Source organism: Sturnus vulgaris, chromosome 9 (assembly GCF_052056855.1).
Source record: "Sturnus vulgaris isolate bStuVul1 chromosome 9, bStuVul1.hap1, whole genome shotgun sequence".
Classification (NCBI taxonomy): Eukaryota; Metazoa; Chordata; class Aves; order Passeriformes; family Sturnidae; genus Sturnus; species Sturnus vulgaris.
Genome location: NC_142251.1, coordinates 26,531,139 through 26,603,227, shown reverse-complemented (window position 1 = coordinate 26,603,227; position 72,089 = coordinate 26,531,139). Strand labels below are relative to the sequence as shown.

General features: G+C 41.9%; 1 long non-coding RNA gene across 8 annotated transcripts; it reads left to right on the top strand.

The window, feature by feature from the left end:
• The first annotated feature begins 18,151 nt into the window (after positions 1-18,151).
• LOC148222869 (uncharacterized) lies at positions 18,152-60,478 on the top strand. Of its 8 annotated transcripts, XR_015805537.1 has the most exons (11): positions 18,154-18,673; positions 22,198-22,341; positions 22,986-23,121; positions 29,799-29,882; positions 33,919-34,062; positions 36,194-36,296; positions 36,803-36,865; positions 38,264-38,350; positions 38,789-38,841; positions 52,595-52,761; positions 57,246-60,478. It is a non-coding gene; the product is annotated as an uncharacterized LOC148222869 (long non-coding RNA). The 8 variants fall into 8 exon arrangements; XR_015805535.1 differs by lacking the exon at positions 22,986-23,121 and having other exon boundaries at positions 18,213-18,673; XR_015805538.1 differs by lacking the exons at positions 22,198-22,341; positions 22,986-23,121 and having other exon boundaries at positions 18,155-18,673.
• The last annotated feature ends 11,611 nt before the right edge of the window (positions 60,479-72,089 follow it).

The following is a 72,089-nucleotide window of genomic DNA, read 5'->3' as shown; positions in this document are numbered from 1 at the left end:
AATGCACCTGCTAATCACAGAACTCCAGACTGGTTTGGGTTGGGAGGTACCTTAAAACTCACCTCGTTCCACCCCTGCCATTGTAGGGACACCTTCCACGGGACTATCTCTTCCTTCCTGCAGTCTGTCACCTTTCCCCACCTGCTGTGGGATATGTGAGGTATTTTGTGTGTGTGTTATTAATTTACCTATTTTGCCAGCAGAAATGCCATAATATCCCATTTAAATTTCGCAAAGTGGGATTTGACTGGGGCTGTTCAAGCAGCTCTAAGAGCAATGGGGAGAGGGGGTAAGGGCACGCCTTTATTTTTCTCCCTTAACCTGTTCCCATTCCCGAGGATGAGCTTTCCCTGCTCTGAAGTTCTCCCCACATCCTCTAGATGCTACTCGTGCTCTGCAGGAGCCGAAATTCCCGAGCAAACCCCCGAGCCGAGCGTGCCGAGCTCCCGTGCCAAACCCTCCCCTAATTCGCTTTCCCGATTGTTCCTGTCACATCGAGAATTTACAGAATTGTCACTTAAGAGGAGAAAGTGACAATTTCCCTCGAAATCTTCTGGTTGCAGGGACCCCTCTCGCCCTTTTCCTCAGCACATTAAATGCATCCAGTGCAAGGCAGCGAAACAGCAAATAGCAAGACTGCCCATTTTAACTTTCCCCCAGTCTGAGCTCTGTCCTGCGAGGAATTTCTAATGAGCTTTGCATTCTCTGTTATCAGTTCCGGGATTAAAGGAATATCTTGTGAAGTTTGCCATTAATTTTAATTTTGGGTTCTCATGTTTTCACCTGTTGTTGGTTTGTTACATTAGCACTTAGGAAAATGTCTTTTTTTAAAGAGAATTTGTGTGTCTTTGTGTCTCTTCTGTTGTGTTTTTGCCCATCCACTCCCTAGGGGAAGAACCTTTTTCTGATATCCAGACTAACCCTCCTCTGACACAGTTCCAGCCATTCCCATGCTCAGATTAATTGTAAAACTGAGTTTTACCTCACAGGCTTGACTTCTACTCTTTTTCCTTCCACTTCACTGGGGGACCTTCAGCAAAACATGCCAGTGCAGAAAATCAAGAGGAGGATTTCAATCCCCTACCACACTGAGGGGTCTATGGAAGGTAAAACCATCCATATATTCTGCTGAATGCCCCCAAAATTACTTCAGGCTGCCTGCAGGTTCAGCAAGGTGATGTTGCATGGGTTACCCATAAATCACAAATCCATGGCAAACTGGAACTGAAGCATGAGGGAGCAGCAACAGCTTCTGGGACTTTACAGAGAGAGATCCTGGCCTTCACGGGGTTAAGATGTTTAAATCCCAGGTTACATTCCTGTGCCAGGGCTTTGCTGGGTGGCCTCAGCCTCTCTTTGCCTCTCCAGCCTGACTTTACCTTCCCTTCCTTGTCTGTGCCTGCAGGGAGCAGAGAGAAGGGCTGGTGGGCTCAGCTGAGTGTGGCACGAGTGTTAATTAATAATAGACCACTTATGCTGTGAAAGAGCTGCTTGTGTGCAGTTTTGGATGTTCTTTCCAAAGGTCAGAAAAGACATGAGCAGCAAACCCTCCATCCATCCTCTCAGAGGGGATGCTGTTTCAAAGTGACTTGGACAAAAGCCACAAAATTCTCCCTCAGCAGCCACAACCAGAGGTGTAAAACCTCTGGTCACATGTAAATGTTTTCAGAGGAAAAATGCAACTTTTTCAAAACAAATCCTCGCGGCTTCAGCTCTGAGTTATTCCAGTTACTTCTGCATGAAGCATTTAAAAATGTTTATATAAAATCTAGTTAATATGAAGCCCTTCATAAATTTTAACTGTCTGTGGTGACAGCTCAATAAATTTTCTTGACCCAGCCAACTGTGTCTCTCGGAGAAAGTGTTTAATGTCCGTAAGGAGCCCCAGGCAGGTGGCATTTGGCAGATTCGTGGTTGGGTGTGGACAAGCAAGAGGAGCAGCCTGGGAGTGCTTGTTCTGCCCCAGCCCAGGTTGTGCTGGATCTGCCTCAGGTTCCTGGGACTGGCAGAGAAGGGAACAGTAGGATCATGATGGACTGGTGTTAAAATGTGGGATCCCTTTCCTAGGAAAGTCCTGCAGGGCTCATGGACATCAAAGCTTGGACCTTCCTGCCCTAGTGGAAGGTGTCCCTGCCCATGGTGGAATTGGAGGAGCTCTTCCAACCCAAACCCCTCTGGCGTTCTGTGGTGACCCATGTTACAGCTATCTCTTTTCCCTGAAAGGTTTTAACTCATGCCTCCAAGAACAGGAGGTTCCCCAGCAGGTTGGCTCTTTCTTGCTGCCTGGAAGCTCAGCTTCCCTTGGGGGTAACCTCACTATGAACATTAGCTGATGATCCCCACCCCACAGGTGTCAAAGGCATTTCATTTCTTAAATTCCTTTCAGAAGCACAGAGGAATTCTCATGCCAAACAATTCTGCTGGGTCACCAGCCCCAGATAATTAATATTTGCTGAGGTAAGGGAGGTGCTGAGCATGACCCTACAGAGCTCCTCTGTCCCTCTCTGCAGCAGTGTGTTCCAAGACCTTCCTGTCCTCTCTCACAACTCAGCAAAACAGACATGTGGACAAATTTCTCTTCTTACATGTTGTGTTTGCACAACACTTGGTTGTGTGCCCTGTTACAGCTTAAAATGTGCAAAGTGTTGAAAACCCTTCATTTTTCTCTCCTTGTAAGATACTAATTTCTATTTTTGCTACCTGGCTGAGAATCCAATGCTCTTCCGAGTGCTCCTGGGAAAAAAACTATGCAAAAGTGCTGGATCTCGTCCCATCCCCAGTCATTTACTTCCTTCAGCAGATCATGAAAGAAAGAAAATAGAGCAGTTCAGAGATGGTTTTTATATCAGAAACAATTCCTTTTTCTGCTGATTACACTGTGCACACGGTTCCTGCACATCCTGGGACCAGCACCTGCAGCTGCTGGACTGCCCCCAGACACCCCAATTATTCCCAAAAGAATAAAATGAACAATTTTGGAAAGTGCCTTGGGGATGCAGGCTGTCAGCCTTTTTCAGATTGTTGTGCTTTTGCTTTTACTGAGGCTTTTCCTGTCTGTGGCTGTTCCAAATGATCCCAGAAGGGATTTTACACAGGGTGTAAATACAATCTGATGGGTGAGAACTTTGATAGTTTGGAGGAGTGTACTTTCATGTAGGTGTTTTGCAGGTTTAATTTCCATTTGGTTCGGTTTGGCTTGTGTCAGGAACTGGAATTGGATGGGGATTTCATTGCTACAGATGGTGCCTTGACAGAAATCTTTGGACTAGTACAAATGGAACAGAAATTTCAAATTATGCCCACAGGCTCAGAAGAAGAGAATCCAGATCAGTAATGCAGCAGGTGTTGGCCATTTGTAATTCCTGCTTCCCCATTTGGGTGATATCAAGCAGCCTTTCAGCTCTGAGACTTGTGCAGCTTTGGCTCTGATGTATTGATGTCAGCAATACCTTTTATTTTCCCTGAAACACAATTTCTGCACGTGTGATGCAACCAGAGTTCAAGCTGAGTGCTAGCCAAGGCTTTGTTAACTTTTTTTTGCCCATCCTTTGGGAACAGCTCAATTTGCACCTGAAATGAGCATGCTGAGCTTTCCTGGTGCCTCTGCCTAGGATAATCCTGATTTAAAAGCCCTGACTGGAAACTTCAGCAGCCCTTGGCTCTGGTATTTAGAAACATGGGAGTATTTTGATGGTCTTGGTCACCTTGGTGTTTCCTCCTTGAGAATTAAAGGGGAAGTTTGAGGATAATTATTAGTCTTGTGTTTGTCTAGTGTTGTACCATGGTAAGATTTCCAAAGCAAAGGAAACATCAATCTTGGTGCCTTGCTGGAGTTTACTTCGGATGGTGCTGATTGTACATTTGCAAACATCAGATTTTAGCTACACCACATTTTTGGTATGGAAGAATGGAATTTCTTAAAGCAAGGTTCACCCCATGGCAGAAAATATTTACTCAGAGTTGACCATAATGGGATAATAATGTAAAGTTTCTGAACCTTGTGGGTTTTTTTCGAAGTCACTTTATGCCAACAATTCTTCCTAATTTGAGACATAACATATGATGTTTCATTTAAAGATAAAAAGTGTATGAAGAAATGTTCTTACCATTTAGTTTAACTTAAAACTTAAGAAAACATTCTAGGATCATTTGAAAGGGCCAGCACTAAAACTGTTACAATACATGAATCTCCTCTTCTACCTTGGTTTATTTGGTGACTGTTCTTGTATTTTGGAACCTTCCTGTAGGTTTGTTGGATAAAATTGAAAAGTCCAGTGCCACATTCCTCATATTGGTGTTTTTGATGCAGAACTCCAGGATTCAGGATGAGGTCCTGGCCTGCTCATGTGTGATGTGTGTGCTTTGGCTTTATGGCCAGGTTTCAGCCTTTTCCTAAAGCTTCACTGGAGGGGGGTGTTTGTGTGTCACAGTTGGCTGAGGGATTTCCATCTGAGTTGCTTCATTAGCTGAAATCAGTTCAATTTAATTGATTTTGGTTTGTGCTTCCTGGCTGCAGCTGGGAGGTACTTCCTGGTCAGACCCCAACCTGTGTCTCTTTGAGGGATAATCCTCTAACATTTTCCTGGAATATGCTCAGGAATTCTGGTTGTTCTCTCTCTTGCCCAGCTGCCTGTCCCCACATTTGTCACCTCTGCATGGATGCAGTCCTGTGAGACACAGGGAATTTCTTCCCTCTGCTTCCCAGTCATCACTTGCCACACAGACAGAATTTTTTCTTTGGATATTAACTGCAACTTGGAAACTGGGATATTATTGCAGTTATCACAGAATCTTATCTTTTTCCACCCCTGCCATGGGCAGGTGAGAGGTCCTTCTCAGGAGGGAACCTTCCACTGTCCCAGGTTGCTCCAAGCCCCATCCAGCCTGCCTGGAACTGTCTAAACCACCATAGAAACCAAATCGTGGGGAGTGGAGAGATGTTCTCTGAGCTCTGAGAGGAGCTCAGTACAAAGAAGGATCAATCATAGGAATGTAAACTTGGAAATAAAAGCAGAATATGGCTTTAGGTCTCACAGGAAAGTGGAATAAAAATGCCCTGACAGCAGAAAAGGAGAGTGTGAGGTTGACACCAGGTCCTGTTGGTGTAGACACAGAATTCATTCTGTGATTCTTGCTCGTTTTTTGTTATTCTTATTATTTATTACTCAGAACGGATTATGCCAATGGATTAATTAGCATTTTAGCACAGATCCAGCTGAACTGCTGGTAAAGAGCACCCTCAAACCTTTGAAGGAAGGATGCAGTTTTCCTTATCACTCGCCCCATCTCATGGTATCTGCTCTTTGCAAATTATTTTCCACAAAAGTGGACAGGAGACAGTGTCTGATATTGAAAGCTGGAATAGAGCTCTTTTTCCCAAGTTGTGTTACCAAAGCTCCTTGTTCATCAGGTGGATATTTATCCTCAAATGCTTGATATACTGCTGAAAGATGAATTGAAAGCCTCAGTGGATTTCTTGGTTCCTCTCCTGGTTGATGTGAAAAAAATCCTGCCAGGGACGACATGGACTTGGATGGCCAAAGGACTTGTCTGAAAATAACAAAGCTGCAGACAAAAATATCCTTCTGTCTGTTGAGGTTTAACCTCTCCTCCCAAGGTGAGGAGGAGGATTGGGAAGAAAGTAGCAGTTTTGTGATTGAAACAAAACAAAACATAATAATAATTGAAGTGAAAGGGAGAGATACAGAGGAAAACAACAGGAAAGATGAGTGATGCCCAATATCAAAGTCCCCCAGCAGTGACTGTTCCCTCCCAGTCAGCTCCCCCAGGCTTTGCACTGGGCATGGCATTCCATGGCATGGAATATCCCCCTGGCCAGTGGTGGGTCAGATGTCTGGGCTCTGCTCCTGGCTTCCTGGGCACCTCCTCAAGGAAAGCTGCACAATCGATCCCAGTTTTGAGAAAGAGAATAAATAATACATTGTCAGGCACACAACACAGGTGCCTGGATGTAAGTGCTGGAATTTAAGTGCTGTCTTTCCATCACACCTCTGCACATACTGTGGAACAGGTGAGGGATTGTGCAGAGTGTGGGCCACTAAAGCAATGCAGCTATGTGATCTTGGAGGTCTTTCCCAACTTTGATGATTCTGAGCTGCTGTCTTGCAAATCAGAGTAAAATTGCTTTCTGCAGTCTGGAAAAGTTGTGTGTGTGAATTCCTACCTCTGTGTCAATTAACCCAAAGCATTGAGCTGGCCTTTATTTGCATAACCAGTAAGCATTTTTTATGGAGAGACCAAGACTTTAGAAATGCTACCCTATCACTGTGGCAAGAAAAAAAAAATTGCACTTTTAATACCCAGTGTCTCAGAGGATGGAAGTTAACACTGCTGAGGGGAGGGATTGGCAGCACGTACAGAGCTGGTGCTGTTCAAAGTAGTTGAACCTTGTCACGGTTTCAGATGTGACTCAGGAAAGGACAGCAGAGCTGACCTACATCCCTTTGAGTTTAAGGATGTTGACAAGGAGTTTAGATAAACAAGGATATAACTCCTTTAATCTGCTGGCAGGTTGTTTGATTTTTTTTTTTTTGATGCTTTAAGAAGAATTCCTTCTCTCTTCACTCTGACTGCTAAAACTAAGTTGCCTGGGAAACACAGAAACCAAAACTGTTCTGTGCATCCTTGGTGCTCACTTGGGGATCCAACAAAAAAATATGCTCCCAGGAAAAGCAGCTGTTTGCTGTGTGCTTGGATTTATTTTTCTGGGTGTTAAAATCTGCAGAGCTGCAAGATAAAAAAACTTGGAAAAATCAGCCTTCAGTCCAGCATGGTTTTTATCTCACCCTAAGTATGAGGGTCTTAACAGCCCATTTTCCTTTGTATTACAAGTTCTTTCCTATGGTTAATCTCCTTCCAATTCCTCAGCAGTTGATTTACCTTCCTTTTTTTTTTTTTTTTTGAGAGAGAGAGAGAAAAATCAATATAAAAACTTGATAGCTCAAATTCATTTTTATTTTTGGAAAAGCCTTAAACCCCTCAGTAAATGAGGCTATAGGTTGAGGCTGAGCACCAGCCTGTCCTTGCCATGCTTTATTTTTAGAAGCTCCTGTTCTGGGCTTTGCCATTTGTGCCTCAGATCTGATCTAATTGTTGAAGACAAAGAACTGCTCTGGCGGCCTCTCCCAGGGATAATCTCTTATGCTGAGAAAATCTTTAGACTTAATTAAGACAGCTTTATCATTCCTGTGAACTTGCAGAGTGGCACAAAAAGGCCCCATTAATGCTCAGAAAGTCTCTCTATTCTAATCCAGTGATATTAAGCAGAGGTTTATTTCAATGAAGGTAACAACCCTCTCCAAGTGGGACTTGTTTTGCACAGAGCTGTGGATCATTCCTTTATCTCCTCTAGAGATGTAACTTGAAAACTTACTCTACAAATAATTATTTTTACATCTTGAAAGTGGTGCTAAAGTTAAGACCCCGATTGAGCTGTCATCGGGAAAGTAAAAATATCCTCCGAGTTTACCTCTTATAAGGCCTTTTTATTTTTGTAACTGTTTAACAAGAAATGTAAAGTTATGCATCTGATCAAAGAAAGTCCCCTGATGTTTTATGCAATGTGTCTGCCTTTGACTAGAACAAAAAATAGATCTGAGAGTACTTTAATCTGTTGAAAGCAGAACTCTACTTACAGTAAGTGTCAGATCTTGATTGTTTGAAGTGACTTAGGGTTCTCTCATCTGAACTTGACATTGTTTTACTTCATTGTTCGTGTATTTAAGATAAAAGAAAATCATTACTATTTTAAAGTTAACACAAAGAAAGTAGTGATGATCAACAGCAAAGGTTCCCAGCTCCTTGTCTGTGGCTTTTGGGGATGCTGTTTGTGAGTGACTCTGTGTATGTTCCTTATGTACAGTTATGTATTTATGTTGAATTACTAGTGCTCTACATTGTAGTACTAAAGAGCTGGAGGACAGTGCTGTATAAACAACAAAAAGATTCTTTCAGGTCTTCACTTTGGTTTGCAAATTTGGACTTGGATTCTTGCAGAAAGATTAGTGCTGTTTTCTGGTGGAGTTTATACACTGGTTGAACATGAAGCCTTCAGTAAGAAGTGAAAATGTGTGAACTTTAGAAACTTGCTTTTGGCTTGAGACTGCTCATCACTTCGCCTCCAGTTATCAGAGTCTATTTTACTGACTGTCAAACAGAGGAATTTGGAGGATTTGCTTCCACCTTCATACCCAGCAGCTCACTGGCACAGGGTGCCCAGAGAAGCTGTGGCTGCCCCTGGATCCCTGGAAGTGTCCAAGGCCAGGCTGGAGGGAGCTTGGAGCAACCTGGGCTAGTGGAAGGTGTCCCTACCCATGGCTGGGGGTGGAATGGGATGAGCTTTATGGTCCCTTCCAACCCAAACCATTCTGGGACTCAGGTACAACTCCCATCCTGGACTACATCAGGCTTTAGCAGAGGGGTTTGCTGGGAGGGGAGCAATAGACGTGGCAAGAAGTTGTTGCTCTCCTGAGGGGAGGCTGAGTGTGCCTGGGGCTTGGCTCCATCCCATTAATGTCCCCCTGTCATGGACCCTGGGGAATGGCTGTGTGCTGCCTGTAAGGCACCTTTGCTGCACCTCCTGCTTTTCATATTACAGATTTCTTACAGTTTTGGGTCATGGTTGAACCAGATATGCCAGACATAATGTTGGGAAATTCAGGTCCTACTTGTGGTTCTCCCCTTCCCACTCCCTCATTTTATCCATCATTTAGCCCTTCATTCCCATGAGTCATTTCATCCTGAAGAAAGACTTCTGTACAAATCGTTCCTTGAAACTCATCCCTGCTCCAGTGGAAAGTTCTGACCTCAAATGATCTGCAGGGAAGGAAGATATTTTGCCAAACTCCTCCCATTTGCTCTGCTCCATGTTTACTCCTTAGTCTGTGTCTTGGGAGCCTTTAAGCACAGTCCATAAAGTCTGTGGGGTCTGTGCCTCCCCAGTACAGGGACACTGCCCCCTGTTCCGTGGCAGTGGCTTTATTTGTGGACAAGGACTCGTTCACATCCACTCTTTGGGCCATCCCACTGTGGCTGTTGCAGATATCAAAGGGAAAGACCTGGTAAGGACTTGCTGACCTGCCACAATCAAAATCGGCTGTAGCTTTAGGTATTCCAGTAATTTTGTTCCAGGGTTTTGCTAAATTACAGATGTTGCACAGGTAACAGAGATGGGAGGTGGTGGGGAGTGAAATATTCTTCAGCTGCACAATTAGAATAAAACCAGAACAAATGAAGACCAGTAAAGTTTCTGTCCCTGCATCTTGTACCTGGCTCATCCTGTGAGTTCTGCCATTGCTTTTTTTTTATCTACTTGAGCTGTCATTGCATGGGGCTTTTAACATGAGAATTCTTCCCAATCAGGAAGTAATTATAATCATAGACTGAAATATTTAATGGAACAACAATCACAGTTTTATTTATTTTTTATTGCAGCATATGTTTCTCTCCTGAGTTTTGGAAGATGTTGCTGCTTCCTCTTCAATCACAGAAAGGAATGAGCCATGACATTTCTTTTTAATGAAAATGCTGATCTAGTGTTGTCTTTGTAGAACTAAATGAAAAGTTTCTAAGGCTGACTTGGTTGAATACATTTATGGTTTAGCCTGTGGAGTGCTGATTTATTGTTGGTGAGAAGTTTGATATCTTTTTTCATGTTGAGGCTGATCTTTAAGAGCCAGGGAAATCTTGGCCTGCTTGGTATTTGGATGATTTTATATGGTAGGAAAATCCAATTGTTGAGCAGTGACTCGTGTCTGTTAGGGCTGTTTAAAAGGATCTTTTCTTGCCAAAAGGGAAGCAGCACTCAGGTTTATCTTTATGGAAGAAAATGGATCATCCAGGATGGTGTGTGGATTGTTGTTTGGGATTTTTTAAAAGGTACTCCAGTGTGGTTCCTGTTTGGTTTTTTCTTTAGTTGTTATTTTTTATATTTAGGTAGGACAATACAGTAGAGAGATAGAACCAGTTGTCCTGTTTTCCCCAGCTTTCCCTCAATCCACAAGAAAAATCTGGTTAGTCTCTCCCATTTCTTCAGAAGGGTCATATCCCTGACAGCTACCTCTCCCATCCTTCTGCCCTGCTGATGCTTCTGGGGAGGATGGTGGGCTCAGGATGGCAGGGTTTGTGTCCCTCTCAGCTGGACCAGCTCTGGATCCTTGGGAAGCTGGGACAACCCAGGACAGGCTCTTTGCTCTGCATCTTCCTTGCTGTGCCTGAGGTGGCCACGGCTCTGCTGGAAAAGACCTCCAAGGTCATCCAGTCCAGCCTGTGCCCCATCCCCACCATGTCCCCAGCCCAGAGCTCTGAGTGCCACGTCCAGCCCTTCCTTGGACACCTCCAGGGATGGGGACTCCAACACCTCCCTGGGAAGCCCTTTCCAATCCCTGACCACCCTTTCCAGGAAGAAATTCCTCCTGGTGTCCAACCTGAGCCTGAGTCATAGCTTTAGGCCATTCCCTCTCCTCCTGTCCCTGTTCCCTGGAGCAGACCCCTGGCTGTCCCCTCCTGTCAGGGAGTTGTGAGAGCCATTGGCTCCTCTAACAGAGACACCAAATCTCTATAAACAAGCCAGTCTCCATAAGATGTTCTTAGGTGATTTAAAAAGAGAATGTTTGAGTGTCTGGCAGGAGCTGATGTTCTTCTGTTTGCAATAAAGTGCTTGGATACCTGACTGCAGCAGTCTTTTCTCAGGGCCCAATGTGCAGAGTGCTGTTAAATACAGAATTTTACTTGGTTTAGTGGGTTTTCAATAAATAAAACCCTTCCCATGATAATGGTACAGCATATACACACACTGTGCCAAAGGACCCAAATAATGTGTGGTTGGCTTGGGGAAACTGCCATTAGCAAAAAGCAGAAGAGTACTGCTTTTAATGCAGGGTACCCAAAGCCATTGAGACTGGCTGGGCTCTCTTCAAATAAGTGGTTTCATAGCCCATTATCAAATAGTAACTGGGAGCGTGAAAAAAACCCAATGGTATGTTTTTTTGGTTGAAATTTCAAAGCTTTCACGCTTTTAATTAACAAAAGTGTGAAAATTATCATGGGTGAACTATAGATTTAGAAGCCTTAGAGATGCTTTAAGAAATGACCAGTAAATCCAGTACAACAAGGAGAAAAACCCTTCCTGCAAGTTCCAACCCTTTCCTCCCCCATATTCAGCATATTTCTATTTAGAAACTATTTTTGGTTTCAAACACTTTGTGAATTGATTTAAATTAATTGCAACAAGTTGGGGTAGTATTTTTAAAGGAACAGGTTTTAGTCTTTTTTTATTTATCCAAAACATCTCCTTGAACTTAGACTTCCTCATGCAAATAAGTATATGGTGGGATTTTTTAGTCTTTCAGAATTAAAGAGAAACTTGTATTTCTAATTTTTCAGTTCAAGCAGTTTCACCTTGCTTCAGGTGATTTCAGTTTTTGCCTCTGCATTGCAAATATAATGATAAAACTTTTTCTTCCTTTTGGTTCTTTGCCCTTCTCTTTTCCTGTATTAAATTTTGCTGGCATAGATTTTGTCATTGGTGTGTGTTACCAGGGCAGCTTTTCCACTGGAGGTGGTTGGAAGGAACTGAAATGAGATGGAGCCAGGCTGGGTCCCTCAAGAGTAATTTTCTGAACTCTGTGCTTTCAGCCAATGATGCAAAGTTATGATAATCTGGTTCTTCAGATGGGAACAGAATCCCACCAGCTCCTTGAAGATTTTCCCTGCCTGAAAAGATATGTGTAGGATAATCATATAGGCAATGTAGCCCTGGAACATCTTTTCCCCCTCATTTGGTAAATAATGGAAAAATCCCTCCCCTACCTTCTGAAATTTCGAGTTATGGGTTTTTTCATCCTATAAATCTCCTGGTTGATGTGATTGTTGCCAGCTAGAATGAGACAAGCTCTTGTACATCCTTGCTATTCTTCCCATCTTAGCATGATTTTCTTCAGATATATGTCAACATTCTTTTAAGACATTATTATCTGTCTCCTGTTTCCAGCTGTTGTGCCCTTAAAACATCCCTCTTCACACACATGTTCTTTTAGAATCACAGAATAATGAAATCATTAAGGTGAGGAACTTCCCAGATCATCCAGTCCAAGTAATCTTTCCAGAGTTCTCACTCCTGAGGACAGAAATTACATCAGTAGGGATAAAAGAATATGTTTTCATGTGGATACGTGGGTAATATAGGTAAAAATTATATAGATAGATATTATATTACACAGGAGACTTTTGAACTGCATGGCTTTAGCCATAAGTCAAAATGTAGCCAATTATTACCAGTTTTTCTCATTGCAGCTAAACAAGTCCAAAGGAAGGAGAGGAAGCAAGGAGAAGTGCCTTCTGTTTGCACAGGTTCAACCAATTTTAGGCAAGTTTCTTTGACTTTCTTTCACTGACCCTACTCCAGTAGCTGTTACTGGCAAGATGTATTTCTAACTGCCCATATTAAATATATAAATATACATGGCACGTATTTCTCATTGCTTCCCTCTCACATGAGGTTCTGCTCTGGTATCTGCTGCTCTCATGCAGTAAATTATTTTTCTACTCTAGATTACCAAAACTGCAACACTCAGTGCCAGGGGCAAATCCTGATGTATCTGCACTCCTGGATCAGGGTGGTGATGAAGGGTGAGAGCTTTTCAGAGCACAGAGCCCAAATGATCCCATTCCCCAGCTGGAATATAGATAATATCACTAAAAATACACAGCACTTCATGCTGGTTTGCCCTGGGAAGATGTCTTTTTGCAAATGAGGTAGAGGGGATTCTGAAGGGATTAATATGGGATTAATATTATAGGGGTCTATGGATGATGGAAACTCGGCAGAAAGTTGTGCCAAACTCTGTCCTTTCTGTGTGAAATCACCCATCTTTGCAGTTTGCCTGTTGTCCTGCCCTGAAATGCCTCTTCCTCTGCATCCCATTGTGTGTGTGGTGATTTCATGGGATGCAAATCCCCTGAGTGACCTCGAGTTGTGTTTGTTCCCTCCAGGTCAGAGGAAGAAGTTGAGGATCCTCCTCACCCTTTCCTTCCAGGTCCAGGTATTTGGAAATCCACAGGATTTTGGCCAAACTCCAGAGAGCTCTGTGGAAGCAGACTGGGACACTTCACTGGGCTGAGGCTGAAGCTGGACTGAGAGGATCCTCTGTGTCTGTAACAGCGAGACAATTCTACTTTTTCCAAGGTCCTCTGTGCTCACAGGTGCTTAAATTTGAAATGTCTATCCAGAAACCCTTCAGATCCAGGAAAGCAAGAAAAAAACCCAAAAAACCCCAAAAAGAATCCCAAAACCAAAAAAAACCAAAGCAAACAACCCCCCAAGCAAACAAAAAAGCAACCACCAACCAACAAACCAACCAAAAAAAACTCCAACCCCCACCTCCAAACCCCAACTTGTTACTTTTGAAATTCCAGCAGTCCTGTTTGTACAATGTCCTGAAGTCCTGAATTTGTCACATTTGCCATACATTCCCTCCATCCTTGCTCTGATGTGATCCTGTTGAGGCACCATTAGCACAGCAAGGATGTAAGAGGGTTTTCCTGATGGGACGGCAGAAGGATAAAGGGAATACACAAGGAAGGGGAGATTTTTGCCTAAATAGAAGCTGCATTTTCATCCCACCTTTCAACTAAATTCAATGAACACATTAAAAAATGTAAAGTAAAGCAAAGAGGGAAAATACTTTTTACAAACCACCTTAAGTCTGAATTTAGAGCCTTTTATATCGGGTAAAATAAGGTACAAGTGAATGGCAAAGTAGCAGCAAATCCCTAGAGTAGGCCCACATTCCATGTTTTATGAAAAAGATTTGATGCAAACAAGCACTTGATTAATAATTAGTGGAGGTGATTTGCATTTCTACAAAAAAAAAATTCACCTTTACACAATTCTAAGAGAAGGGAAATAATTATAAAAATACAGTTTTAGGGCTGCAACAACATAAAGGCACCTCAGTGTAGATATGAAAATGTTGTCTTGGTTGGATTGTCAGCCACAGCCTGAGCTTCACTTCCCTGTTTGGCTCTTCCTCATGTTCAAAAATTTGGAAATTCAGGAAAATGCAACCACCCCACTTGTAAGGAAAAGATACAAATATAGGTCAGGACCCAGTTTAGCCAAAAGATGGTGCTAACATATTTATGGAGTTGGTTAGAACCAAAACTGAGCAGGGAAAACACAAAATTCACCATGCTGTGCTGCATTTTAAATAATAAATGAGCATTTTTATTTATGGTAAGCCATGGTGAATGTAAACAATTTAATTTTTACAGATAACATTCAGCTTCTCTAAATGGATTATTAGATATTAGCAGCTTGGTGGGGTATTTCAGAGCGAAAGAGGATAAATAAAAATATACTTGGATGGTAACCTTTAAATTTCACATTTACACTGCAATTCCTGAGACTGGCCTCTCTTCTCATTAAAAAAATAAAAGTGATTGAAACTGCACAGAAAGTACCAGAAATGTGTAAGTAGGATAGAGATAAACTGTATTTTCTGCCTAATCAGATTTGCATGTTTACCTTGATTTACATTCGTTTAGATTTGACTCACTTCATCCCTGAGGTGTAACACAGTTTTGGGAATCCTGCTAAGGTCCACATTTCCAAAAGACAAAATTCCCCCCAAAACACTGGAGAAGAACATTCTCGCTTGTAGTAAGAGAGTTGCAGCCTCTCGAATTCACAGTGGATTTGAATTTTTCCCGTGTACTCCAGGAATTCTGCTGTGGAATCCTAGAGAGGAGGTGTTGGCACAGAGTGTTCATTGTGCCACTTCTCCGTGTCCCCTCCCCGAGTCATTCCTGTCACACAGAAGGTCCTTCAGCCTCTCACAGTGCCACTCCACCTGCACATTTTACTTCTTCATTTCACCAGGGCACGCTGACATTTAAGCAAAATATAATCCTGAGGAAATGCTCCTCCCCTCTCATACCCTGCGCTGAGGTTCCAGATTTTTCTGCCCTGTTCTTACTTATGATGACCAGGAACTGGTGCAGGGAAATCTTTTATGGAAAAAGAGTTCCTCCATCTCCCTTTATCCATTTTGGGGTTAATCTTTCCTGCCTGTGTGGGCAGTCCCCAGCAGACCATTCAAAAGTTGTGCCTTGCATTGTTGAGTTTCACCTTTGATTTCCAAGGTAATGGTTTAAACCATGGGAGGTGACTTCCCTACCTTGTTTTTTCCCCATGACTTTGGCTTCTAAGCAATGTCAGCATCTTCTCAGACATGGTTGTTCTACTTTTTTTTTTTGTTGGGAAAGAGGGAAAACCCAACACTTTCAAGATTCAGGGTTCCAGCATCCTGGTGCCTTCCTTTCAGCAGGAATGTAACCCCCAGAGCTGGTCACCAGCTATATGGAATAAAAAATAACGAAGCATTTTCCAAAAATTTGGCAGCATCAGTCTGTTTCGGCTTGGTTATTGCTTCCACTCCGGGTTTTAATTAATAATTGCATTTTTGACAGGGAAGAAGGGCAGACAAACAGTCTTGAATTGTCTGAGCCTTTAATGATGAAAGGTGGTCACACAGACTGAGTTGTGGTAGTGACTCACAACTTTTGGTGATCTCTGGCCTCAGAGCAGAAGTTCTGTGTATTTAGCAAGAGGGCTAATTGCTAAGTTTGAGCTAAATTCATATGTATCTACGTCATAAACCTGTTTTTTTCCTGCAGATCTGTGTTGAGCCAAGCTGACCAGGTTCAGATGATAATTTTACACCCTTTCACTTTCCCCCTGGAGGTGTGGCCTCAATTGTTATGTCTGTCTTGTTTGCTTTGCAAACTTGCTAGTTCTTAATTGCAACATCTGATGATAAATATAACAAAAAATGCTTCTACAGCTTCATATTAGTTTGGTTTTGTTTTGTTTTTATGTTTTGTTGTTGGGTTTTTTGCTTTTGTCAAATGCACAGAAACTGCCTCAGCATCTCTATCCCCATCAGTGGAACAAACTTTGGCTTTCCCTCATTATGTCCCAAAGGAATTGTTATCACAAATGGGCAACAGAAAATATATTGAGCATCAGGAAATAAAATGTGAAGGGATATCTCAGGTTTTAAGACCTGTACATTGCAGAGTCTAAAAATACTCATGAACATATTTTTCCTGACTGCAAAGGGTAGAAACTTTCCCATCTGACTTCTCATAGATCAGGTCAAATGCTTATAATAGAAAATGAACATAAATTCTAAAACAGTTTGGAAATTGAAAAGATTGATTTTCTTTATGTACGTGGCAATTTCTTGGGATAAAGAAACCAAAAACTATAAACATTCACTACTAGAAATGGTGCACATTGTTTTCTTGTGATGGCATTTTCAACAACTGCAAAGCAAAAGCAAAATGATGTATGGAATTTAAAGCCAGGGGTGTTGTTAGGCTTTTCAAATGAAATTATGGCTGACTAAAACTCCTTCAATTCCACCTTAGGACATTCACCCACTTCATTCAAATATTCTTACTTTTGAAAAATTTGTAAATGTCTGCATAAGTTGACTTTTTTTTTATTTTTAAATTCCTGGCAACTTTCTGGTTTTTACCTTTAGATTTCTTTCTAAATGAAAAAAAAAAAAAATCAGAAATGCAGGAATTTTCCCAAGTTTGTGTTCTACCTACCTAGTTTCTATATGATTTATGAGAGAGGAATGAATTGGTTTTTTTGGTTTTTTTTTTCCCTGTGTGCTGAAGCTCGCCTTGCTGCCTTCTGCTCCTCTGCAGCCTGATCTGGAACAGAGACACGAGCTGGGCCTGCCTTGCACAAATGAGATGGAATAGCAGGAAATCCAGGTGGGAAATGAGCAATGTATATGCACTGCCAGCCATTTACACAGGCTTATAGGCAGTACTGAGCCCTGTGTTTTAGCTGGTGTTTAAGGTGATTTAGGAAATACAAATGGTGACAGTTTGTGCCCGGAGACTTTTACCAGTTTTCGGAGATGACTGTAACTCCAGAGCTGATTTAGCTCTGTCCAAAGCTGCGGACACACACAGAGGATTTTTGCATCCTTGACGTTTTAATAATCTTTTCAAGTCAGGTGCAATGTGTCTCCTGGCAGAGAAGGCAGTGAAATTGTAACCAAAAGCTGTTAAAATGACATTCTGACACTTTTATTAGACACAAGCAGATCAGGGCAGTGGTCAAGGCTGCCAGAGCTCCAGGAGCTTTTGGACAACGCTCTCAGGGATGCACAGGGTGGGATTTTTGGGGTGTCAGGGCAGGGCCTGGGGTTGGAGTGGATGGTTCCTGTGGGTGCCTTCGAGCTCAGGATATTCTGCGATTCAGTATTTCCTAAGCATTAGCACTTTGTCTATAACCCCATCTTATTCCCAGTTCTCTGCTGTTGTGAGCTCTGATGAGTTCTGAGGGACAATAATCTGCTGTGTCCCAGCCACCCCAGACATGGTGTCTTTATGGACAGAACCCACAACTTGCAGGTGCAGCTGCACAAGAGCAGCGTTCCTGTCCCAGACTGTTTTATGCTGCAGTTAATCCTCAGAAGAGAAAGGAGATGCACTTCTCCTAATTTCGCCCAAGGACTAGAGAATAATGGAGCACCAAATGTGCAACAGCTCCCTGAGAAGTCTGTGGGATGAACCATGTGTTAAGGTGAGACAAGGGTTTAGGAGCAGCGTGGTGAAGAGCAAGGCTAGCTGCAATCAATCAAGGAAAATAAAATTAAGTTGCAGCTCCATCACTGAAAGTGACCTCAGTTTAATGGCACTCCAGGGCAGCTATGGAAGTGCTGCTTTTATTGAAAACCATTTCAGATTCTGGGTTTTGTGCTAAGTTTGATGCCAGCAATGGCTAAAGAGGAGATGTGAAATAGCACTGCCATCCAGATGAATATTTCAAATTGCTCTTGCTGGTGGTTGTTTGGCTTCTCCTGCTGAAGCGAACTGTGTGTGGTGAAGAGATTTTAAAGGAGTTATTGGAATTTAAACGTTCCTTCTGCTTAGCAAGCTGAGAAGGCTTATCTTCCCCACCCTGCTAGGAGAGCTCTCTGCTAAGAGGGATATTCAGGAGCTCCCAGGCAGGGTAAAGGCTTCTTCAAATTATTTGGGGAAGGTTTCTTTCCTTTCCTTGCTCCACCAGAGTGCCCCGACTTGCTCCCTTGTACTTTTGCCTCACCCCAGCGTGTTCCCACCCTTCTCAGAGCTGTGACATCCCCGGTACTCCCTGCAGTGGAGTCCAGCCTCCCTCTCCCCGTGGTCCCTGCCTGCTTTCCTGGTGACCTGTGCCCACCCCTCCCTGCAGCCCGGCAGCTCCCACCCTGTCTCCGGTGATGCCATAGCTCAGCACAGCGGAGCTGCAGTTCCTCCTGCCCCTTCCCAGGCTGTCACCACCCGGGTGTCCCTTCGTCCTGCCCTGACATCCCTCCAGTCTCTCCTGCTCCTGCTCCTCTGCCTCCTGTGGATGTGTGAGTGCCAGCTCTGCAGTGAGAGCTGCAGTGGAGCTGTGCTGGGAGGGACAGCTGCTCTCTGTGACAGCCTGCACTTGTCATACTGAGCCCAGACAAAACAAAGTGAAACAGTAACTAAGATTTATGAAATAATTGTCTCACAAAAGCCTGCTGAAAAGGAGAAGTGATAATAAAAAGGCTGAAAAAAAAGGAATTGCTTGTTGCTGGGACAACTGAAAATGTAGCAGCAGGTAAGGCTATTGCTGATGGGCTGAAAATCTGAAATTTAAATGTTCTCTCTGCTTTCAGCAAGTGCCACAAATGAATTTTTCTGCATGCCTGACCTGCTTTGTAGTCGACTGGCGTGGGATTGTGACTTGCATGTAGCTTCATTTGCTAATGCAAACCCCAGTGTTGGTAATGCCTGACTGAGTGATGCTTCCCTGCCCGTCTCAGGCTCCTGTTAGAGTGAAATACTGACTAAGATGATCTGAGCTCCTCTGTTGCTACCTGAATCCGTGTGCAACTGGGCTACTTTCAATTATAGAATAGTGAAAGCTTTGAATTCCTGCTCCAGACGAGTTATTAACGTTGGTATCACACTGTGATAAAACCACATTTTTAATCTTGCAGTACTTAAGGTACATAAAGCATCACTGCTGCTTGAGATTTACTGGCTTCCCACAGCTCAGGTTCACTTTGTCAGCAGCAGAGGAAACTCAGCTTTGAGCTCGCAGGTAAAATGGAAAGAAATGGAAGAAGTTGTTCAAAGCTCTTCTGTGGGCGAGGTGAAAATTACAGAGTTAGTACAAATTGTCTGCTTTGCTTAATTAAAAACAAAACAAAACAGAAAAGCAAAACAACACCTGCCCCTCAAATCTCAAAAACATATGGGAACTATAGAAACATCAGTAATGGTTGAGAAATGATTAAGTCTTATCTCTTCACCAGTTAAAGTTATCTTTGGTTCCTGTGGATGGAATTTAGACCTTAACAGCAAATACTTTCCCAGGAAATATGGGAGGAGAAATAGTGCTTAAATCCAAGACTGTTATAGTCTGGGTATTGGAGAGCTGAGCTGAGGTCGAGCACCCTTACCTCAGCACCCTGGAAAACTCGAGTTTTGGGTTATCCAACTTGTGCTCAAGCTCTTAAAGCTCTTCCTGCTTTTCCTTTGCTCCAAAGGCTTTCTGTCTATTTTTGCTGCAGAAAGCTTTGGCTGACCTTTTTGGAGGGTTTTGCAGAGCAGAAGATGAGCTGGAGCTGCACAGCAGATTCAATAATGGACTCCTCTGCTGGCAGCAGCTCAAGGCTTTAGGTGTTGGTAAAAGCTCAGACAATGTCTGACTGCACCAAATTCCCTGCTTCTGCTTCCCGCTGGGACACCTGTGGGCAAAGAGGTCAATATTCCAGTGGATAATTGGGTATTTCAGCACCAGCACCTCACTATTCAGTAATAGCTTTCCATGAAATGGTGCAATCTCATCACCTCCGCTTTTCTTTTTATTTTCGACAGCCAGTGTTAGAGCCAGACTTTGCTGGTGTAAGTAGGCATTAAAACTGCTTTAATTATTCTGCTTTACCCCAACGGAGGCTGCTGGGACTTTGGCAGCTTCTCTTCAGTGCAACCTAATTACTTTTACACCGGCAACATTTTTCTCTTCACAAACCACCTGACCTTGTCAAGTGGGTTCATTGTTGACCACAACAATCTCCCCAAACTTCCAGCTCCTTAAAAAATGGTGATTATAAACACAACCTTCTACACAGGAGTTAATTTGAGTTTTCCCTGGCTTGCACAGGAAGGATGTTTCCCACCAGGCAATGCAGGGAGAATTGGACACTGGGACATTGCAGCCAAAATAATTTTAATCCAAAGCTGATAGAATGTCAGAGTTTTGGTGCAAGGCATGACGACCTTCAAATATCTCAGCTATTTTCTGCAGGTTTTAAAATTTATATGCTGTTTTATGCAAGTTGCTATCCATTTAATGGATGGACTTGTGGGATGTGAGTGTTTTTAGATATAGTTTGCTGTAGTAAGCTGGTGTCACACTACTACAGATTTTCAGATTATTTTGTCTACAGCAGATACAGATGGAAGAAACAGAAGACCAGGATCTAAAGAAAGTGCAGATAAACATCAGAAACCAAAGAGAGAGAGAGGTTTTATGATGACCACAGCATGACTCCAGCTTTTATCTTTGCAAAGAGATAATATATTCACAATATCACATTGTTTTTTTCTTTGAGAGAGTGTCAAAGATGCCCGAGGAAGGCTCCTACTGTCTGATAACTCTAATTATCAAACTCCATCAAAATTAACCTGGGCTGCTCTTCCAGTCCAAGGCTTTTCAATATCCAATTTGGAGAGCACTGTGGGTGTGCAGGGAGTGTGTTGGGAGATGGGAGCAGGAGCTCTGTGACTCCATCACATTCCTTGGAAAAATGCCTTCTGTCCTGTTTGTGTGGGACATCCTGGTTTATTTGCATGTTTTGGGATACAAAAGGTGACCTGAGCAGCTTGTAAAGGATGGTTTAAATCAAATGGCAGGGGTGTGCAGAAAGAGGGAAAATGAGGCTTCTTCATTCTCTGTGTTACAGAGGAGGAAGGGCTGAATGGAGACACAGGAAAACTCTGGAGAGATCAGCTTCAAAACTGAACTCAAGTTTTCTGAGTCTAATATTTTAATCAACAGTTTTGTTGGGTGCCTTCTATGAGCAGCTGCCCACTCCTTTTGGGAGTCACATTCCTTCCATGCTTCCACACTTCCACAGTGCCTGTCTGTGTCATCGTGGTGTTGCAAAAATTATGTACCCCACAGGCAGTTTAGTTTGCTTATTCCTGCATTCCAGGCAAGCTAATATTAATTACAGCTGGGCTCTAGTTAAATAAGTGTCAGAGGCCTCTAAATTGGCTACAGCTCCCTAGTATTGATTCGGGGAATACTGATAAACATTTTGTCTCTCAGAAAGGAAGCAGCTTGTCATCTCTTTGCCTCATATGTGAGACAGGTAATGCTTGCTCTATGCACAGGCTGCCAAATTGAATTTTAATTTACAGGCGTTAAATTAATATCTGCATGGTTGCAACCATCAGACCAAAGTATTCTTGGAGAATTTAAACCTGGAAATAAAATATGCCTTTGAGTGGACACGTATCTGTATGTTTGGGTCTTTCCAGGTGGGAAATCCTCAGTGGGTGAATCCAGAGCTCCGTGGCAGCCCACTCTTGTAAAAGAGTCTCAGATTTTATCCAGACCTGTGTGGGATTTCATGTTTTTTTTATAGCCCCTAGTGCATTATTGTGCTGTGGTTACCCTGTTACCAATGCACAAATGTGCTTTGAACTCTGTGTTCCTCACTTATTTAATATTCTATGCTATTTTTCTCTATTTTGGAAGAGGTTTGTGTTAGGCAAGGCTTCAGGACGTCTTAGTGTACGAGATAAAGATTTGAGTGTTTAGTTGTCCACTTTACCCCTTTAATGGATTTTATTCACTCTATTATTGAATAGCAGGAGGGAAGAAGCATTTGTGCATTTGATTTTTTTTTAGTCACATTTATTATTGAATAAATTATATTAATTGGTAATATTGATAAATTAAGCCAGCAAAATACACAGAGATTAGCAGATCTGAGGTTCCAGATTTGTGTTCTTCCAGGATCAGAACAAATCACTGGACTTAGAGCTGCTAAAGGAGAAAGTAATGACAATGGCATGGACAAGGCACATGTTCTAATGCATCTTTTTTTGTTCCAATAATATCTTAAGGTCACCCCATCAGTGCTCCAGTTTTTTCTTTGCATCTGAGCGATGCCAGTGGCAGCAGCCTGGCATTACCCAGCAATCAACATTCCCTGAGGATCTGCCAATGGCTGGAAGGGGTGAATGAGGAGGGATGCTGAGCAGGGTGGGGTAAGTCTCTCCTGCACTGGGATTACAGAGAGGCAGCTACAGGAAATCAGGCATTTCCCTCTTGTGTGGGATAAAACCAAAGTGTCTCTAACTGCTGCAATTTCCTTGTAGCCTTTGCTTTCTTTTTAGTCCCACAGTGGGGATGTAGTGTAGTGGGGCTGGGTGTTGTTTCAATCTGATATTAGGCTGTCTTTAAGAAAACCAGAGTTTCTTGGGAAATCCCCCTTCTGGCTTCCTTCTGAAATCAGAACAGCAGTGATAACCCCCCAACGTTTTATTTATTTCATGTTTCATTTATTGCTACTTTGTCCAAGCCAACTTTTTTACCAGTGCTCCGGGCAAAACCAATGACTCTGGTAAATCACGGAACATTTCCTCTGCTCGGGGGTGTTCCAGGGAGGCTGGAAGTGCTAATGCTCTGCACAACTTCCCTGCTGGGGATTCGAAGGCTGATGTCCCTCCACCCTCCCTGTGTGAGGGCGGGACGTCCTCTCTGGGAGGAACAAGTTCCTGAGTTTGTTCTGTTGACTGTGGAAAACACCCTGTTTTCGTGTTATTTGTTAATGTTAAATTACTGGTCTCATTCTGTTCTGGTTCCCAGTTTCTGGAATTGTCCTACCCCTCTGCCCTTTCCCTCCCATCAGGTAATGCCTTCACTGCTCCCAAAATGGCTCCCGGCAAAGAGGGGAACAGCAAGTGCTCATGGGACACAACTCGGAAATAAAAACCCCTAAAAACAACGAGCCAGTATAACATCCAAGATAAAAATGGTACTCCCAGGTAGGGAAAACGGTGGAGAAAATGACATCACCAACCAGGGCTTTTTTGCTTTGTCACCATGACCCAACAGAACCCAGTCGACATGATAACCCCTATACTACAAGGGAGGGGTTTTTTTTAGGGATTTCTGTGAGGATGTGTGCTATACCTCAAAGCTGAATTTCTCCTCTTCTGGGTCATCCATTGGGAGCAGCAGTGTTGTGCGTGACCCCTTGGGCCCCCACCCAAGCTGATTTTTTTCAATAAAGGCACTAAAAAGGGGCCGGTCTCCTTGCCCTTATTTATTTCACTCTCCAGCCTTGCTGGACATGAGTTGAATGAGGAACTGAACTAAGATCCCCTCGCAGGTAACTCGCTCTTCTGCTCGTCTCCCAGTGGAGAAGGTTCATGAGCTCCTGTGCTAAGCACAGAAACACTCTCCAAACCTCCCCGAGCTGTGGGAGGCGCTGCTCGAAGTAGATGCTCTCACAACTCCTGAGAGATGAAGGGCTCAGGGTGGAGATGGACACCTTGGCTTTTTTAAAGGCTTGGGCTTTCCTGGCTCCCTAAATTGTCCCTGAGCTCCAGGCACAGAGCAGCTGCCCTGCCAGGTTTGCAGCTCCTGTTGGCAGGGAGTGCTTCTGTTAAATTCCTTCTTTCGTCTCTGCCTCTAGACAGGGGTTTTTGGAGGAGGCTCATTTATCCTTTTTGGTCATTGGTATTATAAATCCTCCTGTCCTGGTGCTGATTGTGGAGCTCCTGACTTGAGTTTTCTTCTCACATTGCTGCTTCAGAGAAAATGAAAGTGCCCAGAGAGAGTTTTTAAACCTGGCTAGCACAGAGTGCCAAGCTCCTCAGTCCCCTTTTTAAAGGCAGTGAAAGCTGCCACTTGTGTTAAAATCAAGAGGGATGTGAATCTCCAGGTTTCAGTAAATTATTCCTGTCACTTGGTCTCTGACTTCTGCATTTGTGCTTTTTCTGAAACTTATTAAACATGTCTGAAAAATAGAAAGGAAAGCAGCACACCGCAGGTCACAGTAAATTATGTTGTTTATATTTTGTCTAGACTAGGAGGGGCAGTAAATTAGTCTGGGCTCCTCACATCAGGGAGACTTTAGATGACATTGAATATCCAAGTGTCTCTCTGCGGGGACACGGTGTGCTGCTGCATTTCCTACCTTTTATCTCATTTTGAATGAAAAGGAATGGAAGTGTGTGATGTCTATCAGCAAATTAGGGCATGGATAGACAAATAACCTTGTTCTGGAGAAGGAGAGCAAGGCCTCGTGTCGGTGATGGGGTGGAAATGGATTTTGTTCTGGTTTGTCACAATGTTCATGGGACCTTTCATGAAACACTAAATGAGCCCATCTTTTGTCTTCCCTTCTTTTATAGCAGCCCTAAACCACTTACTAAATGTGGGGTTTTTTTTTGCTGGTTTAGCTTTAACTGAAGTGTTTGTGGTTTTCCAGAGCAGATCAGATTGAGTGGCATTGTTCTTCTTACTATTCCCACTCACTCAGAGTGTCATCCCATGTGTGGGGTCAACACAGGCAGGATCTCACGAACATCTGAAAAATTGGTTTATTTTTATTTCTAAACATGGGTCATGGAAACCACACATAGAAAAGACAGAGAAAGAAAACATAAAAAAGTCTGTGACTTGTCCAAAACCAACTAGTATTCTGGAGCTTGCAGGTGTTCCCAGAATCCTTTGTGTAATGGGAAACTCTTCTTTCTGCATATTATTTAACTGAAGTAAATTGCGGACTCCCTATTAGCTTCCTGCAGTGTGCAGACAGAGCATTCCTCCTGCTAGTTGTCCTCCTGGCTTTGGGAACTGTGCATGACCAAGCTGAGCTAGATCTTTTAATCCTCAGTCTGGGATTTTGGGAACTTTCCTGAGAAAATGAATTGTGATACAATTAGTCTGTGTAACCTTTTCTATTCCCTGGTAGAAAGTCTTAAATTGTATTTTAAGTGTGAACAAGATGTGACTATACCCTTGCTTTGGAAAGAAAAGAAAGGACTGAGTGCTTCAATCCTTGGAAATTGCTTATTACAGAGGACAGCTCCTGGTTTATTTTGTGTGTAGGTGATATGTGTTTGTGAAGTTTTATTGCCCAGTTCAGGCTCATTAAAGTGCCCTTTGGAGGTGTCACTTCTGAGAAGGGAGCAGGAGGGTTGGAGGACAGAAAGCCCTCCTGCATCCAGGCACTCCTTTACTCCAAGTCCTATTACTCATGTTAAATCCTAGCTCTCCACCATTTATCTTGCAAAACGTCCCATATTTTTCTAAAATGATTAGATTGACTAAAGATATACAGACCTATTTTATATGATGATACCTTGTGAAATTAAAGTTGACAGGCGATAGACTTTGTCTGGAGAGGCACTTTAGTGAGAAAAGTAATCAATGGAGAAAGTGCTAAGGAAATGTTAGCATAAGAATGAGTGGTTTCAAATAGTCTGCTCATAAATTCCAGCTGGACTTCAGAAGTTTGCTCACAGATAGAGAAAATGAGGTTCTGGAATGACTTTCCAATAATAATGTGAAAAGCAATCAGGCGAGTTGTGAAGATTAAATAAGTTTTGTGCAGGTAACTGTGCTATAAAATTATAATCTCATTCATTCCCTGAGAACTTCCTCACAGGCCTGTGTTTCTGTCCTAGTGGAAATTCTCCAGTGGGCAGGACTGGGGCTCTGTTGGGCAAATGGCATCCTCTAAAGACGCTTATTTCTCTGGAATTTCATGAAAAACCTCTCCTAAGCTTTCAAGAATCTTTATGGATAAAAAGTCGGTTGGGGTGGCCCTGGCTGGCTGCTCTCTTACACCCCACTCCTCAACACATCCCATTGTTCATGTGCTGGTGGAGAAGATGGGATATAATTAGTTGATTCTTCTGCCATTGTGCCTTGAAGTGTAGAAAAAAATTCCTTTATTTTTGAGCATTTCTAACTTGCTTCAGAGTTGGCATCTCCAAAGGCCTCTGAGAGACATAAACAGCAACATTCCCATTTTCCATATGAAAAAAAAAACCTTGCCAGCTTCATTGGAACTAATTTTCTAATTAATGGCTCCCTGATTTTCTCTTTTCCTTAGAAGCTGTTGTATTCCTGTGGATAACAGCACTTTTGTTGTTGTTAGGCTCGATTTGGTTATTTTTCCCTAGTGAGTGTCTCTTTTGATTTAACTGTAGACACTAAGGGGAACAATATGGAGGAGATAAATGAAAGTGCACAGAAAATATTCATTAAAAATATAGGTCCTTGTCCCGCTTGCCACAGAAGAGCAAGATGTAAGATTCTTTCTCTTTAGATCCTTTTCTCACAGCCTATTAGCAACCCTTTTTTTCCTTTTTAAACTTTATCTTTCTTTCCCAAAAGTCAGCAACGTATTTAACGAGTGAAAACATTCTCCTTTAAAGGTCATCCCACTTTCAGATTGACTTGACTGTTGATTGCACTTGAGCTCATAGTTTTAATTCACATTAACCCCATTTGTTTTTAATTAAGCAATGTCTTTTGAGCAAAGACAGTCCATCACTGCTGTCAACAGGTAAATCTTGCTCTTTAAGTCTTATACTTTAGTTTAACAAAGATGAAGATTTGAGAGCAATTTACTCAGACTATAGATTTTAAAGTAAGAACGCAAATTGTCTTACAATTTTCCATGGTTCAATTTAATCTAATGGCTTTCAAAGTGAATTCTAATAGAAACAACTCACTTAGCCATAGACTCAGCTGCATATTTTCATGAGTTTCCTTGGTATCCAGTGTGTATCATGTAGCATTTCTGTTTATTAACACTGGCCCAGTCCTGTAAAGACGCTTTCAGAACCGGTGGGCTCCCTCTTCCTCTCTTCCCAGGAGAAAAACCCTTTGCTACTGGTTGTGGAGGCCCTGGGACCTGCCAGGGAAACAACAATCTGCATGTCCTGGAAGCAGAGACCCTGAGTAGTTGAAGAGGCATCAAGGGCATGGAGACAAAAGGCTCCTCCCCAGAGTCCTTTGCAATCTCACGTTAATGTACCCCAGTTCCGTGTTCCCCTTTGGCCCAGACCACCCTTTCTACCTTTTTTTTGGTTTTCCTCTAGAATGTTCTCCCTTCCCCTGATCCCCATTGGCCCCAGTTTTACTGCAGTGTTCCACCCCTGTTACCCCATTGCTTTCCCTGGTCCCTTACCCCACCTCTGCAGCACTTTCCCCTGTTCCCATTGGATCCTGATCCCACACTCCACCCCTTTTCCCCCATATTTAAACCCAAGCCCTTCCTTGCTCATGGTCTTTTGTCCCTGGACCCCTCTGATGTGTGGCTGCAATAAACCCCATCAAAGCTCCACACGAAGACCCTTCCCACCTTTCACTGGCCCCTGGCAGTGAGCCCTGTGTGTGTTTGTGTGCCACTCTGCCTGCCCTGGTTGCCCCCTGCGGGACACGCTCCAGGAAGGCAACTCGCCCTCGCCACACACTGCCATGTTGGGAAGGATAAGGATTTGGCAGGAAGGTCTCACAGATATGTGTGTGTAACAGAAAGGGCTTTGAATGTAGAATCTGAAGAAGGAATAGAAATGATAGGAAGTTTTGATATAGAAGGAAAGAATTGCTGAGCCAGTCTGACTGGGTAACTAGAAGGCAAAGAGCAAAGTGAGTTGGAAGGGGCTTTTATGGCTTAGTGCAAAGGATAAATCCACTTCAAACAAAAGATGTTTTTACCAAACAAAAGGATTTTCACAGGCAAACAAGAAAGCCAATGTTGCAAGTAGAGAAAAGATCTCAGAAATTTCCACTGCAGAACAAGTCCCAAAGTTTAACATATAACTACTAACTCCAATGATTGGCTAGTCACTAACATAATAGGGTAATTTTAGCAGTTTGGATAGGTTATATGTAAATGTAAAAGGTATTGTGTATGATGGTGATTGGTAGCCATGTATTCAGATGCTCTGTAATGAAAAGTAAATAATGCATTGTAACCAGAACCAGAGGGGCTGCAGGACACACAGCTTGCCTGTGGCCAGCAGCTCTGGGCTCACCCACCACCCTCAACTGCTGTGACCTCGTCTGTGCAATGAACAGATTCTAAGGGCTGGCTGAAGCCTCTGTCTCTCTGTCAGGCTCTTACACTGCTAAAAGTGAGATTCACAAAATACGGCTTTGGAGCTGGCTAATCAAACACAAGCTTTGATACATGGATTGCAGTTCTTATAAAATAGAAAACAAACAAACAAACCCCCCGCCCCCCAAAGAGCCACAGATTTTTGGAGTAAGCCCTGGGTTTGTGTTTTTCATCAACTTACATAATTTTTCCTGTTTTCTGAAGTGTGTCAAAGAAGAGAACATGGAGAAGATTGTCTGGGATTAATTCACAGCAGCTCTCTGAATTATTAGTACAGCAAATTTGGATGATCCTGTTTCAGGACCTGCTCATTATGAAAACATTGTTATCTTTTCCATTAAATATGTTAAATTTTCTGACTGATAGGGTTTGGATTATAAGTATCATTGTACTGGAATTATTTCCTTAATAGTGGCAGGAATATGGCATTTTTTTTCACCATCCAGTGAATCACAGAATCACGGGATGTTTTGGGATGGAAGGGACTTTAAATCCCTCCAGTGCCACCCCCTGCCATGGGCAGGGACACCTTCCACTATCCCAGGCTCCAGCCTGGTCTTGGGCACTTCCAGGGATCCAGGGGCAGCCACAGCTTCTCTGGGCACCCTGTGCCAGGGCCTCCCCACCCTCACAGGACAGAATTTCTCCCCAGTATTCCATCTAACTCTACCCTCTGGCAGTGGGAAGCCATTCTCCCTTGTCCTGTCACTCCAGCCCATTTTAAACTGTTTATTTTTGTTTTTTCTTATCTGTGTTAATTACATAATGCTGATTCCTTACATAGGACACAGTTTCTGTGCAAAGAAACCAACCAAGAAAATGTAATCCTGTCTAAAATTTGCAAGTGAAAGGGCAATAAGGGTCTTGGAGAGTATTAAAACATTTCAGATGATATTTGGCAGCTGAAGGCATACAAATTCCTAAATCTTGCTGAATTAGTTGTGATTAGTAAATATTATACATACATTTCTAGGGCTTTTGCCTTTTCTTTTAAGCCACTTCTGACAGCACAAGTTGAATCTGTGGCAGTTGTGCCTGGAATGCTGATAACTGAAGCAGGCTCTTTTAGGCAGTGGGATTCATTAGCTGGTTTTGATTGAGATGTATAATATCATTTAGTATTACATGTACACATGTACAATTATTTTGCTTTGCTTTTGCATTTTACAATTATTTTGCTTTGCTTTTGACAAGACAGAATTTCTGACATATTTCTTTTTTTTTTTTTCCTTTGCTTGTTATTTTTTGGCAATGGAGTAAAATTTGTCTGTGGAGTAAACCCTTTTCTTCTAACAGAAGGTTCTGCTCAAAACATCTAAATTTTTGTTATTTTATGCATTTCCTTCTCCCCTCCTTGCTGGACTTTTTGATGATAGATTGTTGGCTTTTTCTATTGGTTCTTGGGAAAGCTGTTGAAAAGGAAGTCAACAATAGTAATCAAACTGAATTATAGCAAAGCTCTGGCTTTTGGCTCACAATTACTACAGAAATGGGGCCCAATTCATTATAAACTATAGGCACATATAAGTGAAATTTTCTTTCCTTTATTTGGCTGGTTACTTGATTTCTTTCTTACAGGTTCTTTTTTGTAGGAAAATTTAACAGCCAAATCCTGTCTGCCTACATGGGAGACCCCATTGCCCTTAACTTTGGGAGAAACAGGTAGGAAGTGTTTCCTTCACTTAAAATCTCAGGTGTTTTTTATTTTACTTTTTTTTTTTTCCACTTAGCACTCTGTTCCAAAAGATGTGTCTTTTACTGCCTCTCACAGCCACATTTCTAGTGCTGCTGCTGCTCTGTGCCTGCATTTGTTCTTGCTAAGGAAAAAGTGCTGGAGGCTGCTTCCAACATTTTTATTGCCTCTCTATATTTCTTCTGTGCAGACTTCTGCTCCTGGTTCATGGAAGCACAGGATCTCCACGCCTGGAAGGGACCCTCAAGCACTATTGAGTCCAACTTCTGGCTCAGGACACCCCAACACTCCCACCCTGTGCATCCCTGGGAGCATTGTCCAAACACTCCTGGAGCTCTGGCAGCCTTGGGGCTGTGCCCATTCCCTGGGGAGCCTGGGTTCCAAACACCCTCTGGGAAGAGCCTTTCCCTGATCTCCAGCCTGACCCTGTCCTGGGACAGCCCCAGCCATTCCCTGGGTCCTGGCCCTGCTATAGGGAGCCAAGATCAACCTGTCCCTCTTCCTGAGGACCTTGGTCACTTGTAGGTGTTGCATTATCACCCCAGGAGGTTTTGTAGGCAGCTGCCCTTCCTTCTTTATACAGACTGAGTTGAAGAATATGAGATTTTGGTTTTTAGCTCTGCACAAATTTCACCCCATGGGTAGTGCCTGTCTCTATCACTAGTGTTTGTGGTGTCTCAAATGGCAGCTCCTGGGTATGATCACACAAAAGAAGCAATGAAATTACTGTTCAGTCAGGTGGAGTGGGTTACCTGCTTCATCCTGGGCTTCCCCTCAAGACATTTTTGCACCAGTGAAGCCAGTGGCATTTTTCTGCCTTTCGAATCTGCCTTTTTTGGATTTTTTTTCCTGTCCTCTCTGTTTTCTGTCCTGCTCTTTACCAAAGTCTCTACTGGTCTCTTTGTGAAGAGCATGGGATCCTTTGGGCTATGCTTCCTGCAGGGACACCTTTGGCATCCCCACTTTTGGGGCAGCAGAGAGACAGCTCCAATCTCTGCTCCTTGTGCCCAGGGCCAGGACCCAGGGAATGGCTGGGGCTGTCCCAGGGCAGGGTCAGGCTGGAGATCAGGGAAAGGCTCTTCCCAGAGGGTGTTTGGAACCCAGGCTCCCCAGGGAATGGGCACAGCCCCAAGGCTGCCAGAGCTCCAGGAGTGTTTGGACAATGCTCCCAGGGATGCACAGGGTGGGAGTGTTGGGGTGTCTGTGCAGGGACAGGGGTTGGACTGGATTGTCCCTGTGGGTCTCTTCCCACTCAGGATATTCTGGGGTTCTGTGATTCTATCCCAGCAGAGGCTGTTTGCCAGCAAACATTCCCTGCTGGAGTTTCTGCTCTTGAACTCTCTCCCAAGGGCAGTCCCAGAGATGCTCTGCTGACATCCTGGAGAGCATTTAGCGTTAAAATTACGGTAGATTTAATTTGTAGCCACTGTATTGCCAATATGACTTTCCAGAATCACAGAATACTCTGGGCTCCATGAGACCTCAAAGATCACCCAGCTCAGAGCAGCTGTGGTTGCCCCATCCCTGGAAGTGTCCAAAGCCAGGCTGGATGGGGCATGGAACAACCTGGGATAGTGGGAGGTGCCCATGGCAGGGATGGCACTAGGTCCTTTCCAACACAAACCATTCCACGACTTTCTGATTCTGTTGTTCTTCCTCACAAGCCGTGTGCCACATTAAAGCAGGGACCTTCCACATCAAAAGTGTTTAAAATAAAAGCTGAGGTGGTGCTTCAGAGCCATCACTGGAACTGGCTGGAAGGACAGGGCTGGAATCTGGGGGAAGAAGGCAGCACTGGAAGTGCCGCTGCTTCCTTTGGGTCTGGAATTTTGCTCTGAATTCCAAAATATTTCATCCTGCAGTGCATTGTGCCTATCTGTGGGAGGAAAAGATGAAACTGGGAGCCTTGCATATCCCTGAGAATGATAATCAGCCAAATTTGTGTTTTGGAGGGGAAAAGGAAGCTCTTGCTGATAAGAAAATATCTCTTTGATTCTAATCTCTTTCACCTGTTGAACAATTATTGATGACTTTCATTATGGTGCTTTGTTGTCGATGCCATGAAAGGAGAATAATCAGTGCTGCATTAAGGTACATGTAAAAAGTCTGTCTCTATTTGCATGGTAATGAAGTACTACCTAATGTGTTAGAAGAAGAATCAATAGGCTAATGAGATTTTATGCAAACAATCTCAAGTAACAACCTGGGCTCACCCTTAGATAAAAGGATTTGTTTGAAATAGGAAAATACTTATAAGGTGGGTTTTCTTTCTTAAAAAAAAAATGTATTTTTATATCAGTGCAAATTGAAACATGAAAAAATGATCTGGTTTTTTTTTAAGAATTACAGGAAATAATTCCAATCTACGTGGATGCTGTAGAAATAATGGCCTCATCAGGCTCATTCTTATAAGTTTTGTGTATCAGTTTCTTTTTTTTTTTTTTTTTGGCATTGATATTTAGCCTTGAGGATGAAGGGTGTAGAAGTCCATAGCTGAAGGCAAACCATCCTGTCTGGGATAAGAAATAAAATACTAAATATTACTGCCTACAGCTCCTCATGTAACACCCACTGGCTGTGCACTGGGGTAGACAACTTTTTGAGTGAAGAATTGACCATTTTGGGGACAGTGCTTAGACTGAGGTAAACACACCTTAGTATTCTGGAAAAAATGTGTAGATTTGGGGTTTTAGCTTTGTATTGGTGGCTTTCTTTTTTTCTATTTTAATTACAAATGATTTTTGGTATAATTTAAGCACAACGGTGTTGCAGAAAATACATTTTTCAGCTGGGCTGTTGGGCTGAAAATTAAGATTTGCTGCAGATTTTAGTAGGAAGAGGGAGATGAGCTCTGTGTTTTCTTGGAGAGACTGAGAAAGCTGCAGGGAGCTGCTGTGCCTAAACCCCCTGTGGGTTAGCCTGGCTATACCTGGGAAAAAACTGGGGAAAACATGCTTTCTATGCATGTAAGGTGCTGTGTAATAAGGTACAGAGATATGGGTTCAGCTGTGTGAGACTGTGTGAAACCTCACAAAGTGTGGGTTTATGCACCAGACACAAAAAATACACTACAAACTCTGCTGGTTTATTAGAAAGACATGGGAAAAGCACAGGCACCATCAGGAACCTCAGGCAAAAACAAAAGAAAATTTAGGAAAGACAGAACTAAATTATTCTATTTTTTCTATTTTCCCAGTAGCTCAAGCATAAGAGAGAAATACATGTTTTTATCCAGATATCTGCCTTCCCATCAAAAATCCTCATTCTCTTTGTGCAAGAAATAAAAGTTTTTATATTTTCTCCAGTGCTCCTGACTGGGTTTGTTTCCACCAGGCAATACCATGGGTGCAGGAGGTCTATGTCCCCAGCCAGAGACAAAGTGATGTTTCCATGAGTATTCAAAACTGAGTGGAGGGCAAGAGCCAAGTTACCTTCAGAATCCTAAAATGGTTTGGGTTGGAAGGGACCTTAAATCTCTTGTTCCACCCCTTACCATGAGCAGGGACACTTCCACTTGTTTGTTGCAAGCCCCATCCAGCCTGGCCTTGGACATTTCCAGGGATCCAGGGGCAGCCACAGCTTCTCTGGGCACCCTGTGCCAGGGCCTCCCCACTCTCACAGGGAGGAATTCCTTCCCAATATCCCATCCATCCCTGCCCTCTGGCAGTGGGAAGCCATTCCCTGTGTCCTGTCCCTCCAGCACTTGTCCCAAGTCTCTCTCCAGCTCTTCAGAAAATTCTCATAAAGTCTTATCAGACCCTTCTCTTCTCCAGGCTGAACCATCCAATTGTCTCAGCCTTTCCTCCCTGGAGAGGTGTTCCATCCCTCTGATGATCATTTGCTGAAGAACAGATAAATAGAGTGAATTTCCACTAAAATAAAGTTCTTTCTTGCTAAAAAGCTGGTACCAGGGATTCTTGCCAAGGAATCTGAATGTGTCCTTTCTCAGTTATCAGTTCCTTATTATATTTTTATTTTTTACTTTTGCTTTCTGATGAAACCAAGCTCTCTAAGATGTGAGCCAAGCAGCATTTCATGGCAGAGCACTTGTGAAAATGCCCCACAGCGAGATGTGTCTACTTTGAATTTCCTTGGGATACTGCCAAGATGCTCTTCAAGAGGCAACAAGTGACAGGAGTGCAGCTTGAGGTGTGTGGTGCTTCATTCCACTGGGAAACTGCAGGCTGAGTTTGGGAAAGGGATTTGAAAAGCCCTAACAGCTTTTGGGTAATAGCTGTGGTGTTTTTTGCTCTGGGGAAGAGAGTAACAAAGCTGAGGCTGTCTGATACAGGATTTCCAGGAAATTGTTTCACTCTGGGTGTTGTCTCACTGATTTCTTTTCACTCCCTTCCTTTCTTCCACACCTGTGGATTGCAGAGCAAGTGAGACGTGTGCAGTGTGAGCACAGAAATGCTGCCCTGACAAGAGGTGTCTTGTTCCAAGAGCTTTCCAGCACTAAACCCCGCAGTTCTGGAAATAAAAGGCAGAGTACCTGAGGTCTGTGTGCTGTGGCTGGACATTGGCAGGGCCACGTTCCCGTGTCCCTGTTATCAGGAGGCAGGGAACTAAATTTCCCTGACTCTCTGGGATAATGATGGGGTGCTGATGCTTTTTATTTGGGCCTTTTAGCTCAAATCTGAGTAAAATTGGAGAGAAAACAGATGGGAGGGAAGAAGAGATTTGGCTGGCGTGTTGTTTTTCCACCACAGTTTTGTTTAGTGAAAACAATATAAGTTTTCCATTATGTATTTATTGGATTTTTAATTGAAAGGATCATTATTAAAAACCTCTGACAACCTAAATTAGGCTCTCTGCTTTGGTTTTAACTGTCTGATGAGAACTTGCAATATAATCTATAACTATTTATGAGTCAATTTTTTCACTGATATAAATCCCTTTTTAATTCTTCTGTGAGGTCCTTCAGTTTCTCCCACTGTGGAGCCCAAGGGAACCAGAAAATTAAAATCTAAGGCTGCAATTGCAGTGAATTATAATTTTACTGTTTCCCATACGAAGAATTAGTTCCCCCCATTTCTTGTTCTTGTTACAACCTTTTGTCAAGAACATAAATTATCAAAATTCTTCATTGGTTAATATTCCATGTAAATTCATGGGGAAGTGAGACAGTGTGTCCTTTGTGCTGGACTGCTTCCTGGGATGGATTTCTTTTTAAACCAAAGGATGATGAAAAGTTCAATTCTTGCTGTTTTATACAGTGGAGCCATTGAGACATTAATTTCTTTTGTGATCCTTAGGTGTGGAAATACTCCAAGTGGAAAGGTGGTGGCAAAGGGGAATCCTGCATGGGATGATCATGTCTTGATTTGATTCCTTATACAGCTCCACAATTATGTTTAATTCATTCTGCAGGGTTAGGGACAAATTCAATGTCCTTGGCACTTGGGGAATTAGTTTAATGGTGAACATGGGGGTGGTTCTAGAATGAAGATTTGAATTTGGTGATCTTAAAGGTATTTTCCCACCTTAATGATTCCATGATTCCAGTGAACACCCAAATAACTACCAAATAACTCCCTACTGTTTTATTGTCAGTTGGGTAAAAAAATGTAAAATGGTTCTTGGGGTTCCTAAACAGAGAATCTTGGTAGTTCAATAAGGCTTTTTTCAGGTGTAGGAAATCGTAACTGAGCTCTCAATTGACTACAAAATGCCATTAGGAATTCTAGTGACAGGACAAGGAGCAATGGCTTCAAATTTCAAGAGGGGAAATTTAGGTTAGATGTTAGGAAGGAATTGTTCCCTGTGATGGGAGAGAGGCCCTGGCACAGGGTGCACAGAGAATCTGTGTCTCTGGCAGGGTCCAAGGCCAGGTTGGACAGGGCTTGGAGCACCCTGGGCCAGTGGAAGGTGTCCCTGCTCATGGCAGGGGGTGGCACTGGATGGGCTGTAAGGTCCCTTCCAGCCCAAACCACTCTGTTGTTCTCTGGTTTCCAATCTTAAACAATCCACCTGTTTTGTTCTGGACTTTGAAAGAGTTGTCTATGGAAAGCTGGAATGAGAAACACGTTTTTGTACTTTTTAAATCAATAAAAGATGGTTTGTTTTGTGGGGTTTTTTTTGTTTTGTTTTTTTTTTGTTTTTTTTTTTTTTGTGGGTCGGGATTTTGATCCCCTCAGAACTTTCAGTGGTGTGTCATAGTCACAGAGTGAAGATCAACCAAGGCCCCACAATCACCCCCATGCTGAGTTGTGTTTGACATCTTGTATATTACTTCAGAATAACAGAATCACAGAGAACTGTTATTCACACTTATTTTTAGGGAGACAGAAGGCCCAGTTGAGGCCATGACCCTCCCCTGGAGGAAAAGCCCTTAAGCCACAAGCCCACAATTATCCCCTGGAGACAGAGCCCTCCTGGTAAAGGTGAGAGGAAAATCTCTCCCACAGTGCTTCTCACTTATATGTAAATACTTTGTACCTCATTGGCCCTTTCCCTTTGGTCCATCCCTGAGCCCCCTGCCTTTCCTACATAATCCTGGCTCCCTCAGACCTAGTTGGCAGTTTTCCTCCCTCGACTTGCCCACATCAGTGCTGGGAGCAAAATCTCTCCTCACTTAATTTCTTGTGCTGTATTTGCCATTAAGGTGACCATGTGAGGAGCTGGGGGGAGAAAAACCTTCTCAAGCTCTTTAGCAGTGAGTCCAGATCATTTATGGGGGACATTTCAGAGTCTCGAATGCTATTTCCAGGGCACTTTTCACAGTGTGGGCAGTCGGTTTTATGGGAAGCACAGTACAGCTGGAGTTGAGGGATAATGAAGAACAATTGTGGAGTGAGGGAGCCAGCTCATAAAGCACCATAAACCCTCTAATTTCTAAGGCATCGGTTCTAATGTGATCCATTTACTGAAAATAATCTGCTTTCTACAGGGAGGGCAAAAATCTTGAAGAATTTAAGAATCCTTCTGGGGTTTCAAGATGTGTAAGCACAGAGTAAGTGCCTAATGTTTTTTTCCAGTCTGGACAACTTTTCACTGAACTGGGGACTCCTATAGCAGTACCATAGCTGATTTTTTGTGTGCTTTGCTCTGTATGTATGCTTAAGAGTTTCCATGAAGAGCCTTGTTTTCCACAATCCCAGTGAGCAAATTTTACTTGTAAAGCAGTCAACATTTAATCCAAAGTGGGTTTATGTAGATGTGAAATTCCTACAAAACAAAATTCTTTCCACTTTGTAGACAAGATAGTTATTGGTATCACCTTATTATTCTGCTTGAGAACTTTGATAATAACATTTGTGTCTCTAATTCCAGGGATTTAATTTGGGAGTAGTATTGAAAAGTAAATCAATGTACAAATTATGTTGTAGCTCAGTAACAACCAGTATTTTAAATGAAATTATTAATTATATGAAGTTGAAAAGTGTTATTTCATGAAAGCCTTTAACATAAGAATGAAAAATAAATAAAAGAATGTAAGGGGAGGTTTTTCAAAGAGTAAGAGAGAAAAATCACTTCCAAGGAGATGTGGAGCAAGGAATTTCTTTGCAAATATGAAGAGTTCCAAACAAGTGCAGAAACTGGGAGTGCAGAAACCCTTTCTCAAGTGAAAATAGAAACATAATTTATTTTACCTTTGTCTTAGATAAATTGTCCTGTTTGGGCAAGAACAGATGTTAAAGACTATTTCTGTTCTTTCTCTAATTGTGTTGTTTGTTTGTGTTTTTTTAGCTTGTGGGCTTGAGAGTAGAGAATGAGAATAATAAGGGGAAAAATAAAGAAAAAAAATCCTAAAAATTAAACTGTGTAACAACAACAATCCTCTACAAATCACAAAAGCATAGGCACAAACCACAGATTTTCTTCTGAGGACATGCTGCTGAAGAATAAACCTGAATTACTGAGCCAAAACCAACCACTCTAGGAGCAGGATAATTTTCACATACAGTACATAGATGTGTCAGGCATATTTATTGTTCTTTGTTTCCTTTGATTTCATTTCATAGAGAAATCCTAAATAGAACTCTATAGATCTCTCTCTCAGTTTTCTCTATGGAGATCTCACCTCTGAGCCTCACCAGATTTTGATCAAAGGCCATGGAATAATGTGGTTTTCATATGGCTCATTATGACATGTGGGTTTTTTCTGTACATTGTCTTTAACTTTGTAATGGGTGAAACTCAACCTCAGTTTGGGACCTGCCTTAAGTAAGGGGTTTGGAATTGGATCCAAGTGAAAATGTACAGGTTGACCGGGTCCAACTGCTTCAAATGGGCTTACCTAGACTGTAATTAAAAAAAAAAAAAAAAGAAGAGTATTTACTCTTTATTACAGCCATAAATTCCAGAGTTATTTCAAAGCTAAAACCTGTTATTTTAAATTTTCTTTCAGCTGCTGTCTCATATCCAATTCCAGCATATTACAGAACATTTCCTAAGGAATTCAGTCTTCTCAGCCTGCCCTGCTGCCATCTCTTAGGTACATTTCTGCAGCTTGGTCCTGTGGTAATATTAGGATTAGCTCCTATTTCCAACCAAATTTGTTTCCTTTGAAGTTTATCTCCAAAGCTCTTGGTTTTTATATTAAAGTTATGCATAGTTTACTGTCTCCCTCCTCAGCTGAGACTTCCTTTTCATCCATCAGGACAGATGTGTCCACTGTAATTCCTTCAAAACACCATCCTGTTCAGCTTGGTAATGATTGCTTTCACTTTCCATAAAACCAGAGAGTTCCAGGTCCCAGGGAAGCTGATGGGAGATTTGTAATCCAGTGGAAGCAAGATTGGAGAGTTCTCTGACAAAAGGAAGAGAGAACTCTGAGTGAATGAAGTCCCTAACAGCAGGTTTAATAGATATGGCTCAGCTAGGAAAATAATCCAAAGGGCAATAAAATATTCTGATTGTTTTTCATCATCAGAAGCTCCTGGCCACAGTGTGTGAATGAGAGAGAAGGGGACCATCGTGCTCCAGGTGAGATGGGAAGGGATAGAACTACTGGAGGATGCCTCACCCCAGCCTCACAGCTGCGAAAAATACAACATTTCCATTTTGAAAGCTTAAAAATGTATCAGCCCGGGATAGTGTAAGTGTCTCCTCCCATGGCAGGGGTGGAACTGGATGGGCTGTAAGGTTCTTTTCAACCCAAACCAGCCTGGGATTCTGGGATTCCATGACTTAAGTCCTTAGCACAGAAGGATCCCTGCACCAGGGCAGCTCTTAGGAGGAGAACTGGGCACAAACAAAGGGGCTTTTGCATCAAACAAACACCTTGTGCCACAAGTCACAAGGACTCGGTGTCCCCACATCCCTCCCAGCCCAGGCAGTGCCTTTCTCCTCTGCCTCAGCCAGCACACACTGCACTGCCCCAGCAACCAAAAGGCTTTGGCTTCAGGATTTCCCCCAAAACAATGACTACACTGCAATGAAAACAACAAACACTTCTGATTTATCAATTCAATCATTTTATTTCAATAAAAGCATCTTTTCTAACCTGTTCTAACTTAGCAAAAGCTCCAGCTCAACTGCCTAAGGAACATATTCCAGAAGAACATATTCCAGACTGAGTGCTGAATAACATTATCTATCAAAAACAAACACGTTGTCTTGGTTTGAAAGACAGTTGTCTGCTAAGAAAGGCAGAAGCCTCTCTTGAAATGGAAAATGAAAATCCTCTCCCTCCAAATTATTGTAATTCTGAAATTAAGGAGCTCTGCGGCAAAAATATGGAAATAGGAATAACAGTTCTTTACTAGAAAAATTAAAATAAAAATACAGTAATACAAAAAAACAAAACACTGACAGAATCAGAATATAACCTGATACCCTGTCAGTCAGGGTGTTGGTAGCAGTCCATTAAATGGTGGGTGCAGTCTTTTTTGAGTGACAGATGTTCTGTTGAAGCAGTGGCCTTGTAGAAGGATGCAGTTTTCCTCTGAAGGTCCAGTGATGATGTAGGAGGCTGAAATGTTCACATAGCTCCAGTTGAAACTGGGAAATTACAAGAGGAAATAATGGTGAATACTCCAATTGAAGAGGGTTAGATGGGATGTTGGGAAGGAATTGTTGCCTGTGAGGGTGGGGAGGCCCTGGCACAGGGTGCCCAGAGAAGCTGTGGCTGCCCCTGGATCCCTGGGAGTGTCCCAGGCCAGGCTGGATGGGGCTTGGAGCAACCTGGGACAATGGAAGGTGTCCCTGCCCATGGCAGGGGTGGCACTGGATGGACTTTAAGTTTCTTTGCCATGCAAAGCATTCTTGGATTCCAGGATTCTCTAAATCAGAAAGTTTTAGACTTTTTCCTGGCTTCCTAATGAGTTTTGCCCACTCATGTTTCTATCTCACTGGCAGTATCAGAGAAGGTGCTTCAGAGTCCACAAGCTTTACTTAACTACCAAAATTGAGGAATCATGTTGATATGACTAAATTTAAACATTGACCTGCATTTCTGAGGAAATCTTTGACTTGTGGAAAAAGAGGTTTAATTTTTAAATTTTTTAAAATTACTTTTTTTTTCATGGATTTTCTTGACCTATTTCACTGTTTTCAGATCCATTAACTTTAAATGGTTTTGCTGATTCCTGCAATATTTACATATATGGTCATTACCAATGTATAAATCAAATATTTTGACTGTTCTGTCCATTTAAGCTGATATCCTTTTTATCTGGTATTCCCATTTTTCCAGGTACAGTACCTGGGAATTTTTTCCAGTCATGCAGAGATTTCAAACTCTGATACTACCGAGTAATTTCTTTAAGTATGTATTTTAAAAAATATATAATGCAGGCATTAAAAATATAAATTAGGGAAATGCTCTTGAAATTAAATCTTAAAGCTGTAACTAGGAAAATTATTAAATTAGACTGTAATTTAGTTAATAATCCCACTACATTTCTTTAACATAGACTTTATAGCTGTTTTCCAGTTCTATTTTAATCTCTCCCCTTGATTAAACATTATGCAGCAATATACAGCAGTGCAAAACTCTGAGTTGTAATGATAATTATAATTCATTAAATATTGATCAAATTAAATCTAAAATTGCTTGGATGTCATTCATTTGCTAAGTACAAAATAAAATCCTATAACATGCAAATAACTTAGTGGTTATGTACATAAACTAATAAAATGAAAATATGCATGGTAATATTCTCAGTAAGGAAAGAAGTTTTCCTTAAATTAAAATTGTAATTTGACCAAGATGATTATCCCTGCTCCTGCCCTTGAAAATCTGCCATTTGACTGCTGTCACCGGCAGCACAATTCAGAATGCAGAATTACATTCTTATTTCTTTTAAAATCACATAGAAGTTTCATCAGCACTTTGGAGCTGATAAGTGCATACCAAATATCTGATTTTTGCAGGCAAGGAGGTCACAAGGAACATTTAGTATAAAAAACCTGCCGCTTCCAAATGCCAACTCTCACGTTTTTAAGCAGTCATAGAAGCACAGAATTGTTTGGGTGGAAGGGACCTTGAAACTCATTCCATCCCACCCCCTGCCAGGGACACCTCCCACTATCCCAGGTTGTTCCAAGCCCCATCCAGCCTGGCCTTGGGCACTTCCAGGGATCCAGGGGCAGCCACAGCTTCTCTGGGCACCCTGTGCCAGGGCCTGCCCACCCTCACAGGGAACACTTCCTTGCTAGTAATAATCATAATTTCTTGGTGCTATCTGGGTTTCTACACTACTGGTATTTTAGAGGGTTGGAGGCACAGCTTCAGTGGCTCACACAGGATTTTCTCCAGGTGCTGTCCCACTCCATTCCTCATCCAAGTCACTTCCATCACTCTGGCTACATGGAAAGCACTGGCATTCCCATGGGATTCACCAACCAGTGAAAGCCTTCCAGCAGGACTCCCAGGAAAGCAGAGCCATCCACACGGCTGCATTTGGGATAAGCAGGTGCAGGAGTTTGGTGCTGCTTTCTGCTCAGGGCTTTTACCTTTATTTGTAAAGATGCTCCTTCAGGGATGAGCAGCATGTTTGCCTTGTTGTGTGGGACAGGATCTCTTGAGCATTTGATGCTGCCTTAGCTGCTTCCCTGCATTACTGGGATGCTCAGACGTGGCACAAGACCCTGAATACTCTGAGCCCAGACACTTCATCTTTAGGTTTCCTTCCTAGGCAGTTCAAAGCCATGTTCCCTGGGCCTCCAGCAAGGGCCATTTGCTCTGCCTGACAGGTCACTCCTCCCCCAGTCTTCACAGCATTCCAGCAGACAATGAGCCTGCTCTCCTGCCCTGAGTGGAGAGGACAAGGTGTTTAAGAACATTTGGAAAGGAGCTTGATGTATGAAAGCTCTTAAATGTCCCTGAAATTTCTGCTGGCCTTTTCCCTTCAGTCGGGCACAGTTATTTTTGCCTTGGTTCAATAGATTTCTAAATTCTCTCATAACCTTTAGAAAATGCATCACAAACAATCCAAAATACAGGCTGTTTTGGAGTTTGCTTTTTCTCCCTGAGTAAGGACATGTGTGAGGTTTAAAAGAAAAGCAGCTGTTGAATTTCAAAGGGAGTCAGATGTTCAGAGATGCTTTGCCAGCACCTGGTGCAGGGAGAGTTGGTACCCCAGTAAAAGTGCTGTCGAGATTTCATTTCCGTGGCAATTTCCATGACATTTCTACGGCAATGGCATGCCCAGGAATGACGGCTAGCTTTGTCAGATTGAGGGAATCGTGTGGAATGGCAGTACTGCAGGAAGGAGGAGGAACCCTGGCAGCAGAGGGAGTGGCAGGGCTGAGCAGCACCTGTAGGGAGCACCAGTAGTAGGGAAGGTGAGTAATCCACACACTGGTGTGGAAAGTGAAACAATTTTGTAAAGGACAGAAGCTGGAGAGTGGGGATGACAAGAACACACACAATTAGAGGGAGCTGCTGAGAGCAAAATGCACCATTATTTGGCCAAAGAGCAGCTCTGTCTGGTGGGAACTCTTCTGGCAGCCTACAGCTCTTGAAATTCAGCAATTTCCTACATTTTCCTCGTGTTTCATCAAGAGACATGTAAAGAGTCATTAATTCTTGTCACTAGCTCTGTGTGTGCAGCAGAGCACAAACTGACTGGCAAGATCCACAAACCTTCCAGATCTGGAGACAAACCTGAGCATCCACAATCAATTTTAACACTGTGGCAATAGTCAATACAGGAGGAGGAACAGAGGACAGCAAGAAAGAAGCGTGTACAAGAGGAATTATTTTAAAAACCAAATCAATTGGTCATATCACAAAGTTTCACAGAGATGTGACTCTGTCAGACCTGACATATGTACCTCGAGCAAGCCAGAGGAGGAGAGGGTTACAGCAACCAAGAGGCACCTGTGCAGTGACTGGAGCAGGACTGGCTTACTTTTTAGACAGAAATTTATATGAACAAGCAGCAACCTGACCTGTTTTTCAGAACAATAGTCTATAACAGCAGAAAAGAGAGGATTTATTCTCCTGAGCGATGTAATATCTGAGAGTTAACACACCTCAGCACTTATGGGCTGCTGCTTCTTCGACAGAGCAGAGAGCAAAGCCAGTGATGCTCAAAAGTTTGCTCCAGTCAGATCAATAAATACTCTGAAGGTGATGGATATCCGTCCTTGTGCACCAGGGTTCACTCGCTTGGAGGTGAAGCAGGATAATTACTGACTGTGTCAGCGATGTGAGCCTTAAAGTGGCTGAGAAAGAGTGAGAGACTACCAGGAAATCTGAGTTACACTAGCTCAAATCTACTACTTGTTTCAAAGAAAAAGGTTTACAAAAAGACTACAAATCCAGATGAAATGCCTCTGATTCATCTGGAAATTCTGGAATTCATACTGGAAGCGTTGCCTGAAACGAGCCCCTCTCTCCAATGCCAAGTTGCAGGCTGTGCCCTAAGTTAAAGATATTTTGGTTCACACCCTAAAAGTGAGGATTTCAGCTCGAAACAGGCTCTCTCTTGCTCTTTGGGTGGAGATGGTGCCTCTCCCAGCCTTGTGATGGCTCTAAGGGAATATAAGGAAATTTGAGGGTCCACCCCTCCTGGTTTGCAGTGTGGCAGACAGGCTCTTTTATGCAGTGTGGAATTTTCACAACCTTGTTGTATTCCTTTCCCTCCTCTGTGAAATAATGACACCCATAAAAACTTGGATTGAAAGATTATCAAGAATTATTGCAGAAAAATAGAATTTAAGGGAAAAATGGAGTACTAGCAATGTATACCAACCTTGTAATGAAAACAAGACAACACTATCACTGAGAGTGCCAATCAATTTCTTAATATTAATTATTTTCCCACATTCTTATTAATTTTACAGATCATATCTTGGATGTAACTACTTAGGAATATTTGGATTTATGTTATAATGTCCTAAAAGCTCTAGCTGTAGTCACTATAACAAAATACACCTTGATGAACAATTAAATTTAATTTTATTGTTCACATATAAATAGCAGATTACTATTGCAAATAAATAATGAATTGTTAATAAATTCAAGACTGCAGCTTACCTTTGTTCTTAACATTTTAGTTGCTGGCCAATTATTTTTGAGTTTAATTATACACAATGGGAAATAGGATGCCTGACAAAAATGAAACTTCATTAAATAAGATTATTTTAGTAGGCTTTGTTACAGGGTTTAATTCTTATTTACAGCAGGGTCTGTTCATATCACACTGGCAATAGATGTAATAAGCACTATATCAGAGCCTCAGATACTGGTGTAAATTAGACACAAACTACAGGCCTGCTTGATGTGGGGTTAAATCATCATTCAAAATTAGATTAGAAACTGAAAATCTCATTTGTGCTAAAAAGCCTTTAGATAATAGAGACGCAGGCAACAACGGCTTGGAATCAGGGAAATTATCATGTTCTATATTGGGAAAATGGACAAAAGACAAAAAAATTCAGCTGGCAGGGTGTACTTAAGGCAAGATCCCATCTTTAGCAGCCTTGTTTAAGCAAATGAACCAGCAAATTCTGTGACAGAAATACTGGTGCCATCAGTACAAAAGCAAATATTTTCCATCAAAAACCAAGGGCATTTTTAGCTACCAAAACTGTCCCCTGGGAGAACCAAAGCACCCGAATTCGATACTGAAATAGAGATTGGGGGGCGGGGGTTAAAGAAACTGGCCAGACTGAGAGAGGAAATCTGACACAAGTTTTAGCCCACAAAGGTTTAGGAACAGCTTAGAGCAAGGCTGGATTTAATTTCCCCAAGTGCCTTGAAGGTTTGGAGTGGACTGAGGATGCACCAGAAATGTGTCAATGCACATAATGTAGAGGATTGGTCAGTGTGACACACAGATGGAGAAGAGCTCATTGCATGCCAATAAGGGAAGAAAGCCTGCTAATAAATTTGCATACTAGGAATGATATTCCTTTTAATTTCCATGTTACTTTGAAACTGTATGAAAAAGTTCTCTCTCCAAACTCTATAATATCCTTTTAGACATGGAAACCTATTCAAAGGCAATAGCTTATCTTTTACAGAGTTTATTAGCTGTGCAGCCATTCATTTTTTAAGATTTTTTCAAGTGATCTTATGAAAAAGATAATAGTGAGTTAGGTCACTAAGTCCTGTTTACCCCTACCTGTCTACAAAACCTTGAAATATTTTCAAATGTTTTATCCGTATGTGCTCAACCTACTCCAATATTTATTTTAGGATTTTAAGTGCTGCTAATGGCATAATAAATGCTCCACAATTTTCTGTTACTTCCCTTTTTTTTTGCCAGGCAGGAGGGAAAAAAAAGAGGCCTCAATGAAGTAACCTTTTTTTAAAGGTCACCTTTATTATGGCAGAGATTATCTCCCCAGGTTATCAATGTACAACATCACTGTTTTGATTAAACATCATTCTAACCTGCCACGACTATAAAACAACCTTGCCCCAGCTATCTTTCTGTGGATAATAGACAGAAATTCTTAAATATAATTAATGGCTGGGTATAACCATCCATTTTATCTGGATTTTCCAAAGCCACGGTGCTGTGACAGCAGAGGTTGATACATGGGTGCCAGTGATGGTAACTAATCATTTATGTCCTGGGAAAGTGGTGTTTTCTGTTTTTCATTCACTGCAGCCTGAGAGTCTAATCGCAGGCAGGTAATCTAAAACCCATTAAAAGTGTAAATTATGCAGTCATTTACAGATGGGAAACAGTAGACAAATCTGTTAAGCACTTTGCTGAGACCATCATTTGAAAGCCACAACATTATCAAACCTTTCCACAGCTAATGCCTTCAAACCCAGCGCTGTAAATTTGTTAATGCTGTCAAAACCAGTTTATTCCTCACTGCTTTATCTGTCAGGGGCAAATGTTTACATTATCACTCCTTCTGAGATATCCCTTTATTTTGTCCTTGTATTAGAGAACAGAAATAGCAAAGATTTTAGCACTTCTCAAAATAAGAAGAAAGAAGCAATGAACAGATTTTTCAGTTTCTCCCCATTAGTGAGTTAGTTTTGAGTTCGGATAGAGGAAGGCTCAGTGATGTAATAAACATTTCAATCATTAATCACTCAAAATTATTGCTAAAAGAGTTGAGAGTCACGGGAGATGGAATTAGGCTGTAGCTGAAGCAGCTCCACAATTCAGTAAAACACTCAGGCATCAAGGGGAACATTTGGGGACTGTTAGTTCTTCCATTTTTATAGATGTTTCCCCGAGCCGTTTTTTGAAATTTATACCTAGATGGATCTAGCAGGGCTTCTAATCCTTATGTAAGCTGGATAAATACAAGAACGTTTAAAAATCGGTTTTTCAAATGATTCTGCATTTTCAGCGACCTTGAAAACACCTAGAGGGGTGGTCATTCCTTCCAGTATATCACTGCAAATTGGAGTAAAACATCGGAATTAAAAGAATAGTTTTCGGATTCATCCAGTACAGGGAATTGAGAGACAGGAAAAGATAATTCTGTGCCAAAGCTGTGACTCCTGTCAGCTTAAGCATCTTTAGCGTGGCCAGATTTGCTTGTGCAAAGATCCCCAAGTTGGTTTAAGCACCAGCTCTGCTCCTTCCTCCTCTCTGTCCACTCAGTTCTAGTGGGTTATACTTTTCTCATTTAACTAGCATCCAGCTTTTTCCATTTGGCTTGGGATCACATCCCTTGGCGTGGCTAAAACAAATTCCCACTCTCTGATATTTCCAGCACAAACCTCACAAATGCATTGCTGGTGACTTTGTTACCCTGTTGTCTGCCAGACTGTTACATTTTACAGTCACTGCCAATATCCATAAAAAACTGACATTGTGGGTTCCCAATCTCCAGCTGACTTGGGTCCACGTGTGGAATCAATAATTTGGGTGCTGCTTCTGCATCAGGTGCTTATCCAAGAACCCCTAAGCAATTTCAATGCTGCCACAGTGGCTGTGATTTCTGTCTTATTGTTATGTGAGATTTTCTGGGTTTGGGGGTGGGGATTTTCTTACTTTTCACTGAAAGGGAATAGGAGCAAGCAAATGCTGTTTCAGGACTGAATTTGCACCACGACACAAATATCCCTGGTGGTATTCACATGAAAGGCTTTCTTTCCCACCCAAGTGTCTTCTTTTGATCAAGGTTTGAATTTTAGTGGAAAATGGTGCTAATTTGCTTTAGCTCCTTGCTGTTAAGTGCAGTAAAGGAATGTGTGCACCCATAAATAAACAACAGTCACTGCAAGATGTGAGCCTGAGCTGCTGGAAGTGTCACCCAGGAGGAACCTTGAGCTTAGCACAGGATTTGGGATGCCATGGGCCTTCCATAAAAAGTGGATCCTGATGGACATGACTTTACCTACTCATTCTTGAGTAGATCAGACATCCTCAGTACATTTTAGATAACATATCAATCACTGGTTCTGACATACTAGGTCATGACATGAACTTCCTCCTCAAAATGCTTTCCATAGGTCTCATTTTATTACAAACCTGATGTTATTCCCCATTTCTTGCCATTTGAGAGCAACTAATATAAAAACAGTTGCAAACAAGTGAGTAGACCTGTGAAGATCATCCTTGCTAGTTGTCTAATAAACAGGATCTCTGGCAGATGTGCTTCAAAAGCAAAGCAACTCTCCCTCATTAACCTGCACTGAACAGAAGCTATTGCATTAGTGGGCAATTAAACCCCACAGATTCCATACCACATTCCAAGCACGTGCCAATATTTAAGCATCTGCCAGACAGCAGGTGGTTTGTAAATCATTATCTTTTCAAATTATGTTGCTAATGGCATGTGTGAAATGACTGAAAAATGACATTTCCTCTTTTCTGTCATTAAAATCAAATAAATTGCTGCAGTGCATTATCTAAAGCTTGAGAAGAATAAAGCACTGGCAAACCTGGGCTTCCCATCTTCCACCCTATTGTCCATTAATGATGGACAGTACTCTGGGATATTTGACTTCTGTGACTCCACTCTACCAGGAATAACTAAAGACAACCAAAGGCATCATCGAGTTCCCAAATGGAAGAGAGTTTGTTAATTAGGAACAACCAGCCAATTTTTCAAACAGTGTTGACAGCTAGCACAGTCTGGCTATGAAAATAATGAAGAATTCCTGTAATAATACAGGGACAGACACTTGGGAAAACAAACACCATTGTGAGGGAACAAGGGAGAGAATTTGGAAGTAAAGTTGAGCCCAAGGAGGAAGGAGGGGTGGGAGAGAAGAGTGTTAAGATTACAGCTACTCAGATTTGATATAAATTCACCGAGTCAGATCTGTCTTGCCCATGACAGGAATTGCTGAGTGATCTCTCCCTGTCCCTATGCCAAACCACAAGCCTTTGCTTACATTTTCTTCCCCCTGTCCAGCTGAAGAAGAGGTTGATGGAAGGGCTTTGGTGAGGCACTGGGCATCCAGCTGGGCCAAACCACACCAAGACAGAAAAATCCCTCAGGGTTTTTGATAATCCTTCAGTGCAGAGTTCCCAGTGAGTGCTCAATGAGGAGTTCAGTTTCTTTTAGGGTGTGCAAATATAGAATCACATAATGGTCTGGATTGGAAAGGTCCTTAAAAGCCATCTCATTCTGACCCCTCACCATGGGCAGGGACACTTTCACTTGTTCTGAAACCAGAGCAACAGCTGAATCTTCTGAGGATGAAACACTTTTCCAAGTCCTTGGCTTGGCTGCTGAGTGTGGTAGTACTTGTTCTACTTTTCCAAACCAGTCTCTTACCACAGCCTGCTGGGTGATGTGGACACCTGAATGGACACATCCAGGACTGTCCTGTTCCTCTTCACCCAGGAGAAAACCATTTATTACAGAATCTCAGAACAGCCTGGGGTGGAAGGGAACTCAAAAATCATCTAACTCCAACCACTGCATAGATGTCCTGATTAAACCAGCTGTTAACTCAGAGAAAAAGGTCAATCTGTGCTTTCCCTGTGAGCACAGTGCTTGGAAATGGGGTTTATATGCCCTAAATAAACAGACAGGCAAAGGGAGAAAACTACAGCCCTATAGGACTACCTCATTGGGACATAACCTGAAAACAAGGCAAATTTAATTTTTTTTTAATTTTTATTTAAATATGTGTCCTTTCAGGATCTCCCCCTATTACAAATAACTGGCAGAAAGGATGCAGGCTTCAAAACATCAGGCAGCCAGAGTTAAGAATTCGGAAAGATGACTTGATTTTGGGCTGGAAATGTTTTCTGAAATAAATTAAGCAAGACAGTTATTTTTTTTTTTTTTAATGCTAATTTTATATAATTTCTATTAATGAACACTTGCTTCTAAAATCCCTACTGTTTCCAGATCCTGAGCATTCTAGGTGATTGGAGACTTCCAGATATTTTACATCAAGATAACTGCCAGTTAAAATGATGGATGAGCAATGGGAAAGGGTTCATAAGTATTGGAGGAGAGCTGTGATGTGCTTTAGCTCCGTAGCCTTCTGGCACAGCCAATAAAGACAAAACAATAGTGGAGATTTACTATAGGAAGGAGCTGTAAACAAGGCAGCAGTCAGTGAAAAACACTGCTGCAGTGCAGACACAAAGTACCACACAACTATGTGATATTTCTGTTTTGCCACCTCAAACAAACATATAAAAAATCACAGCCCATTCAAACTGGATTTTCTTTTTTTTTTTTTTTTCATTTTAGAGAAGATCAGTGCATTGGAAAAGCCTTGCACCTAAGAATGCCACAAAGATCTCACACCAGGAATTAAAATACCGTGGCACCACCAGTGATTACCTTTATATTTTGTCTGTGTCCATCCTTTATTGCCTTTCCTATATTACCTGGTAGCACTAAAAGATCTGGTCCATTTACTGTAATCAAAAAGTTCCCCACAAATCTCTCTCTGGTTCATATCTAGTCTGAATGAAGCACCTCATCCAAACCTCCAGCAGTTCCACTGAATAGAGCTCACCCCTCTGAAAGGCAAAGAGCAGCAAACCCACAAAATTGGTACCACAAATCACACAGAATGTGGTTGCTGTAAAATATTTCCAGTTTCAGTAATTAAGGAAGCATTACCAAGCTTGCTGAAGTGTTCAGTGAGTTTTAGAATCATGTGAGCAGCTCTCAGGTCTCCTGCATCCCTGTGTATATTGAATTATTTACCTACAAAACACAGAACACCTCAATATCACAAGTGAACCACTTAAAAGGTTTCTGCAATGCTTGGATTGAAATGTTCTGACTATATATATATATATTTGTTGACTATAAACTCAAGTTAATTGTTACTAAAATCTTCTGAACTGTTTTCTTCACGATTTTATAGTGAGGAGGTTGGATGGCCAGCTCAGGATTTGCTGCATAACCAAAAAAAGAATCTGAAAATTGCAAATTTGGGTTGTTCCTAAGTAGCCATTCCCACAAGGGTGGTGATGGATGGTGTAGGGGCGGTGAGCAGTATATGCACATCTGGCTCCAAGCATGGAGAAAATTCATGTGAAGCAAATGCATATGATCCAGCAATATCAACAGGTACCACAATCCTTCCAAATAAACTCAATGCCCCCCCAAAAAAATCCAAACAAACCAAAACCCTAAAAAAAAAGAAACCTGGAAAAAATAAGCACAAACTCACAAAAAAAAATATAGGAATGTGAGTAGAAGATTCAGGGGAAAATCGAAAATAAAAATCCTTTTGCAGGTCAGCAATATATTGAATATTTGTATGTTAGTTATAATCTACTCAGACAGTCTCCTCTGCATTTCTGCTTTGTGCAGAATTAACTTTAATTTCTTATTTAGTGTTGTAATTTATTCTTGATTACATTAAGGACCTGTCCTTCACAGTTAATGACGGATACAAATACACAGTTTGGAATATACATCTCAGATAAAATATTTCAAACTATTAAGTAGTTTTGAGTCCACAAAGACCGTATAGAAATAAATTCTGTTTGCAGAAGAGAGACACTTCAGAAGACAAAAAACTAAAGGCCACATTTTTAGTGGCATTTGCCCAAGTAAAGATATGAAGAGGTTTGAGGGCAGGAACCTGTTAAGATTTTCTAAATTTGCATTGTTATTCATGGAAACACTTGTGGAATATTCTCTTCTGTCATGTTTGGAAATGCAATTCCAACTCCTCATTTGCTCAGGCTTTCTGAACCAGGCCCCTGCTGTGAGGAAGGCTCATAAAGCAGTTTAAAAGGTATTTACAGAGAATAAAATGCATAAATGCTGTAACAAGCACACCGGGATTGTTACTTAATCAGAAATCCCTTTTGGCATGAAAATTTAACAAATACTATCAAATTCCTGCACGTGTGAGAAGGAAGGTGATTATTAAGATTTTCCCATTCAGCACTACAGCAAGTGAGAGTCCCTGGTCATTGTGTTGAGCACAGTGACTTATTTGGTCCAAATAACAACAGTGTTGTACCACCTTCCCTTCACTCCATCTGAACTTCTCAAACCTAAAACAGCTCAGGAATAATTCACCAAAGACTGGATCCACTCCAAAATCAAATAGTTTCTGAAGCAAGTGGCAGAAAAGGTGCAAGAAGGAGGGAGTTGTGTGCAGGGCATTAAATCTCATTACACAGGAGCACCAAAATTCATCCTAGGCACAGTTTTTTATTAAGATGTACATGACCTAGATGAAACTGAAAGACTAAAAACATATTTTTCTGAATTAAGGCGGAGTTTGATCCTTCTACCACAGAGGGTGAAAAGTTTCATCAATAAAACAAGACTTAGAAGAGACCAAATTCTTCATTATCAACAAGGAGAAAGAGACCTTGTTGATAACTTGAAGGGCACCTTAGTTTAGGTTTATTGTTTAAATTGTCATAGATTTGTTTAAATTGGAAAGGATGTCTAAGAACAAGTCCAACACTATCAAGGCCACCACTACCCCATGTCCCCAAGTGCCACATACACATGGTTTTTAAATCCCTGTTTGGGCATTCCACCACTGCCCTGGATAGCTGTGCCAGGGATGAATAGTTCCTTCCATGAAAAAATTTTCCTCAATATTCAATCCAAGTCTCCCCTGGCACAGCCTGGGGCCATTCCCTCTCCTCCTGTCCTGTTCCCAGGGAGCAGAGCCCAATCCCTCCAGCTGTCCCCTCCTGTCAGGGAGTTATACAGAGCCACAAGGTCCCCCCTGAGCCTCCTTTTCTCCAGGCTGAGCCCCTTTCCCAGCTCCCTCAGCTGCTCCTCATCAGATTTGTGCCTTGAACCTCTTGCAGCTTTTGTCTCATGCTCCTAAAACTGTCTTTAGAGCTGCTTTTGCAGGTTAATAAAAGCTAAAAGCACTTTCATACGGCTTCGTTATTTCAATTAGCTAAAATTTTGCTCATGCAATGAATTCACCCACCCTGAAGACATCACATCTCAGTTCTCTTTCTTCTGGTGAAAGCCAATGAAGAATTCCACCTTCTTCCCTCTGAGGATGGGCTGCATCCAGATTGTCCTCAAATCTTCAGGCTTCTGAAATTGAAGTTGCACTAGGTAAGAACTGCTCGATCACTTTAGTCCGAGGTAAAGAATCATTGGATTGGTGCAATGATCAGCTTTTCCTCAGCCTGCTTCAACACAGTTACAGCATCCTCATGTGGTATCCTCATCGAGCTCAGTGGGATTTAAGGTGATGGCAGCAATCATTTGAGAAAGAAAACAAATCGTAGGATGATGTATCAAGTCTTGGAGAAAGATTAAATCTCAACACCAAACTAATCTTAGAGAAATTTAAATTTTGTAACAAAAAAGAAAAGTATTTGATTTAAATAAATTATTAAGATTTGTATTCAGTAACTGAACTTGAAAGCAAGTCTGCAACCTCACTTTGAAACTGGACTTCATTTTGCAAATGGAAATGGCGAAGAATAACTTTTATGTGCCTGATCTTGATCGTCTTGAATGTTGTATATTAATTGCAGATGGGTTAATGGAGTAATTATTTATAATTAAAATCACTATTAGGGAGTGATAGTGAAAGACTACATAAATAACTTCATCACAGACAGAGAAAATAACCGAGAAGTTCAATAATTGTGATGCAGTTCATAAACAGAATTAGGGGTTGTTTTTGCAGATTTGCCTACTTTGTTTGAAGTAACACCTTCTGAGGAGTGGGGCACAGAGAGAACGAGAGACATTTTAAGCTTTTACTTTTTAATAGAAAGGGAGCTTGTTTCAAAATCGCCAATGGCTGGAAGAAAAGGTTATACAAGTGAATGGGAGTCTAATTATGTAGCACAGGTAGTAAATGTAATGTTATGTTTCAATGATTTTATGGATAAGGAGCTCATTTGTGTGCTATTTTCAATAGGAGTTTTATGACTAACACTAATAAATAAAAGAAAATATGTTCTGATTTTTAACGAAATGCAGGTTCTTAGCCCAGCAATTTATTTCAGCCTTATATCCAGGGATAAGGCTATGGCCCAGGTTAAAAAGCAAGTTAAGTTCTATGACTTCTGCTCACCTCTGCATAAATACAGACTATATTCTTTAATTGGTTACCACCACTACCATCCCTTCCTATAAAGTTAATTGGCAATAAACTTTCCACAATGATAGTAAGATTATTAAAAAAAAAAAAAAAAGAAAAGAAAGGAAAAAAAAAGCTCCCAGTCATTTTTGCAGGAGTCACCTTTCCCTTGCAGGCAGCACACTGTGATTACCATACAACAGATCACAGTGTGACTCCTTCTTTTCTAATTTCCTTCCTAGGAAGAAGGTTTCTGCCCTTTCCTTTACCTCCAAGTCAGCATAAATCAATACAGCACCATTAGCTTTGACAGAGCTAAGCCAGTTCTCCACAACTGATGATACAACCCCTTGTCTGCACACCCAATTAAATATTCATTAAAGATAAGCAAACAAACAAAATTTCTTGCCAGCAGAGGATCTGGAGACCTCTCCAGCATTGTATTATTACCCCTGTAAGTCAGGATATTAAGGCTGAAGGTCTGGATCTTGCAAGGAGTGAACTGTGGTGGAGGAAGGGAGTGATCCAAAATCTCTATGCAACACAGTGCCCAAAGCTCCCCAAATACTCCCTCAGAGGTGTAAGTCCAACGAGGGTGGATCAATGTCCTTCCTTACATTGAGCCCTCACTTCTGCCCTGGTTTAAACCAGTGCATGAGGATGTGGACTTAGCACGTTTTATAGTGGTGATGTGCTCCCAAGCATCCAACCCATCTCTGGAGGGACAGCCAGGACTGGGGGAATTTTACACTGCCTGGAGTTATTTCCAGATTTAGAAACTGAGGGTGTAATTTTGTAGGGTTAAAACAGGGAGGAGAAAGGTTCTGTAAACCAGAGTAGACCAGGATTGAGAGAGGATATAAGTTACTCCATAATTCAACTCATCAAATTTTGAGATGAAATAGTTCTCAAATCAACCATTCAAAAGCAGAATCTCCTTAAAAGGGGGGTTATGGGGGGAGGAGAATCAAAGGATTATAAACATCCTTTTTCTTAACTGCTTGCTAACTCCACAGAGTGATGTCCACAGAGAGGATGTCAGCCCATAACTGCTGTAGGAGCTAATGAGCTTAATGTCCCATATAAAATCATCAGAGATATTTGCAGCTCACCCCTAAAGTGGGCAATTTATAGCACAAAGCCTTGAACAGTTCTTGTCACACACTTGGGTACAAGCATCACTAAATGCAGAGGTGAGGGATGGCTCCATGCTTTTGCTGATAAAGGGAACTGCCTTTTTCTCTACAAACTCAAGGTTAAAAACAGTGTTTACCTGTTAAAATACCCATTTGCAAACTTCTGGGACAGACTCAGAGGTCATTTACATACCTGGCTGCAAAGAGAGCAGAAGGAGAAGAAAGCTTGCACCAATTTGGAATTTGAACCATTAAGGTTAAAACAAGTGAAATGCGATTTGTTAGAAGATAATAAGATTTGCATTTTCAGATTTTAATTTCAGTTTACCTACTGTATAATTTTTTAATGTATTCTGATTGGCATTGAGCTTGGTAAGTAAAGGGCTTGCTTGGATCTAGCCTTTTTATAACCCTCAGGTCAACTATCTTATTTGCACCCAAAAAGTGCTGATAAAGTTTTGTCACTAAAATAGATTTGCAGGCATAGCTTAGGACTGATGGCAATCTTCATTTGAGCAGTGAGATAAAGGAGAACACAGCTCTGGGCTATCTGAGGGCACAAATGGGAAAGGGGTTTCTTTCTTCATAGCTCATGTTAATGCTGTGACTGCTAACTTTTACCTTCTTTCCTATATTTATCCTAAAATTCACATTAAAGTGTGGAAATAGACTTTTCACGGGTTTTAGTCTTATGATTTCTACGACAGTGAGCTCAGTTGCCTAAAATTCTGGGTAGTAAAGTGCTTATATTGCACTAGTGTGAAGTGGATTGTATTTATTCTTTAGTTCTTCTTAAAAGGTCATTTAATTTCTTCAATAAAGCATCTAGGATCAACAAACCCTTTACAGTGCAGAGCTCAAGAGACATTTGGCTTATTTTTTTCTGTAATTTTTGTGGACACACACACTTAGAGAGCTAGGGAATTACAGCTTGGAAATTCTTTTCAGGCCTGGATTTCTCCTGACTCTCAGCTCCATTCCCAGGCTGCCAAGCTGACTGCAGCTTCAGTTAGGGAGGAGTCTCCCAGGGTGATAACATGGTGACAAACAGAGTGGAATTCATAATAAAGATTAACCCCTGGTGTCTTTCCCGTGGGATACATCCTGAGGTGCTGTCCCAAGGATGTTTTTCCCAATTGTCCAATGAGCTCCTGTCCTGTCCTAGCTGCACTAACACACTTTAAATACGGGTTGTCCATACAATAAAATTGGCCTTTTTTCCCCAAAGAGCTCCGTGTGTGTTGCTGTCCTTTCTCTCTCTTTTCAGTGCAGTAACCACAATTTTTTTTACAGATTTGTAAATGTTAAAGATTTGTAATGGAATTCAGGTTGTTCAGCTGGGAGAAGATAAAAGTCCAGGGAGACTTCATTGTGGCCTTGCAGTCTTCCCCAAGGGACACTGATTGATCTTCTTCACAGAAGGGTGACACATTAAAGGTGTCACATCCAACACCACAATATCAGAAATAATTCTTAGTTAAAATGCCTTATGATAGTTTTTTAGCCAATCAAATATTTCCACAAAGATTGCTAGGTCTTTTCACACCAATCATTAATTGCTTTGCTTTTCCTGGCTTTGCTGCAATGTGTCATTTTTCAGCCAATCATATAACACTTCACTTATACTGATACATCTTAAACTTCTAACTAACTTTATAACAGATTCCACTGCTAAACTTTAAAATCTTTTGCTATCTTACTCAGCATATTGCTTTGTGTACAATTTGGCCAACACTAAACCCAGAACAAAAGGAAACACAATTTTCAGAGGGAAAGAAAAGTACTAAAACTCAGGGAAATTCTCAGAGGCTGTTAGCATTATTTCAATTCTTAATGCCACCACGCATATTAAATCTTGTTTGCTATGGTGGTTTTCAACAGTGTTCTGTGGAATACAGAGGACACCTCAATTGCAGTGCAGGTGACACAGCAGGATGTTAGAACATCTGCCTAGATTATAAAGAAATACCCTGTTTTCCAGCAGATTATCTCTAGGCCATTGTTTTTAACACTGACTGCTGCCTTGAAAGGACAGTTATGGCAAAGAGTTTTATGTGAAGCTTCTAGAATAAAAAGTTAATAAGTATGAAATGTGCAGGATGTTGCTCCTTTGAAAAAAAGTTGCAAATTTAGGAGATTTTCTGACCTTAACACCCCATTTCCTAATAACTGCCCATTACAGGAAACTATTTACCAAGTTAACCAACAATTCTGGTCCACTGAGACTTTAGTAGTTGGCTTCAATCTGTTCCTGGAAATGAGAAGAAAGCACATTTAGGACTCTAAGGAAAGCTTTACAACTACTATTTTTTTACAAATAAGCTTTTTTTCTTCTCTACTGATGCTTTTTCTTTGAAATTTCACAGGTTACAAGAAGGAAGAGAGGATGCACAGTCCTGATGGGTCCCTGGATCTGGGCAGGTCTCAGGACTCCCTCCTGCTTAATCCCAGCATTGGTGGAACTGACAAAGTGTGTTTCTGAGATGCTCCAGGAGAATGTGCAGGTCCCATGTGATAAATGATATCAAAAAGATGTCTCACATGTGACATGAAACAACAGCTTTCTGCCAGGTTGCCATATCCCAAGCAGATATCTGAGCAATTCACCCCTTCAGAGCCCTTTTCCATGGGAATTTTTAAATCCCCCCCTTAAACCCAGCACGAATCTTAAGCTTGTGTTTTTAAAAGCTGGCACCTCTGAGTTATTTTCCAGAGTTCATTGTGTATTCTGTGCCAGTAGCACCTAAAGCTTTAAAGCTCATCATTAGTAAAAGTCTCATGCATGTAAACAAGGGCTGAACTTGCCTGTTATTTAAGAAGAGCTCAAGTCTCTGTTTTGATCCAAGCCCGTGCTGCTCTTACAGTTTCTGAAGGTTAAGACATGCCTGGGTTGGTTGCTTTTTTATTTTTAAAAACGGTGACACGCACAAAATCAAATTCTGATTTCAGTCCAAATCAGCACTTTAATTCAGCTGTTATTTTGTAAATGTCCTACTCATGCCACAATACACAACAATCTCCTTGCATAATAAACAGCAGGGCATTTAAAAAGGGAATTACTAAAGCGCAAAAGCAAATCATCAAAAAAAAAATCCAACCAAACAAAACCACAAACCCATGTAGCACCCTTACACTGCTGCTGCTGCTGCTCAGGCAGCACTCAAGCTGAAATCCATCTGAGGCTCACACAGACCATGAAAACTTGAAATTTCAAAGCAGGCTTGGAGGGTAAATTTGAGGACTCTGATCCTCTTCCTTCTGCCATCAGCCCCTCAGTGTCAGAACACGTGGGATGGAGCAAACTCAAAGGAAACAAACTGGACAGAAGGTGGTCTCCTCTGTCCTTTCCATGAGGGGACATCCACACCTGAGTGAAGAATTACCAAAACAACTTTAAAGAATGGAAAGTGAAAATGATTTGTCATTCCTGAGGGCATTTCACAAGTGAGGATGGAAGAAGCTAATGCCAAATTGCTGACAAAACATCACACTGCACACTTCTGGCTCGTGAAGTGGCCCTGATGTACTCCATCTAGGAATGCTGCATTGTACTGGCACTTGGAGCTTGGATTTGCCTCTCTGAGGCCAGAAATATGGAAAGACACATGTAATTTTACTGTGAGCTCCAAATTGAATAACTAAAGTCTAGTTCATATAAAAATCTTGAATTTCAGCTGTAGTCCAATTTTTAATCCTGCCTGTAAACAGTACAAGTGAAAATACCCAAACACGTCATTAACGGGTATAATATGAAATTATTGTTTGAATTTCAAGATACAGGAGGAGAACAGCCCTGCAGACACCCAGGGCCAGGCCCTGGAGCTGATATTCCCCTGCAGCCCCTGGGGAAGTAGCAGTGCTCCTGTGATATACAATTTAAATCATAGATTGAATCCAATATAAAGCATATTATTAATATTAATAATTATTTCACATTTCCATAGCAGTTCTCAGCATTTTACACAGCTGGGATCAACCTGTAAGTACTTAAATCTTGCAGCACTGATGAAATAGCTTTCCAGTTAATATATTCACAAGGTGTTGGCTGCAAGGCTTTAAAAAAAAAAAAAGAAAAAAAAAAAGGTCACCTGCATATTTTCAACATTAATCCATGACTGGGTTTATAAAAAATTACTCGGTGGTCCAGGTTAAGAGTAGATGTGTTCAAATGAACTGAAAGCAAACTTTCCTGTGTAGAATTAATAATAGCTGGCGTGTGAACACCTAGTAAAAATGGTACTTTTTATGTCTTTTTTATAAAATGTCTTCATGCCATAATTAGGAGTCTACTCTGCAACTGCAGGAGTGGAGATATTGCATTGCTCCAGCAGAGCTACTGACATTGCTTTACCTGATTATTTCTTGGCAAATGGGCCAGGAGGAAAAGTAGAGTTCCCCTAAAATACCTGGTGAGGGAATGGAAAGAAAAAGAAAATATTAATTTTTTTTTGTTTTCTGATTGATTAGTCAGAGCCAAGAAGGCTGAAAAGCATTGAACCACAAAGCTTAAGGACAGATATGGAGTGTAGCTCTGGAGCCAGGTTCCCATAGTGGACAAGTGACTCAGGTTGCAGCAGTTTTGCAGGACTGCTGCTCATGAGATTGGGGCCATGCTGGAGAAGGTCCCAGAGAACTCTCCTGTGGGAGAGACCCCATGGCACAGCACAGGAAAGACTCCTTTCCTGATGAACAGAAAAAGATCTCGAGTGACAAACTGACCAAAACCCCCATGCCCTGTCTTCCTGCACGGTCAGTGGGAAGGAGGGAGGGGCTGGGGGGGAAAAAAAGTGTTTTAAAGTCTTGCTTTACTTCTCATTATCCTCCTCTGACTCTGTTAATAATAAATTTACCTTGTGCCTTTAAATTTGAACCTGTTTTGCCCGTAAAGTGTTTTCTCCCAGTCCTTACCTCAACTCATGAGCCCTTCATTAGTTTTTTGTTTCCTTCTCTTCTGCCCAACTGTAGCAAGAGTAAGTGAATGGCTTGCATGGGTGCCTGGTGTTTGGCTAGTGTCAAAGCAAGACAGAAGGGAAAAGTCTGTAAGTCAAAGGATCCAGCAAAAGCACCAGAACTGCAGTGACACCATCCATGGTTTTGCAGGAGCTGGGATATTCCTGACAGAGTTACAAAGCAAAGAGTACCTCAGTGAGTAGCTGACAGAAACACTCACCCATTTCATCCATTCTACAGGAGCTGCCCTGGAAGTGACTCTGAACAATTCCAGGCAGGTTTGTGCCCTCAACCCCCATCCTCTCCATCAGTGGGAACCTCCTGTGCCAGTAACTTGGGGTATGGGTATGATCTTTTCACTGAGTCTTTGTGATTTATGATTTCAGAGGGACTCAAATGCTCCATTTCCCTAAAAAACCACAGAAATTATCTAAAAAAATGGAGACTTTCTAGCTCTCAGATCAGTTTATCACCCCCTCATACAGAAGACATAAAAAATCTGACAATATAAATTGCACCCTATTCAAAAATGTAGATATTTCAAGACTGTGCTAGCTTGTGTAAACCCACTTCTATTGTAAAACGTCATGTTGGAAAGTTTCTTTACAGATGTGGATGACTATTTTAATAAAGAATGTAATTTAATGAAGCATTTGCTTTCTTTTTCCATGAAAGAGAAATTGAAATGTTAATTCAAACTGAATTGGAGAGATCCAAAACCTGACTAACTGAATGTAAACAAAAGAGGAGGAGGAGGAGGAGGAGGAGGAGGAGGAGGAGGAGGATACCAAGTTGGCATCTTCTGCAGAAACAAGGGAATTGTGGTTATAATTCCTATTCTTTAATATTTTCCTAAAGGACTTGGAATACTGAGAAATAATCTTATGAAAATAACTATCAAATAAATCTATATTGGGAGGCAGTTGACAGTAGAAAGGCAAGCAAAGCAGAAACATGGGGAAAGGAAAAGAAAAAAAAGCCTAATTTAGACACATCTGAGGTTAGGTGAAATTCTTAAAAAATAGGGATGGTGACAAATGATCCAAAGCATTTATGCTTTGAATAAAGGAGAAAACAGGAAAGAAGCAATCAGCTGGCAATGGTGGAGCTGGAAAAACATCCTTGAGCATAAATATTATGGAATAGCACTTCCACAGAATGACCATTCTCCTGCTCAGCAAAGGAATGCTCCAACAAGAATTCTTTTCCCTGATAAGCCTTCTGGAATCAACTTCCAGGAGCAGTTTGGAGGAATTGCAGTCAATGAGGAGAAAATGGGAGCACATGGAAGGAGATGAAATGTAGTGGGTAAAGGTAATCATACACTAAAGTGCCTCACTAAAAGGGCTCTCAAGGACCAAAATGTGTGCAGCCAGGGTTTTGCAGCCAGATATAGGTGTTTGCAGCCAGAAAACAGCTAAGAATTAGTTTACATCACCCTAGATATATATTTTCTTTACCTCAGCCAACAGCTGAACTTCCCTGAGTCCTTTATTCCAACACAAGGTGGGTTTCATTACAAAATATTATCACAAAAATGGTCTTGAAGTGATCATGTGAAGAAGTACATGACCCGAACCTGTGCTAGGGAAATGAATGATTCCACATGTGGAGCTGGACCATGTCATTATTGGATAAAGAGAAAAAAATAAGCAGAAATTATTGGACTGAACAGCCATAAAACTTCCATTAAAGTCTTCTCAAGTAGTGCTGGAAGCTTAGAGGATTGAGGAGGTGCTGGGAAGTGAATAGTCCTCCTGATCACAGGTGGCTTGCTTACATAATAAACCTGTTTTCCGTCTATAAATTATGACTTCATAATAAACAATTTGAAACAGGAAATTCAAACATCTTCCCCTACTTTTATGCATGTGACTGGCATCTCAATCAACAAATGTAATTGCAAATTTTAAAGAACATTATAAATCACTCTCCTTTCTCACTGCAGTTTTCAGCAGAAATATCATTTTATGCTCCTGATTTTAGAAGCTGACATGTTATTAGCATCATACATTATGTCTAAAACAATTGGAGGAAATAGAATTGATAAAACAGAAATAAAAAGCATCCAGCAATGAAAAAACTAAACCAATACAGACTCTGAAACATTCATCAAAACATATTAGCAATAAATTTTAATCAGCAGGATGTCACTTCCCATTGAGTGAAAGCAGAGAGGCTGTACTGTTCCCACTTACTGACATAATATAACCAGCACTACAGAAAAATTGGTTATCAGTTGAACTCTCAACTTGAATCAGAAGAAAGTAACAGGATAAAATAAAAATTAAATGGAGCAAATCAGAGCAGAGCAGTGTGGAAGAGCCTGTATGGCCAGGAAGCCAATTGTGCACAGAAGGTACAGCTGCCACAGAGGCAGTAAAGGCCTGAAATGATGGCTCATCCCTATGAAGGCACTGGAATTTCTTCCAGCAGCAAAGGCTCGTGGCATGTCCCTGAGTGATTTTTCAGGAGCCAGGCATGCAGCCAAGAGTGCAATACCCAGCTCACTGCCTTTGCACGTACAGGGAGCTGGGAGCAGTGCAACAGCCTGAGAACACTCCCAACTCATCATCCCCCTTCCCACTCAGGTACCTCCTGGAGAGCTGAGCCCAAGGCTGGAAACTCCATCCCAAAAGAGGAGAGTGCAGGATCGCTCATATCCAGACTTCCCAGCTGAAAGCAAGGCTGCAAGCTTGGGTTACAGAGTCGTCCTGTAGGTGAGGACACAAATTAATCTGCAGAATGCTGTTGGCTTAGTGCTACTGTCACAGCACAAACTGGCTTGTAGCTGGACAAGTAATTCGGCCATAAATAAAACATTCGGTTCAAGTAGCCTGGTTTGATAAACAGGCCCCCAGGTGAACAATGGCAGGATAGAATCAAACCCAAACAGGGATTTTACCCAATGAGTTCCACCTAAAGCTGCAGAAGCCATTGGTCAGAGAGCTGAGCAATCCAAACTCCCAAACAATCGTATCTGTTTGCCTGGGAACTCCAAACTCTCTATATAAGGAGAGAGCACAAGAATAAAACGCTTTTGTCACATGGATATAGAGTGCCAGTGTCCTTGTCTCAGACCTGGCATCACTCAATGTCATATGTTACTACTACTACCATCTTAGTAGTACAATAGGATGGGAGCTTCAGTCAAGGTTTTCTTCAGGGAGACCCTCCCATCACGAGGTGCAGAAGGAACGTCCCAGCTGCCTTAACTCCTTGTCAGGGAACCCTTTGGGAGCAGCTGGGTGCAGTCCTGGTCCCACACTTGTCTAAAAGAGCCTACAGGTGTAATCGAGGCTTTATACAACTTTGTCCTGCAGTATTGAGGTTGGCACTGTGTCACAGCCACGGGGGTCGGGGGCGATTTCCATTTGTGGCAACCTCACCAGCTTAACCGGGTTACAGCGTGGCTAATAAAATAATAATAAACGGGACGGGAATGATGGTGTGCCTGAGATATCCTTTAATCCATCCGTGCCCATGTCTGAGAAGGCAGCACCCAAAGACCAGGGGGACGGGTCGGGTTCACAACACACAGGGATACCTGAGGGCAAAGGTCCAGCCACGAATGCAGGACAAGGACCTGACCTTATATGTCAAAGGTCTCAAACCAGCAGAGAATCAGGGCTAGGAATAAGATTTATTTTGGAATGAGGTAATTAGCATCTTTGCAGCGCCCAGCCTCCCAGGGTTTATGGCTTCTGCCTCAGTTGGTTCGATTCCCACAGGACCCCAAATACATTTATATCAATTAATTAAATGATTTATTTAAAATTTATTATCGTGATGATAATGATTAGACTTAGAGATCTAATCAGAATTATTTCCACAGTACAGGCAGCTATAACTAATGCAGTACACTATTTATTGAAGAAATGATATTAAAGCTAGAAAAACAGTTATTAAGTGGCGACTGACATCACTCACCCATCCAGTGACTGAATCTCTTTCCTCACCCTCAAGGAGTGACCCTGAGGGTGTCCCCACTCCAGGGAGGAATCTCCACACACTCTCAGAAGGGGTTGTTAGAAGATCCTCCCATTAAAAAGTGGATCTGGGCTTTTATTGGCACAAAGTGACTGATGTCAGCTGTCCCCAGGCTGGGTTATGTCAGTTGTCAGCACTGTCACCTGTGGGTTCCTCTGTCAGGATCTCAGGAACCACTCCTCGGAATCAGGAAGCAGTCCATCAGGAAAGCATATTCTGCCATAATCCAACTTTATGATTACATGGAGAGAAGGTTCTGAATCGTATTTGTACAGACAAGCCAGGTAAGGTTTACAGGAGTAAGATCAAATATTCACTTTTTAAAATCCATTCCCTTTTTGAAGGGTGCATTTCTACATTTCACACAAGAAAGCTTTCATAAGTTCAAAAATATAGAGTTCAAACTAATTACTTGATTAAAATTATACACTCAGAATTAAAAATCAATTTATATGGTCTACTATCTTACTGTCATTTAACAACTTTGCTCCATTTTCTATGCTCTAAGTGATAATGCTCTACTGATTGCAAGAAATTACCTGCTTTGGGTCGTGTTAGAGTTCCAGCATTAAAATCTAGAAATCTGATCGAGACCACTGCATTTTTCCTTTTACTTGAAAAGTTAGAAAATCCTTTTCTTTGACAGACTTCATCATACCCTGTTTGCATCCTTCCCTTTATGTGTTCAACCTATAGCTGTAATCTTTAGTTAATGAAAGAAGTTCATAGAAAAGTTAATAACAGCATTCTGGAACTATTAATTAAAACCTGAAGTATCCCACCTTGGCTTGAATGTCTCCCCATATTTCTAAAGGCAAATAATGATACTGAGATCCAAAGTAATCCATCCTCAATGACTACCACTCCTTGTCATTTGATTGCCTTGATACAGCAGATAAATTCTAATGGCTCCAGTCCAATTTGAGGCATATGAGTGTGAAGAGCACAGTAATAATAAAACCAATTGACTCAGAATGGCTCTGCATGTGTAAGTGACTGCATGGGAGAGCTCTCCTTCCACTGTTAGCAGAGGCAAGGAGGCTCAATTTCTGCATCCGGGACTGTAATTATAAAATAATTAGAAATAATCTACAGGTACCTATAAATAGAGCTAAATGCTAGGGATAGGTATATAAATGCCAAATGTATGGGCCCTAAGCTGATTAGCCATGGACTTCCCTGAAAGGTAATTTAAATCAACAGGAGTAGATTCAGTGCAGAGGAGCCTTCATATAAACTTACCCTCAGGTTCATTAAGAATTCCATCTTTCTAAATGAGCTGCCACAATTTTCTCTTTGTCTAAAAACATATCTAATAAATATAATTGAAATTAATGTAAACCAAAATCAAGGATAAACAACAGAGAGGACAAGGAAGCAAAACAAAAACATCACGATGTGAAATGATGTCAACCAAAACAAGTTATTAAGAGAATTACCCTCCCAAAAAAAGGTTAACCAGCACTGAAAAGCTTTTATCTTCACTCTACATGGAGATCAGCTCTAAAATCCCTCTTGCAACAGAAAGAGTGCAGCTGTGGCAATCCCCCTGTGCATTAAACTGTCTCTTTCTGAAATTCCCTGCTCCCCAAGGGAAGTGATCCCCAGAGAGACAATCTCAAATTATGGCTGATATAAAAGTCAATGGATTTGGAAGGGGACATTGTCTTTCCATCAGGATAAATCAAAGATATAGTCTCTAAGGAAAGGAAAGGATCCAACCCATTGCCTATGGAAAGGCCTCATGCATATTCAAAGCTGTGCTGCACCACAGCCTTCACTGTCCTGGTCCTGCCAGCTCTTCCCTCTGTGCTTGACTGGAATAGCCACAATTCCTGCTGTATCTCAGTCTTTGCATAGGCCCATGACTCAAAGCTAAATGAGGAATCCTCAGAAATTATCCCTCTGGCTTCTCAGCTGAGGATGCTTTCATTTCAGTTAAGGGTCTGGGCATCAAAATAAGCATTTTTGTTTTTCCAGCGGTCTAAGCACATCCTGGGGTTCCACAGACATCCCCAGGGACAGGGGGTCAGGCCACTTCAGGGACACCAGCTATTCCAGGTTCCAACCTGGAAGGAAACATGAGGGAAGTGTCTCCTCTAGATTAACTGTAGGGAAACTGTGGAAACCTCAGAGCACACAAATTCAGTGTTTCTCCCCATTAAAGCCTGAAAGTTTTCCAAGTCTGTGTTGTTAAGATATGAGCTCTAAACCTCTGGATACAATCTGGACTTCAAACCTCTCATGAGGTTTCATCAGGGTATTAACTCCAGGACCCTGCTATAAATTTTATCTCAGATATGCTTAGTTTTTCCTCACCACATCCCTGCAGCTGTAGCTGCACACAGGATTTCCATTCACTTTTGGCCATAATCTGCCCTGAATCACTCCGCCCTCTACCACGTTCCATTGTCAGAAGGCTGCAAATTAATTTGGGATTAAAGCCATTATAAAATCCGGCATCTCTGCATAAACCCACAACCTATTGAAGAGACAGCAGGTTCGTCAATTATTAATCATCATTTTCAGTTCTCCTGGGAGCAGGAAACGAGGCCATTTTTTGGGCAGAGCGGAAGGGTTCCTGTTTGTTTTCCTTTTCTTTTTCCTCCCCTTAGCAAAACTCTCTTACTGAAAGCCTAAACAAAAATTTTTTACCCGTTCTGATGCTTCAATATATCAGTGTCCCAGGGTGAAAACTTCTACCAAGCTTAATAAATCATTTTACTCCGTGCTCTTCCCTTGAGTGCTGGAAGGGCTTTGGGCAGCACAGGCAATTAGGGCACTGCAGAGAATGGCTCTTTGCCAGGAGCAGACAGGAAAGGTCGGGTGCCAGGATGAAACTCTGAGCATCCCTACACAGGGTCAGCTCAAGCTGCTCTCTTTATCTCCACAAACCTCTGTAAAATCCCTTCCTGCATCTTTCCTCATCCCAAATAGGCAGATAACAAGTGGCTCCCAGGTGCTACAAGCAGTGACCTTGCATTCTTTGTCCAGCCTGAAAATTTCAGGGCTCCTGTCTCTGGTAAAAAGGCTCCAGGAGCCCAGCTGGGTTAGCCCAAGGACACACGTAGTGACTTCTATAGCTTTTACTAGCCTCATAAATATTTCTGGATGCTACTGCTCCTTGCAAGTAACAGTCCCCCTGTGATGCTGCCCAATGAGCTGTCCATTAAGCCCCGAGTTTCCTTAACTTGTGCACTGGGATATACATTACACTTGCCACAGCTCCCCCTGGCTCATTTAGGACAATATTTAAACCTTGGAGCTGTGTCTGTGTTCATTCACATCAATAAAAATCTGCTCAAAAATTCAGTGAATTTCACGGAATAACAGGATCCCAGAAAGGTTTGTTTTAGGAGGGACATCAAAGCCCATCCAGTGCCACCCCCTGTCATAGGCAGGGACACCTTCCACTGTCCCAGGTTGCTCCAAGCCTCATCCAGCCTGGACTTGGACACTGCCAGGGATCCAGGCATCTAAACCTACCATCTTCCACTGGAATATTCACCATAATATCCTCTTGTAATTTCCCAGTTTCAACTGGAGCTATGTAAACATTTCAGTCATATTAAATTGTATTCCAGCAGCTCATCTCTGGAGTTTTTTCCTTTGCTTTCTGAACCCTGTGAGTTCTCCTGTGGTTTACTCTGAATTGTAAAGGGGCAAATTATGTCATTCTTGACTACAGTGGAAGGAAAGACTTTTCCCCAATGAGCCCAGTATTTTCACATTACAGGTCCTGATTCTAAACTTGGTATTGCACATGTTCCATGTGCAAGAGCCTCTGCATTTTTCAGTGGGCCTCTACTCTGATTTTAGAAGAGAATTCTCTGGTGAGTGTGCAATTAGGGAATAGACACCAATAGAATGATGCTCTTGGATTTTATCGAACAAAATTTTTCCACAATTCTTTACGACTTGCAATTATTTATAAATAAATTTCAGCCAGCAGTGATGCCTTCTACAATTTTACAGCTGTGCATGATGTGAAAACACGCTTTTTTAAAAGCTGTGGCACATGCAGTGCTTTCATTTGCAGTCATTGATTTGTCACTGTGAGAAGCTGTGGGACAGCTCTGTCACTGCACTCTTCCTGTCCCGGCTGGTTCCCAGTGGTCCCAGCTGGTTTGCAGCTGGTTCTGAGCTGACATTGAGGAGCAGGAGCAATGCTGGCTGCTCCAGAGACTGGCCAAAAAACACACCAGGCAGCAAACATGGAGCAGTGAGGAAGAGAGCCCCCCCAGGCCCCTGACACACGAGGCGTGGGGAGAGCACTGGAAGCTTCACCCGCGCACAGCAGAACCCGACACAAGAGGACAAAGACCACGGGCCCTACCAGCCATACCTGTTAGAGCACTGCCATGTTCCCAGCCCTCGCCCTGCCAGCAGGAAGAGCTGGGGCTGTGGATGGGGCCAGCAGCAATGACACTCCTCCAAGAGCTGGGGAGCCAGGAGTGGAACTGCTCCGATGATTGCCAGTCCGGGAGTGATGGGGAAGAGAGCCTCTCAGAGTCTGCTTCTAATGACACAAAGAGACTGGAGCCTTACAGAGGCCCAGGACAACTCCTAAAATTGTTTCTCCAAGACACAGATCAATCGGTGTCCCTTGGGGAAGACTGCAAGGCCCAAGAGTGGTGGCAGAAGAACAAAGATGTCAGCATCCACACGGTCTGGGCCAACCCCCTCTACCCAGCGCTCACGGGGGAGCCCCGCTGGCTGGAGGCAGAAGAGGCAGACTCTGACCTGCCCTGCACATCTCCTGTCCTGGAGGCTCCCATGGACACCCAGCCAGCAGCTGCTGCCCTGGCTGCAGCTCTGGAGGATGAGGAGCAGCACGTGAGTGTCCCTGCCCAGGCACAAGAGGTGGCAAAGACAGCGGCTTCTGCTGCCTCTGGTGTGCAGGTGGCAGGATCAGGGAGCTGGGCAGTGGCCCCACACAGCCCCTGCTGGCCCCCAAACCCCATCCAACCTGGCCTTGGACACTTCCAGGGATCCAGGGGCACACACAGCTTCTCTGGTCACCCTGTGACCCTTTCAGGGAACAATTCCTTCCCCATAACCCATCTAACGCTGCCTTCCTTTGGCTTCCTGTAGCTTTTTGCTATAAAACAAAATGTTTAAAATACAAAGGTGTGACTTTTGGATATGAAGTTTATTCTGTAATTCTTTCCAGGTATTTCTGAAGATGGAAACTCCAGACTCCTCCTTTGACTCAATCTCTGAAACCTTGAGTTAATTACAAGCATGTTGGTGCAACAAACCTGTGGCTCTGCAATGTGCTACCCCTTCTGACATGTTTGTGTTTGCATGTGAGCTTTTTCCTGGGGTCTGCACTGACCTGGAAAAGAGATAGTGATGATCTTCACTCACACACTTGTGGCTCTCTTTTTATCTGTCAGTGACCAGTAACTTTTTGTACATCCAGAAGTCCCATTTATTATCTGTCTTCCAACTACTACTTTTTAAATTCAGGTGTAAAGCCAGGTAATTTTAGGATAAAAGTAAGTTCCAAGGTTTTACCCATGAGGGCAGTTTACCTTGGGAGCAACTTTGTCCTGGGATGTGGTGAAGTCTATGCCACATCTTTAGATCAGAATTGAATGTGTGACTAGTCTGTAAACACATCTGTGAGTTGAAGGAGGAGTTGTGGTTACACAGAGGAAATTGCTGAATTGATTTCAGTGGTCTCCAGGGCATGTGAAGCCCTATTTGGGTTATAAAAATGAGTCCGCTCAGACCTTAAAGCCACAATTCCACCACCAACATGGTCTAGTGTTGCTGTTGGCTTGATGATTGGACATGATAATCTTAAAGGTCTTCTTCTCCAACCCTATTAATTCTGTGATTTCATGATGAATTCCTTCTTCAATTCCTGTGTATTAGGTAGAACAATAGAGTGAGTTGGGGGAATTTGTGCTGGAGAAGCCATGGAGAGGAAAACTCTCTGTGAGTTGTTCTTTTTGTCTGAATTTTTATAAGAAAATCTTGTGTTTCATATCTAATTAGAAAATTGTTTGTGGCCTGGCAGTGAATATGTTGTGGTAAAAAAAAATTGTGTTCAACATGTCAGTTACAGCTAAATGAAAATGAAAGAATTTTGGGTTTAATGATAATTTTCCTCATTTGAAGACGTTTGTTGAGGTAGCAGTTTGGGATACAGCCTGGGGTTCTGGCCATGTGTGATGATTTACCTCATTGCTACAGCCAATTTGGGTTGGAGTCATAACTGGAGTTATAGTCTAGCCTTTTAAAAGCATTTTGCTAATAAGAAATGAAGAGCATGAAAATCTAAAAGCAAAAGACAAATAACATTCAAGCCTAAAATGTTTATCTATGTAAATGTTTTAGTGTTGAAGAATTGTACAGCCCAGCCGTGTTTAGCACTTTCAGAACTGGATTCCTAATTTGTTTATTTTTGTCATAAATCATGTTGTTAAATAACACACTTGTGTTCTTCTTAGTTTCTAGATGTAATAACATTTTTGTGAAACGGGTAAAAATGCTTAAATTTGAATGTCATTAATATATGTAAAGCACAACTTCTGCATCTGACGCTATTCATCACATCCCAAATTAATCATCAGGGACATAACCCAATAGCTCATTTCAAGCAAAGGCCAATAGCTCTCAGGGAAATTAAATCATCTTTCAGAAATATTGCATTTTGAAAAGCTAAAAATTCAATGGAAATGGATTTTTAGAAGAAAAACCTGAGTGTGTTACATAATCTTTCTGTAAGTTCTCCATCTCATACATTAACATTTCATGTCACATTTTATAGCAGAATTTGTTGAAAAATAGTTTACACTGTTGTGATGAGTGTCAGTCCTTTAATATGTCTGAAGTGATAATAGTATCGTTAGGGAATTCAGGGGAGCATCACTTAAATCTGATTGAAACAGAGACAAATACAAAGGAAGCAACAGATACAGAGCAGGAAATTCTGATTTTTGCAATGACATTTTTATCTCATCTCTTCCCTCCTCTGTTGTACTGGAAAATGGGGTAGCCAAACGCTTCTACAAAATACTGTGCAATCTGCTGTTCTCTACCCCTCCCTTCCTGGTGTGACAACTTAATGAAGAATGCAAAAGGCATTAATAGTGCATTTATTTGTAATTTTGCTTCTCTAGGTACTAGACAGCTCATGGCTATGCAGGGAGGGAGGAAAGGAAGGACCTGCACCCTGATGGGAAACAGGGGACATGATGTCCTTGGAAGGGAGAAGGCTGGTTTGGGAATTTTTTTGTTCCAGTATTTATAACTCTTGCCACTTGACAGTTCTACTGGTCATTAAAAATAAGCCTATAATAGATTTGTATTATTATTATTTAATTATAAAACACGTTTGGGTTTGCACTCTGAAAGGAACAGTTCCACTGCCATGTGTTGGATATTTATTCATGGTACTTTCAGGGTCTGCTGTCAGAGAAGTTAGTAGTGAACTTTTCCAGACACCAGGATGATTGGAATGTGTTCCAACGGCCAAAAGAGAGGTTGTTTCGTGAGTTTTCAGAATATATCTATTTTCTTTATTGGGATTCTCTTTTTCTAAGTGCCTGGAGGTGCAAGAGGTGTTGCCATCAGCAGGGCTCAGCCTTTGGGGGGTCCTGTGTCCCCACTGTGACCCCATAAAGGAAGGGAAGCCTGGCCCTGCTCGTGCCTGGAGCTCCACCCTGCCCCACAAAAAATGCCCCCCATGCTCCTGAACCTTCTCCAATCCGTCCTGGCACAGGCATAACTCGATCCGTAGGCTTCGTCCAAGTGACATATTAATTATTGATTATGCCTAATGAATATGCTAATGGGCCGGATTCTAGAGTTCCTGCTGTGCTCTCCAGGCCCTCATCCATTTTTAAGAGGAGGAGACAGCATCTGGGCCTATGCCAAGGCTCCGTAATGAAGGCAACACACAGAGTTCAAGGGCTGGTGCTTGTCCTTCAGGGAGAGCAGCAGAAACTTGTTCAGTCTGACAGTTGTTCCTGAGATTTGGAATTAGATTATTCACTCTTTCCCAGTGTAAATGGGGGAAGTTATTAGTGCTTTTCCATTTGGCGGGGGATAAGGTGTGACCTCATTTTCCACTTCGAATGAAGGGAGAAGGGGAGAAAAACGAGTGGAAAGAAGTTCAGCCCAGTGGTGTGGTTGATAATATATTAAAACTGAAGCACCCCTTCTGCCTGCATTTGCAATGTGATTACAGCAGCTGTCAAGCCTCTCTATCTCCTTGCTGGTTCTCACCCGCAGGTGAAATAACAAAAAGGAAACAA